This window comes from Capsicum annuum, chromosome 1 (genome assembly GCF_002878395.1).
Source record: "Capsicum annuum cultivar UCD-10X-F1 chromosome 1, UCD10Xv1.1, whole genome shotgun sequence".
Lineage (NCBI taxonomy): Eukaryota > Viridiplantae > Streptophyta > Magnoliopsida > Solanales > Solanaceae > Capsicum > Capsicum annuum.
In genome coordinates this window covers 25534567-25606655 of record NC_061111.1, presented here as the reverse complement: position 1 = coordinate 25606655, position 72089 = coordinate 25534567, and positions in this window count along the sequence as shown.

Here is a 72089-nt window from a genome sequence, read left to right as displayed (position 1 = left end):
CTTGGGGCACGGGGAGGACGGGAAGGGAGATTAACCGATTCAGATCTAACGTTAGCATTTCCTACTGCGGGTGTCTCACCAATATTTTCATCATCTTAGTCTAAATTAACCCCATCTACTTTATTTTTTTCTTCTATACCGTAATTTTTCTGAGCTTCTACATAATCTATATTGTGGGCACCTACACCTATTTCTTCCTCAAAAGGTTGACTAAGTGGTACCGGAGGCGGAGGCACATGGGTATATCTACTACTTGAAGTACCTCTACCGCTAGTAATTTGCTTTTTACTACCACTACCACTTTCAGAACAAATTTTTGTAACACCTTCAGTGACGAAGTTTCTTAATTTATCCATAATATAAATTGAACTAAAAAAATTTAAAATACACAAATATAATAAAATTAAATATTCAACAATTAATACACAAATTAAAATTAAACGCAAGAGATGGAATGACAATACCACATTTAGAGGTATTCGAAGGTTACGACTTTAGAAATTTCCTCTTGCAATTTATAATCGCAAAATTAAAAATTAAAGTGAGCACTTTAGGAAATTAAATATATAGAATATTTGAGAATTAAGATTTGAGAGAATGAAAAATTGTGTGGAAAATGATTTGAAAGTGTAGGGTATTTATAGGAATTTTTTTGTGTTTAAAAAAATATTTTAATAATTTTTTTTTTAATAAAAATGGCCAAAGTAGCCTTTGGACCCAAAAACGACTATATTGCAGTTGGGCCAACGGTCCAATTGTAATTTTTTTTAAATCAGACAGGTTAATCGGTGGGCTCGGACCGGGTTTGGTTCGGGCCTAAAATAAAAATAACCCAGCCCGATACCCGATACCCGATACCCTACAGCCCGTGGGTTGATCGGGCCAGGTCAAATCGGGTCGGATTGACTAAGCGGGCCGGGCCGGGCTGTTTGACACCCTTAATGTGCATATGAAAAATTCATTACAAACATTTACGGATCTATTTTCAAGATCAACACACAGATTGGATGTGTAACATAAGCAAATAGTCATACAGACAATATCAATATGTAGTTCTATAATAGATAAATGTTAGATTTATAGAGAAACACACCACAGGTTCACATAAATCAAGAACACCTATAAAGCAACAAATATGCGAGTGGAAAGGTGCGTACCTTTGTCTGCCATTACAACACGTAACCGAAGACGAACCGCCATAGCAACATGTAACCGAAGATGAACTAGGCTGAGTCTTCCTTTCCTTTGCTTGTGACGGTTGACAGCTTATGAGAATACGTCTTATGTTAAATTCAGGAGAGAGGACCTAGCTTTATATTTGTAGGCTTAAAAGTCTTAACCTAGTGCACCCCCCATTATGAGCTCATATGTCTACTACAGGTCTACACTATTGCCAGCCCACACCAATAACAAGAAATTGATATAGGCTCATATGGAATCTGCATGAATACACGGCCTGTGTCTTGTCCTCCAACTAATAACATCAGCCTGTTTTACTTTAATGTAATAAAAATTTAATGTTAAGTCCACATAAAATAAATAATTCTAACATTCTTCCACTTGGACAACATTAACTTTTAAAGAAAAGTTTTAGAAAATTTATTTTTATAAAAATAACTCTTGGGCTGAATAGACAGTGGCCATAAACATTTAGAGGTGGAACGCCATCTCCATCATAGTTCAGTCACGCAAAACATCACTATTGAACTGCAGCAATACTTGCATCAACCAACGATATAAGACCAGTCCACAATTACTAACACTGAATTTTTGTAGACATAAACCAAATGATGTGGTAGTGTAGCAAGAAATAGCCACCATGGACTCCAAATTGAGGCTATTTCATTGTTAGTCCTTCAAACGATTTTTCATATCAATATGTACACTTAAAATCAACATGCGTACCATAGAAAAATCCTCACCACAATTTTCTATTACAACATATGTAAGCACTAAAACAACATATGCCTCACCAGAAAATCTTGATTTTTAAGGTTCAACATATGCAAATTAGTACATAGTGCAACAACTAGCAAAATCCATAAGGCAGAATAATATACCATATATGTCTCCAAAAGAAAGATCCAATAAAATAACAATATGATCTTATCAATGAGAAATAGCCAACACATAAGGCAAAAAGCCTTAATATAATAAAATAATATTAAAGTGTGAATGGTGAACTTACTCCCGCTGATCATGAGATAGATGCCATGATCAATCTTGTTCTCCACAAACCTCATAGAAGTGATAATTTCCTCGAATTTCAAGTACCACTATTGAGAAACGAGAAGCGAGAAACTTGCTTCAAGCCATAGATAGATTTCTTCAACTTACACACAAGATGCTCAATTCCTTTACCAAAAAAAACTTTGGGTTGTTGCATGTAAACCTCTTCATTAAGATCACCATTAAAAAAAAGTTGCCTTTACATCCATCTGATGTAGATCTAGATCAAAATGGGCTACCAATACCATAATGATCCAAAAAAGAATCCTTAGATGCCACAATATTGTAGATATTTGACAAAGGATCCCATATGTTATCCAGTCTCAGTGTATCCACCATAGTACTCACCCCCATGATCAGACCTCACTATCTTAATGACCTTTTTTCAGTTGTTTCTCTACTTTAGTTTTAAATACTTTAAACATTTCAAGAGAATCTGATTTTTCTTTAATAAGAAAAACATAACCATATCAAGAAAAGTCATCAATAAAGATGATAATATAACTTAGTAGAATACAGATCACTTATGTCTGTATGAATGATTTCCAACAAACCAGAACTATCAGAAGCATTCTTTTTTCTTAAGTCATCATTCCTCTCATGCAATCAATATATGTTCTTATGTCCCCAAAATCAAGAGGAGGTAAAATGTTAGACTTAATCAATCTATCAACTCTATCTTTAGAGATATGATCTAAATGCCTATGCCACAAGATGCCTAATTTTTTTTTAAAAATTAATCATTTAGACCCAACAATTTCAGAATTAAAAGAGTTGTATTCAAAATCATAAGTTAAGAAAATTTTGGACAAACCATCAGATAGGATTCCATGACCAACAACTCGGGAGTTCAGAAGCAAATTAACTTTTTCATTAAGAGAATTAAAATCGTAACCAAAACTGTGTAAAACTAGAATAGAAATCAAATTTCATATAAAAGACGGGACATAAAGAGTGTTTTCAAGAACAAGCTTATAACCAGTTTCTAAGTCTAAAACTACAGTTTCTATGAACTCTACTTCAACTTGCATCTATGGAAACTCTAATTTTTGACTCCACCTTCCTTGGGTTCCTTTTGTTTTTGAACCCCTGCAAGGAAATGGCAACATGTACAGTAGCTCCACTATCAAACCATCAAGAATTAATGGAGACATCTACAAAGTATGACTCAAAACAAACAAGATCTAGATGATTACCTTTTTTTTACTCCTTAAAAGTATGATTATTATATCTTTCAAACTTCCTAGGTCCCTTGCAAGAGCTTGCTTTGGAATCATGAGAAGATAATATGGCAACCTCACCCTTCTCCCTTTTAATTCTTTTTTTCCTCTCCAAACAACACATTTTGAGATGAGATCATTAATTGACCAAGATTCATCCTTAGTATTATAAGCAGTTTTCATTTAACTAAAATTAACAGGCAAAGAGTTAAGAGCATAGTGAGCAATGTAAGTTTCAGAAAGAGTTATTTCAAGAGTTTTCAGTTTGGACTGAATGTGGACCAACTTAAGTATGTAATCTCTAACAACCCCAGTAAAGTCATACCTTATCCTTGCAAGTTCATTCATTAGATCTACAGTCTCAGCCTTATTCGATACAATATATCTTTCTTCCACTTGGGTAAGAAACTTTTTGGAATTGGTAGTTTCAGGCAAGCCACTTTTAAGGTGATCAATAAATGACCTCTTAAAGGCAAGGATGCATAGACTATTAAATATCTCCCACTTAGGATAAAGTTCTTTTTCAATAGTTGTACTAGAATCAGTGAGAGCTGGAGGCTCATCCTCATGCAAGGCTTGATCTATGTCAGCCATGCCCAAAGCAAATTCAAGATCATCTTTCCATCGCTTAAATTTAGAGCTCGGTAGAACCAAAACTTCAGCATTGTTATTGTTCAAATAAATGGTAACTGTAACACCCCAAAACCCGGTTCCAAGACATCATACAATGCTCCAAACTATGAGTAGCCTTAAGCTAACCATGTCTTCCTTTTTCTAAGTCTGAATCTTAAAATAAGGGAATATAGATATAAAATTACACTAAATACAGAAAACTATCTGAGTTAACTGAGAATATTTGAAAACACTAATTTTGAAAGCCTGATAAATCAATACTGAAGATCTAAATCAAATCTAGCTGTTTGACAATCCTCTACGAGTAATAACTAGAGAGTCACTAGGACAAACCCCCAGTCGACTCAAAATGTCTGAAAAATACTAAAATCATCTGTACTAGAAAGCTGAAAATCTTAATGACTAAGTCCCCGAACTATGAGGACTCACCAACTGTCAGGATGTAGATGAAGATGCCAAAAATCACTCACGCTGCTGAAACTGAGCACCTGAACCTACATTATGAGACAATGTAGCACATAGACGTATATGTGGATCAGTACTTTGAGGATGTACTGAGTATATGGGGGTGAAATTCATACGTAAAACATAATATTATTCATCATCATAGTTTGTAAAACAATGCATGCTAAATGTAAATGGCTCACATAAGCTATGATATCTGAAATACTGAAATCTGTAATCATGAATAACAAATCATACTTTGTAAATGTTGTAAGTCATAACATTTAGTTCTAAAAGTTGTACTCGTGTTCTGTCGGTAAATTATGCTATCTAATTGTAGAAAGGACTTACTTCTATATCTGAAATCTGCAACTAATGTTTTTCTGTAAGGAAGTATCTGAGTAAAGTAGTGAGCCTTTACACTTAGATTTTCTAAAAGTTTTTTCTGTTATTCTTTTCTGTTATGAGGTAAGCTTAAAACTTTAGGGAGGTTCTTCTAACCGACATAAATCATGTAAGCTAGCATAGAGTCCAATGTCTTGTTCCCCTAAGGGGAAAACTTCATGATAGGGAGAGGTGTCATACTCTTGCCAAGGAGTATAACCTAATTTAAGTGATCACATCTATATCTGTCATCCATATAAAAATAGGAATAATTTAAATTTGTACCTACGTTGGCTACGTATTTTTATTGAAGATAGGGCACTCTAATCCCACACTTCCAGCTCGGTGCTAAATACTACTCCCTTTTTATCTGTATACTTGTTGTAATACCCATACTTTTCATAGCTTGAAAATTTTTCCCAAGAATGTTTGAAGCTTTCTTTGAAAGATGAATCCACTTTTGTACACGTGATATTTTTAAGATTTTCACTTTTTTTCATGTGGAAAATTCAATAAGATTTCCATCGATACCAAATTCGCCCAAATTCGACACCCGAGTGAAGAGTTAGAGCCTTTTTAGTGAGACAGTGTATCACCTGAGCCGAGAAGGTGGCAACACGATAGCTCTGCGTCACACCACTGTGCAATTTCCCATTTGTCACTTTCCAGTGACTTGGCACGATAGTGGCGCGTCGCGCTAAGGATGAAAATCGAGAAATTTTCTCAGAAATTAAATACGTGTCCTAGGGTTAAAAGGGTCAATTTTCCACCCTATATAAGCCTTATAATAGGAGATTTGACCATAATTCAGCAACTTATACTCAATTACTCTAAAAAACTCTTAAGAAACAAGCCCTAGGGTTTTCATAGAAGGTTCAATTCCAAGGGAATTTACTGTCAAATTTCAAGAATCTCTCCGTCAATCTTCGTAGAATCACAAGCTAAGGTATGTGTAGTGTTCATTCATGGACTTCTTTCGTCCATGAAGCCCAAGAATCTCTTTTCTAAGTTTAAGTTTATGGATTTCTTTATGAATTTCCTATTGGGTTTGTTTTGTTTATGTTGAGAATGATCAATTGAATTCAAATCCATGTTGGGTGATCAATTTTATATGGAATTGATTTGTATAGATGTATATTCATGTGAACCTATAAATAAACCCTAGGATGATGAAATTAGATATGAATCATGATGTTTGATTGTTGTATAATGTTGTCTACATGTGCTATGCCTATCATGTGTATGATTAAATGCCTAGATGAAGGAACAATGCCCAACTAGTATGATATCATGAAATCGTCATGTATGTACAAGCTTACACATATCATATGTTTGATGAAGTACTTCAATATATGAATTATGAATTGTGTTGTTGGTTATGTGTTCAAGTAAGCCATGCTATGTCAGTTTCTTCTCATCGAGTCCTAGGGGTACTTGTACCCAAACATCTAGCTGTGTGCCTAGAGCCTTGTCATGTTTTCACGATCTCCTCAGTCAAGATATGATCCATAGAACTTAGTCAGTCATGTGACTCAGTAAATCTAAGAAATATCAGTAATCTCGGTAGTTCAGTAATCTCAGTGATCTCAGTACTCAGTAATCTCAGTAACTCAGTATTCTCAGTCAGTCCTCAGAACTCAGTATATTCAGTTTAGCTCCGCTAAACAATACCATTAGAATCAACTCAGTTTAGTTAATTAGCTCAGTTTAGTTAATCATCTCAGTTCAGTTAATCAGTTCAGTGTCTTTCAGATGGGAGTAGGATTCAGCACCGAGCGATCCTAGGGATGGGGACTCACCCGCTAGATAGGAATAAGATCTCTAGAAGAAATCCCTAAGTTCCAGAACTACGTAGCCAACGTAGGTAATAGATGTCACCCATTAGATAGGACTATCATACTCAGGGATCACCCGTTAGCATATTTAAATGTATAGGACTGATCCCAGGGGTCACCCGCTAGATTAGGACTGACTCCACAGTAATTGTCTTTACCAGTGGCGCGGTACTAACACCCTTCCAACTGGGGTTATAGGTTGGACCCCAGTTATCTTAGTATGGAGTATGTCGGTTAGATGAATACATCCCATAATTTCAGTTATAGAATCAGGACCGTCAGATACAGTCAATTCAGCTCAGTAGTATAGATTTAGGACTATCAGATACAGTCAATCCTTATTATTATAAATAGACCTCGAGATCACCCACCAGACATGACTGATCTCAACTATGGTCAATTAGTATCAGTATCATTAGATATAGAGATCACCCACTAGATAGGACTGATCTCAGATTCAGTTACTCAAATACAATATGGAACTCAGCTAGTTCCTCAGATTCAGGACTGTCAGATATATTCACTCATGTTATCAGTTATATTAGTTCTCAGAACTTATGTTATTAGTATTCAGCTCCAGGACTGACAGATACAGTCAACCAGACCAGTTCTTCATAATCAGAACTGTTAGACACAGTTATTCATGTATTAGTAACATAGTATCAGAACCTCAGTATTCAGTAATACAGTATTAGTTTCTACTCATCAGTGACTCAGATGTCAATGTCAGTAGACTCAGTAGTCAGAACTCAGTATTCTGTCCTATCATGGTCTTAGTTATAGTTACGTATGCATTCATGTATTCTCACGTTCATGTTAGTTAGTTAGTTAGCATTGTTCATGCATAGGAACCTATTGCATTCAGCCTACCTCACTTGCATACCAGTACATTCGAAGTACTGACGCATTTATGCTATGGTGTCTTATACTATAAGTTTAGAAGCACGAGCTCCAGAGAACTAGTAGCATCCTAGTTCACCGATCAGAGTTAGCAGTGAGTCCTCATCCTTTGAGGATATGATAATCACATTACTATTTAGTTTTTAGTTTATTTTAGTAGTTGGAGTTCGTTGGAGACATATCCCATCAACTCTTTATTCAGATAGTTTAAAGGCTTTCAGACTACAGTATGTTCAGACAATTATCTTAGTTGTTTTGGTATTGTTATACCATATTTTTCAGTTATGTACTAGTATTGAACCTTATGGCCTTTCAATTCATGTTTCTGCATTTACGATATTATTACTATTATTCAGTGCTCAGTTTACAGATATCAGTCATTGGTTAGCTTGTGGTGTTCAGGGTTATGGGTATCGTGTAGCATTTCGGGTACCAGATTCGGGGCGTTACACTTATTCTGTTGGAAATCTATTTTACAAGCCAGCATAAGGGTTATTACGAAACCAATTATTCATTTATCTGATTCAATTTGTGAATAAAACTATTTTGATATCTGAAATCTGTAATAAAATAAAGTGGATTCCAAATCTTAACTGAAGATCAAAATATCAAAGCTTTATTGAAAATCTATAAATAATCTGATCACAGGATGCTTAAAGCATCTTCTTTCTAAAAATATCAACATATAATCTTGGGCTTAATAACCCATGCATCAAGTTCATGTCAAAACATCATAAAGTTCATGCTTGATATTGAGAATAATGATAATTCAATTCAAAATTCAAAATTTACTGCAATAGGCATGAAAATATGAAAATAGTCATGCAATTCAACTTCAAAATCTCTCAAAAACTCATTGGATATGAACCCTAATTCAAATCTCATGTAATATCATAGAAAAATCATGTAAATTTGTAGTTAAAAGCTAGTTTTGGGAACAAGGATGAAAGAGGATCCTTGTTCATAAACCCCACATACCTTAATTGATGATTAGATGAAGAAACTTGAATTTTTTATTCCTATTTGAGCTTTTGAAGATGGACTCTAGATTATATTGAATTGGGAACCCTTAATTTAGAGATTTCTTGGAGAAACAATGGAGGAAATTGATTTCTTGGAGAGTAAGTTTTTAAGCTCTAGGGTTTTTCTTTGAGAGAGAATGGATGAAAATAAGCATAAAGTGCTTAGAATAGACTTAATTCTTTGTTTTTGACGAATTGGGGGCTTGGAAATTGACCAAAGTGCCCTTTTAAACATTTTATCAAAACTAAAATAAGGGAGAAATTCTCAATTTTACATGCCACCGCGATGTGCCACTATCGCAGTGGCTCACTGGAAAAAGGACGACTGGGAAATTGGCCATCACCGCGATGCGGGGCTATCGCAGTGAGCCTTTGGAAAAGGGATGAGTCCCATTTTGGCCATCATCTCGACATGCCCCCATTGCGGTGAGCCACTAGAAATTGAATATTGGGACCTGGGACTTTAACGCGATGCAGTGCTTGCCTAAATGGCACACTATTTTACTAAAAATGTCATAACTTATCAATCGAGTATCGGATTTAGGCAAATTTTGTATTGATGGAAAGCTAATTCAATGTCCCACACAATGGAGGGTTTAAATCTGGACAATTATGCATGTAACAAATGTTATCTAGTTTTTAAGCTAGCTTTTTACATTCTAGGGGCTAAATTGAGCTAGCAAAAGTATGGGGTATTACAGTATCTCCCCCTTGGAAATATTCATCCTCAAATGTGGCTAGTAAATCTAAAAATACTATAGATTTTGAGGCTAAAAGCTATCATGCACAACTGAAATATACTGTATGTCTGAATTTAAAACACATTGAGCTACTGAACTGATCTGCAAGTGCATGAATTTACATGAAAATAGCTATATGGATGAATCTGGGACTGGCAAAGAACTGAATGAAGTAAGACTATTACCTTCGGATGAATTTGAGTCCATGAAAAAGAGATGAGGATGCTTGGTACATATGTTTGCTTCTACTTCCCAAGTAGTACCCTCAACGGACTGGTTTCACAATGGAACTTTGACCAAGGGAACTTCTTTGTTCCTTAGTCTATGAATCTGACGCTAAAGAATCTCTACTGGAACTCTTTTGTATGAGCGGATATTCTAAATATTTGTACTTTATAGAGGAACTAAAATAGCTGAATCGTCCATGCACTTCTTCAACAAGGACACATGGAACACTAGATAAACTGATGGCAAATCTGCGGGTAGATCAAGCTCATACGCTAGCTTTCCCACATGGTTTAAAATCCATAAGGGACCTACATATTGGGGACTAAGCTTCCCCTTTGTGCCAAATGTCTTCACCCGCTTTATGGGTGAAACTTTCAAATACACAAGGTTATCAACCTCAAACTCATGATCTCTTCTTTTTATGTCTGCATAAGATTTCTAACGACTCTGGTCTGCTTTTAATCTTTCTCTAATAAACTAAACTTTCTCCATGTCTTCAAACACCATGTATGACCCAATCAAAGAGGCCTCACCCACTTCAAACCAACCAACTGGCGATCTATATCTTCGCCCATAAAAAGTTTCAAACGGAGTCATCTGAATACTAGCATAGTAATTATTATTATAAGCGAACTCAATCAACAGCAAATGGTTAGCCCAACTGCCTTTGAAATCAATAACACAAGCCCTCAACATATCTTCTAGAGTTTGAATGGTCCTTTCTGCCTGACCATCTGTCTACAGATGAAAAGCTAAACTAAAATGAACTTGGGTACCAAGACTTTTCTGAAAGGCCTTCCAAAACTGAGAGGTAAACTGATGTAACGCCTCAATTCTGTTCCTCGGATGCCACATGGTTCTTATAATCTCAAAGGACCACAAGCTAACCCATGACTGGTACCTGCTGCAATAATTGAGTAATAATACTGTAATTATGCAAATAGGTGGAAATTTGCCACAAGGTTCAATAATGAATAATACTGAATAATGTTGAATAAGGTATCACAATACCCAAAAATTAAAATCAATACTGAAAGAAAACTGAACAACTGACTAAAAATATTCTAGTTTGAAAAAGCCTCTAACTGTCTGAACTATGGAGTTGATAGGACAAGCCCCCAACTAACTTCGACTAGTGAAAATGAACTGAAATTCTAAAAATAATCATGTCCTCAAACTATGAGGACTCACTACTACTCTGTTTGCGGAGAAACTGAATTGCTAAGGGTACTATGGAGCTCGTGCGTCTGAACCTATGATATAAGACATCATAGCGCAAAAGAAAGGTATGCGTCAGTACTTTGAATGTACTAGTATGCTCAGTGAGGTAGGCTAAAATGCATGGGTTCATATACATGAACAATAATAACTGAATAACATGATTATGACTGAGTAAGAGTACATGCATGAATTCGTATACAGTAACTGAGGTTGTGATAATACAGAGTACTAAATCTGAATACTAATTAACAGTTATCCAAGTATGTTGATACTGAATTACTGATAACTGAATGACTGTATATGACAGTCCTGATGTTGTGTAATTAAACTGAGTTCCTACTTAGCTGAGTGACTGTATCTGATAGTCCTGAATCTGTAGAACTGAACTGAGTTCTATTCTGAGATTGAGACTGAAACTGAGACTGTGGGAGGTAACCATCTAACCAACATACCCCTTCTCTAATGGATTTGGGGTCCAACCTGTAAACCTAGTTGGAAAGGTGTCAATACCGTGCCATGGGTAAGGAAACGCTGTGAGTTGACCCTCTCTGACAGAAAGCTCTTCCGTTAACCCTCGCTGGTAGGAAAACTCAAATGAGATATATCAACCCTCATAGTATCTAGAAGGAAAATATCTCAACCTACGCGGCTACGTAGTTCTGGAATACAAGGACTTCTCCTAAGGATAGCACCCTCTACTGGCAGGTGAGTCCCCATCTTTGAGTTCACTCGGTGCTGAATCCTATTCCCAACTGAATGAACACTGAGTTGATTTCTAGTCTGTACTAGGATACATTGAAATGTTACTGATATTTTTGTTTGACTGAACTGAACTGAACTGGACTGGATTAGTACTCAGTTTACTGAGTTTTGCTAAATTCTGATATTAACTAAAAGTACCACTGATCGTGACCTGACTGAGGCTATTTTGTAACTGACACTGGCTTTAGGTATACATCTAAATTGTTGAGTATTAAATACCCTTAAGACTCGATAGCATAAATAGTAAAACGTAACATAAATCTTAAAGGCACAACAATGGCCACATGTTCATAATTCACTTTCTAAGGCATTTCATCAAACACTTGTAAATCATGAACTTGTACATGTATAGGGATGCATGCTATCATGTCATAAATACACCAACAATTCACATAGGCATTTTGGCAAACACATGGGATACATCATATTATACTTGGGCATGGATAATAATTCAATACATCATGGCTACATTAATCACTTCAATTTCAAAGATTTCAACCCACATGCTAATACAGATTCATGAAATTCATTAAAGACATCATCTTGGAAATCACACAATAAGATTAACATGAATACAAATAACCCACAACATGGAAATCATGATCAAAGATTTTAAAAAGGGTTTCTGGAACTCCATGGGTGAAAGGGGCCCTTGGGTGAACACTTCAGTTACCTTGATTACTAATTTCAAGAAGATCGAAGTGAGTTCTTGAGACTTGAATTCTTAAACTTGATGAGGCTAGGGATTTCTCTTGAGAGAGTTTTTATGAGTAAAGAATGAGATTTTGCCCTATAGGCTGATTAATTTCATGTTAAAGCAGAATAAGGGTGGGAAAAATGACTCATTTCCCCCCACAACCCGTATTAAAATAGTGCTGAATAGGGCTGCCCGTGAGCCCTGGTTGGGTCAAATAGACATCGTGATGCGACCCTTACTTGGGTAAAATAGCCATCGTGGAGCGACCCTTACTTGGGTTGAATGGCCCTCGCGACGAGGGGCTATCACAACCCTTCACTATTTTGGGCATCTAAACTCGCCTTTACGCTAGTTCGAAAAATCTGAAACTCGCCTGAAATGACCTATAAGTGACCCTGATCATGAATTAATTTAAAAATTAACAAACTAAGGTCGAGAAGGTTGGAAATAAAATCCTCCAAATTTGGAAGGCTAAAATGATTCTAAGTCTTGATACTTAGCCAAAATTTTCTAAATTTGGGACCCCTTAACAAGATTAAAGGACTGAGTTAAGCTAAATATTTTACGGGGTCTTACAACTGAATACCCCTATCTAAGATGATGGATAAAGGAAGTCCATGCAATCTGACTAAGTCTCTGATATACAACTTAGCATAATCTTTAGCTGTGTAGGACGTGTGAACTGGCAAGAAATGCGCTAACTTAGTCAATCTTTTTACTATCACCCAAATCGAATCATGCTGACGACGCGAATGGGGTAATCTAGTCACAAAGTCCATATTCGCGTGTTCCTACTTCCAAGTGGGGATACTAAACTCCCATAAAGTGCTACCATATTTTTGGTGCTCTACCTTAACCTGTTGATAAGTTGCACACTTGGCTATAAATTCTGCTATATCTTTCTTCATACCACTCCACCAATAAATTTCCTGCAAGTCGCGGTACATCTTGGTGGCTCCTGGATGAACAAAGTAACACGCACTATACACTTCTACCATAATTTGTAGCCTCAAATCATCAACACATGGCACACACAATCTACTTTGGTATCTCAACACACCATCTTTCCCTTGGGAGAAAACCTCAACCTTTTGATCTTTAACTGACTCCTTCAGTTTGACCAAACTAGAATCCTTATCTTGCTTCTCTTTCACTTCTAAAACTAGAGAAGATTCGGAAGTACTCTGAACCCAAACATTCCCTTCACTGAGTCAACCAATCTAAGACCCAATCTAGCTAACCGATGAACTTCCTGAACTAACTCTCTCTTATCATTCTCCATATGAGCAACACTACCATAGACAATCTACTAAGGGCATCTGCTACTACATTGGCCCCGGATAATACAACACACTCATGTCATAATCTTTCAACAATTCCAACCACCTTCTCTGACGAAGATTTAACTCCCTCTGATTAAACACGTACTGCAAACTTTTATGATTCGTAAACACATCAATAAGCACACCATAAATATAGTGCCTTCAAATTTTCAAAGCAAGCACAACAACAACTAATTCAAGATCATGGGTAGGGTAATTATTTTCATGAGGCTTATGCTATCTAAAGGCATAGGCTATGACCTTACCTCTTTGCATCAACACACAACCAAAACCAACTCTAGAGGCATCATAATACACAATGAAACCATGTATACCCTCAGGTAATGCTAAAACTAGGCTGAAGTGAGTCGAGTCTTCAACTCCTGAAAAATCTTCTCGCAGGAATCTGACCACTGAAACTTAACTTTCTTCTAGGTCAATCTAGACATAGGGGATGTAATAGAAGAAAAATCCTCAATAAAATATCTGTAATAGCTAGCTAAACCCAAGAAACTTCCGATGTCTGATGGAGAGACAGGTTTAGGCCAATTTCTTACTACTTCTGTCTTTAGGGGATCAACTCTAATACCATCACTGGAAACAATATGATCGAGGAATGCTAATGACCTCAACTAAAATTAACACTTATTGAATTTGATAAATAACTAGTGATATCTAAGAGTTTGCAACAAATTCTAAGATGGTCTGCATGATCACTCTCACTACGAGAGTAAACAAGAATATCATCGAATAAAGACTTTGACAAACATATCCAGATACTGTTTGAACACTCTATTCATCAGGTCTATGAAGTCTGCTGGGAAATTTGTTAGTCTGAAAGACATGACTAGAAACTCAAAATGACCATAACAGGTTCTGAAAGCTATCTTCAAAATATCACATTCCCTTACTTTAAGGTGGTGATAGCTGGATCTAAGGTCTATCTTGGAGAAATAACTTGGACCTTGGAGCGAGTCAAATAAGTCATCAATTCTAATAAGAGAATATTTGTTTTGACTGTAACTTTATTCAGCTGACGATAGTCGATGCATATTTAGAAGGAACCATCTTTCTTTCGCACGAATAGGACATGAGCGCCCCATGGAGAGACACTAGGCCTTATGAAACCTTTATCTAAGAGATGTTTAAGCTACTCTTTTAACTCTTTAAGCTCGTCTGGACCCATACAGTATAGAGGAATAAAGATAGGCTGAGTATCTGGAAGAAGGTCAATACCAAATTCTATTTCCCTATCGGGAGGTACCCCTGGTAAATCTTTAGGAAATACATCAGGAAACTCATTAACTACTCTAACTGATTGAACTGTCGGAGTCTCAAACTTAGTGTCTTAACTAAAACTAGATGATAGATACACCTTTTGGAGATTAACTTTCTGGCCTTAAGATAGGATATGAAATGACTCTTGGGAGATACTGAATTACCTTCCCACTCAAAAACTGGCTCATCTGAAAACTAAAACTTCACTACTCAGGTACGAAAATCTATAGTTGCATAATAAGAGTGGATCCAATCTACCAAGGATAAGATCAAATTCAACTATATCGAACTCTATTAGGTCTGCTAACATGATTTTATTATGGACAGTGATAGGACACATTCTATAGATCTGTTTAGCAACAACTGACTCACCTATTGAGGTTGAAACCAAGAAGGGCTCAAGGAATTTTTTAGGACTTATTTCAAAATTCATTACAACTAGTGGGGTCACATAAGTAAAATTCGACCTAGGGTCTAATAGAATATAAACATCAAGATGAAAGACACGAAGCATACCAGTAACAACATCTGGTGAATCCTCCTACTCCTGACGGGATAGTAAAGCATAAAACTTATTCTAGCGCTGAGCACCACCGATACTGGATGACGCGCCTTGAGAATGGATTGCACGACCTAGAGAAGCTAGTGCACTAGTAGCCTGAGTCTGGGGATGAGCATCTTTGTTCCTCTGCTTAGCATGGGGACACTCTTTAATTCTATGACCCAACTTACCATAACCATAACAACCCTTCTATCCTATCAAACATTTGCCAGGATGATTTTTACAGCACTTAGCACATGGAGGATAACTGGGTCTTTCACTCACACTATTCTGAGATCTGGACATAGAAGACTTAACCCACTGCTCTTGTATAGCTTTAATAGTAGGATAACTAGCTGAAGATGGTGCTGGCATAGATGAATTATTTTGAAATAGAAAATGATTTCCCCCTCCAAACCTAGTCTGACCATACTCAAACTGCCCAGTTCTAGCTTTCTTATTTCCCCTATCTCTTTCCTTCAACTTCTCTGCCACAATTTGCTGAGCATGAATCATCAATCTAGGAAGATTCATGTCTCCAATAAGTATGGCAGTCCTACACTCCTTGACTACCGAACCAGATACTCCAGTAACGAACTTACTCATACTTTTCCTAGGATCAACCATCATATTAGAGGCATACTTAGAGAACTGGTTGAACTTAAGGCATTACTCCTTCACTGTCATTGAGCCCTACCTCAAATTCACAAACTCCTTTATCTTAGCTTCTCCCATCTCATGCAAAAAGAACCTGTCTAGAAATGTATTCTGAAATACTTGCCAACTTATAAAAGTTGCATTCTCACCTCTACCATTCTTCCACATAACTACCCAATCATACGCTATATCCTTCAATCTATAGGATGCCAACTCTACACTCTCCTCTTCAGAAATATGCATAATCTGGGTGATATTTTTCACCTCATCTAAATAAAGCTGAGGGTCCTTACATGATTTTGACCCAAAAAACTCTGGCAGATTCATTCTCATGAAGTCTCTGATTCTAGCTGATGCTAAGTCCCCATTCTACTAAAGTGGGACTACCGCCTGATGGTTTCCCTGTATATTAGCAGTCACAGCTTGGGCCAATGCCTGAAAGGCAGCCCTGAATTCAGCATGGGATACATTCTCATTCAGAGGGTCAGCAGGCTGGGGTGGTTGGTTATCATTTTCGCGGGCATTAGCTCGATGATGAGGTGTAGACACATTATTTTGTCCCGTAAATATTTATTTTTATCATTTATCTTATTTTATCACGTACCCTACCCTATTCCATAATGCTTTAAAAAATAAAACAAAAAATTAACCAAATCTATAACAAATTGACAACTCACCATGCCACCTCACTCATTATTTTTCATTGAATACATACAAAAGCACACACCATACTCATTTTTTCACACGCCATACTCATTTTTTAACAAGCCACTTCATTTTCCACAAGCCACCAATAATATACACCCACTTAGAATAATAATTAAAAAAATGGAAAGGGGGACCACGGATAAAATGGGGGATTTTCCATTTTGGGGCAGGGTTCTTTCTTTTGAAGAAAAATAGACTCTATTTTCCTTTTTCATTTTCATGTTGCACACACTGTATACCAAGAACATACACTCACTTCTCTCGGATTTTCACACAAAATTGCGCACACAGTCGCAAATGCCATACACGAATCACCAAAAAACACATGTACACACGCACATTGTAAGAAACAAAGAGATAATGGAGGGCGATTGACGAAGATTCGGCAAAAGAATAGTGAAACTGGCATGTTCGATGGAGATCCAGCGAGAAACAACAAAATCGGTGTGAGATCTGTCATTTTTCTTAAATTTTTCTGATGATTAGTTTACAGGTCTTCGTCTGCTCATTTCAGTTCTAAAATCCTGAGATCTCATCAGTTTCCTTCGATTTCTGGGTAGAGTTGGATGAAAAAATAACACAGTCACCAGAAACTGACTTGTTCCGTCAGTTTTTCACCCTTTGTAGCTTACCGAAGCTTAGATTTGGACTGATTTTTTAGTTCTCTATTAAATTTTGGGGATTTAAATCTCATTTGTTCGTGATTTATTTTCCGATATCGTGCTTTAGGGGTTTACATGATTAAATCATGTCAATATTCGGAGTTTGGATTTCATTTTAAGGTTTTTTATTGATTCTCAAATCTGTTCGGGTTTGGATTGCTCGTTGTTGGGGTTCCCATTAGAGGATTTTGATTTCGGACTTTTTTTATTATCGATGAAAACATTCTATTGAGGTCTATTTCTTTAACCCATTAACTTTTCTTTATTTTGATTGGTTGAATTGGCTATGATTATGTGTGTGTCGATTATGATTATTTGATTTCATTAATGTTTATGCATTCAGTGATGAAATTTGAGTGATGTTGAGTTGTGGTTTAATTTCGTTAATAAAAATTGATTGTGAATTGTGGGAATTTAGTATTAAAAAGGAATTAAGGTGGAATCAAGAAATTGATAAAAAGGTGAATATAGATGAACTTTGGTTTATTGTTGATTTTTTTTAATTCGGAATAAGCGTGAATGTTTTTGAAATGGATAGACAAATGTAGGTTCGGGTAGGCAAATTTAGAACTTGTGTTTGGTTGAATATTTGAATGTGCGTGGGAATTTTTCTTTCTAGTTTATCGCATTTGATTCAAGTGTATTCATTTGGCCGAGGAATGCCCTGAGGTTTCATATATTTATTCACCGGGAAGGAGGTTCGTGATCAAGGCCCGAGGCATCGAGTAAAGCACAGGAGTATAGTTAGGATTAGTGTAGGTTAGAATAGACTTTATTTTTTGCATTATTTTATTTTCGGACTGTATAATTGGACTGAACACTATATTTTGGATCTACCCTATTCCATAATATTTTCAAAAATAGGATAAAAAATAACCAAATCTATAACAAATTGACACCTCACCATGCCACCTCACTCCTCATTTTTCATTGAATACATATAAAAGCACACGCCATACTCATTTTTTCACACGCCATACTCGTTTTTTCCACAAGACACTTCATTTTTCCAAAAGCCACTAATAATATGAACCCATTTAGGATAATAATAAAAAAAGAAAGAAGAAAACAAAAATGGAATGGGGGACCGCGGATAAAAGGGGGAATTTTCCATTTTGGGGCGGGATTCTTTCTTCTGAAGAAAAACAGACTCCATTTTCCTTTTTCATCTTCATGTTACACACATAGTATACCAAGAACATACACTCACCTCTCTTAAATTTTCACACAAATTGCACACACACACAAAGTCGGCAATGCCATACACGAATCACCAAAAAACACACGCTCATAGTAAGAAAAAATGAGATAATGAAGGGAGATTGAGGGAGATTCGGCAAATGAATAGTGAAAACGGCGTGTTTGATGGATATTCGGTGAGAAACAGCGAAGCCGACGCGAGATATATCATTTTTCTTAAGTTTTTTCGATGAACTTTTCCCTAAAATTAGTTTACAGGTCATCGTTTGCTCGTTTCAGTTCCAAAATAATGAGATCTCATCTGTTTCCTTTGATTTTTGGGTAGAGTTGGACGAAAAAATGACATAGTCGCCGAAAATAGAAAATTGGCACAGACATCGAAAACTAACTTTTTCCATCAGTTTTTTACCCTTCGCAGCTCATCGGAGCTTAGATTTGGACTGGTTTTTAGTTCTCTATTAAAGTTTGGGGATTTTAGTCTCGTTTGTTCGTGATTTATTTTTTGATATCGTGCTTTGGAGGTTTACGTGATTAAATCATGTCAGTATTTGGAGTTTGAATTTTATTTTGAGGTTTTCTATTGATTCTCAAATCTGTTCGGGTTTGGATTGCTCGTTGTTGGGGTTCCCGTTCGAGGATTTTGGTTTCAAACTTCTTTATTATCGACGAAAATGTACTATTGAGGTTCAATTCTTTAACCCATTCCCTTTTCTTTATTTTGATTGGTTAAATTGACTTTGATTATGTGTTTGTTGATTACGATTGTTTGATTTCATTGATGTTTATGCATTCGGTGATGAAATTTGAGTGATGTTGAGTTGTTTAATTTCGTTAATAAAAAATGATTGTGAATTGTGGAAATTTGGTATTAAAAGGGTAATTGGGGTGGAATCGAGAAATTGATAAAAGGGTGAATATAGATGAACTTTAGTTTATTATTGTTTTTGTTTAATTCGGAATAAGTGTGAAGGTTATTGAAATGGATAGGCAAATATAGGTTCGGATAGGCAAATTTAGAACTTGGCTTTGGTTGAATGTTTGAACATGCGTAGGAATGTTTCTTTATAGTTTATCGCATTTGAATCAAGTGTATTCATTTGGATGGGGAATGCCCCAAAGTTTCATGTATTTATTCATCGGGGAATGCCCCGACGTATTATGTCTTTGAAGGAGGTTCGTGATCAAGGTCCGAGGCATCGGGTAAGGCACAAGAGCATAATTAGGATTAGTGTAGGTTAGAATAGAATTTATTTTTCACATTATTTTATTTTTGTACTGTATAATTGGACTGAACACTATATTTTGGATTTGTTTTGTTTCGTGTGTTTGATTGATTGTTTTATGTGTTTTGTGTGGTTTATAATTTGTAATGTCAAATTGGCCGATATACTCCACCAAACAACCGCGGTCGAACCACGGTATCTAGGGGTGCCTAACACCTTCCCCTCGGTCAACAAAATTCATTAGCCGGAATCTCTATTTGCAAACTAGTTTTAAAGAGTCAAAAATAGTTTTGAAAAAGGATTTTCAAAGGTGACTTGGCACACTCAATTATGTCAAGTGGCGACTCTGAGTTGATTATAAAAAAAATGAATCCTTTTCAAAATAATTTTCATCTTTTGTCACTTAATAATAAAAACCTTTTAAACTTTTAAAATCCTATCTTTTGGTTAAAAAAGGGGTGTGACAGCTCTGGCAACTTTGAGTTGATTATAAAAAAATAAATCCTTTTCTAAACAATTTTCATCTTTTATTACTTAATAATCAAAACCCTTTCAATCTTTTAAAATCCTATCTTTTGATTAAAAAATGAGTATGGTGTGTGGAAAAATGAGTATGGACTTGATCCCTTTATTTGTATTTCATCCCCCCTGAATAAGTAACACCTCGCTCTTTCAAATTCAAAAAAAAGAGGGGCGAAATGCCCGTTTGATGTGGCGAAGGACTATGCTACAGTAAGCAAAAAAGTAGGTTGAGGTTACGAAGTCACTTAGTCAAACTAGAAATCTCTAAAGAAAGAGAGGCTAAGGTTACGAAGTAAGGTCAGCTGGTTAAGGAAAGCTCAGGTTATTAAATCGCTTAGCCGTTAATTAATTGAAAAATAAAAGTAGTAGTGAGGTATCGGTACGGAGTTGCGTCAGTTGTGGATATAGACTAGGCTAAGGGATGAACTTCATCTCTTTTATCTTCTTCACTTACACCTTACACTTTAGCTGAGTATAACGAGGCTCAGGTGCAGAGCCTTCCACTATTAATCGAAACTACACAAAGGTAGAACACCATAGAAACTTCACTGACTTTATCATCAACCTTGATTTTGCAACGCTCAATAAGAACCCGAAATAGCGGAAATAGATTCGTGTTTTGCTTCCAAAGTCAGTTGTCTGCCACTTGGGAAAAGACAACTCTCTAGTGGTTCCATTCCTTCTTACTATACTTGTGGGTCAATCTAACCCAAATGGGAAGAAGAGGGTTAGCCAAACTGTAGTCCACTTTGTACGTTTGCTGAGCAGACCACTCAGGCATTTTAGAAAAGGAAAGGGAACTTCTCACCCCAAGGGAGGCGAGAAGCTACCGCTTTTATAATGGAAGCTTCTCATTTACTTTTTTAGAGTGTATCGCCATTTTGAAATAAAAAAAGGTTAATGGATGAAGTAATCGGAATGACAAGTGGTTACAATTGTGGAAAGCGGAGATAGTTGGGAATCGTCGGTTACCTTTTGAATCAAAGTAGAGACAAGCCGAGTATTACGACTACAGGGGGAGAAGCAAAGCTTCGTGGATAGTTTTGCTTCCTCCTTGTTTCTTTCCTGGATTTTTGCTCCTCTCCAACCAGTTAAGTAGCCCAAGGGCCACCTCTGGCATTCCCTAACCGAGTGGTCCTCACCTCCACAAGCAAGTATATTATCTCTTTCATTTTCTTATTATGCCAACAGGCCTAGGTGAATGAGGTAGGGTTAGATTAGATAGAGGAGGACTACAAACGTTTGTCCCATGAAGTGCTTGGGAACTATGCATTCCTTTTGGGCTGGGATATCGTGTGTCTGAGATCCGATCAGATCTACCAGTGATCTATTTATGGAATAAGGAGTTAAGCAAGGGCCAAGAGATTGATTAAATAACCTGGCCAAAGTTAGTCTTGTGTTCAATTCTGTGGTTGGAAGGATTTTTTTTTGCCATCTGTCTTTCCATTCTCTCTCTTTTCTTAGAAAATGTAGGTTCAAGTCAAACTTTTGGCTTGCAGGCTCAGAGACTACAGTCAGTTGCTTCCCTTGTAGTCATCAGCTTATTCTTGATAGATCCGATCGAGTGTTCATAATCTTGAGTAAAAAGATTTGAACCTTTGCATGCTCGTACCAAATTCCGATGCCTTACCACTTGGCTATACTCCATAGGCCTATTTTGGATGGTAGGAAAGGGGAGAGAGGGAAGGAAAAGTAGGGCTCAAAGAACAAGCTGATCCGTGCAAGGATGCGGGGATATATCAAGTAAGCAACAAGGTTCTCCCCTTAGGATCGACTACAACAAGCTTGCGACTTTAATAGAAAGAAAGCGTAAGCTCTCTGCTCTATTTTCTTGCAATGTTATACCTATCAAAGTTGGCGAAGGCTTCTGTAACATTAGACTCGTTACGCTATTCGACCGAACTCGTTGACTCCACGTCCACCAAAAGTTGGTAACCTTCATCACCGTCAGCATTTGTTACTATCTCGATAGCTTCAATAGTTCACTGAAAACCTTTGGTGTAATAAACCGCAAGCCCTTCAGAAATAAAGGCATAATAGAATATTGAATTAATTAATAAACAAACATAATTCAAAAAAGAAAGGGTTGGTTAAGAACTATTGACTGTAAACTATAGCAGTTATAATCACTCAATGGAGATGTTCGCCTTTATTTGGAATAAAGATGGATGAACAGGAACTTGATCCTGGAACTGATGAAATTTGGGGAAAACATGGAAGCAATCACTATACTGGGGGGCAAGACATAACCACGACTTAAGAAAAAAGTACCCCTGTAAAGACTAAAGGAATGGTGGAATGACTACTTGTAATAAAGCACAGGCTAATACGAGCCGACCAGAAGAAGCAAGTCTTAGATTACCAAATCATGGACGCAATTATATTACCAAATCGTGGACGGAATCTTACTAGAGATGGAGAGACATTTGACTAGTTGGAGAGGACTACCAGCTAGTGGATCGGAAAGATTTGTATGGAATGTCCTACTCTTGCTTGAGCTTTTCGATCAACTAATCTCTTATTTTAGGGACATCTATGTTAGGTAGGACCAGGGATCACTGATTAGTTGAATGAGCCCATCTCTCTGGCCTATCATTTACTGGTCGATTCGGCTGGTGGATCTTACATGTCTTGCCTCTCTATGGGGACCCCTTTTTTTTATACTAGTTTGCTGATCGGAGTCCCTAGAGTCGAATTAATAATCAATAGAAGTCCCAATAGAAGTTTACTAACTTGGCTCTTCAATCGACGATCTACTACTCCCTCTTAATAGCAGATGCCCATGCTTTGATTTAAAAGCCCTAGCCATCCCCAGGTATTCAGTGTTTGGTTCGATAGGACCAGGAAGAGAGGACTCTTTTTTTCCTCCTCTCTTTAGTCCAGTTTGAACCCGTCCCTACAATGATACCTTCCTACTATAAGGTGAGGCTTTTCCCTTCCCCTAGAATCTACTCCGGGTCAAAGGAGCAACTAGTCAAACTTCTTGAGCAACCGAGAAATGAATAATAAACATTTGAAACAGTTTCTTGCCTCACCCTGAAATAAGAGGGAAGGTCAATTTGACTCGAATCTTGGACTTAATCTTAAATCCTACACTGATTAATGATGCGACGGGGGAAGTTTTTCTTTTTTCATCAATGCTAGCCAGTCGAGGCTCATCCATGCCTAATATCGATGGGCCTTCAATTTTCCCCTACCCTAGATCTATAATCCACCCTTCTTCCCCAGTCCCTAAAATCCCTCTAGGGGCCTAGACCTCTTTTTCCACTTGAGTCTGAAGTTCACGGGCTTTCATTATTGACGAACATCTATGCAAATAACACAAATAAATAGAGAGTCTATGCCTTGAATGAATCAGTAACAATGGATTAGTGGAATGAGGGATCAAGAGACGGATAGGGAGGGAATGGCCTATCAATTATTGGGTTACCTTTTCTTAAATCAGTCACGCAGTTCTCAACTGAGTTGTTTAGTTTTTGGAATTCTATCTCTAGTTGCAGTTTTCAAGTCGAAAAAATATGGTACGGGTTTATCTCTATTGACCAGTTTAGGTTAGAGAAAGGATGTAATTTATCTCGAATGAAGTGAGAGGGCTAAAAGGGAAGCTCGACCTACAAGGAAAGAGAGGGTGATTGAGGGGACCCATACTTTCAATCGCTTCTCTATGGCGGAAGGTTTCTTTCATATCAAGAGTGTGTTGGGGAGGCTAGGGAATATGGATTTGATTAAGAGGCAATGCTTATGCCTCTTCTTTCTCAATAGGATTCCCATTATTTTCGGTTTACGACAAAGGAGACAAGGGCGAGGCACCAAATATGTTCTACCCTCAAACTCCATCTGTCATTAGTAATCTCAATTTGCTTTTCCTATTCACTAGTACACTGGACTCTATAACTATCAGACCCTTGTATGGGTTGGGAAAAGTCTAGCGCGCTAGCCTGCAACGGCTGATGAAAAGCTAGAAACTTCTTAGGAGTCTGTTCTGCCCAAGGGCCCCTCTCCTTATAGTGGCTGAATGCCCCTTTCTTCTTATTAGTCAGATAGGTTTGGAACCCTATACAAGGGGATGCTTGTTGCTCTCCCCTATTTCTAAAGTGTCTTATGCACTCTACTTATTACCACTAAATAATGGAGCTAGGAGCGGAAGGAGGGACTTGAACCCTCAACCTCAGCCTTGGCAAGGCTATGCTCTACCATGAAGCTATTTCCATATATTAGGGTAGTGGCAAAGCACTACTGAGCAATTCATGTATCACTTGATATGGATGACTTCTATGTTTTCACCGAACCACTGTCTTGACCTCCAACCGAGCTATGAACATGAGTAGATAGGCAGTTAGGGGGGGAGAGAGTTGTTTGGGCCTGCCTTTTCAATCAATCTATGGCTGCTCAGTGCCTTTATTGGTGTGAGTTGTAAGGAGTCTTGGTCTAGAGTCAAGCTAGGGAGAAGTTGAATTCTCATAATAGGAATGAGTGCACCACAAGACCAGACAAGTTGCTCCCTCGCCTCACAGCGGCAATATCTATCTTTTAAGTTAAGTCGTTTCCTAATATGACTTCTCTTATTTTATGATAATCCAAGCTGTAGCAGCACCTGGCGAACTTATTACTGGGGCAGTACTATAATAGGCATTTGCAAGTGTTTGGATGCACGTGTTTTGTTCATATTCCTGTGCAGTTAAGAAAATAATTGTCCCTAAGGAAACCACTTGTGTATTTCTTGGATATGCTCAGTCCAGGTATATATATGCTATGATGTGAAATCTAAGAGAGTTGATGTATCGTTAATGCTCTCTTTAATAGGGTCGTCTCATATTTTCCTTAACCTAATTAATTATCCCCGGGGGATAATGATAATGGAGATGTATTGCGACCTTCTCCTGTTTATAAACTCGAACCTTATTCTTCTACAGTTGATGTTATGGATTAGCCTCACTCTTCAGGCGAGTAGCTTTTCTCAGCTTTTTCTACCGACTACCATCCTGTTCAGCTGACCTTAGAGGATTCCTATCACCCGACATATCATGTTTATTCTCGGCGGCGATTACAGTCTCTTTACCAGGGTCAGGCTACTCCACAAGATCAGTAGTCTAGCCCAATTTCTTCCTTTCCAGTTGCTTCCTAAAATTATGGACCTCGCTCTTAGCTTCATCGTTCCTCTCAAGTTTCTTATCCTATTGAAGTCTTATGAATCATTTTCCCCAAAATATTGAGCTTGTCTCATCTCAATTCAATCTTCTCATGAACCTGAATCATTTGCTGATGCCTCCAATCATTCTTTCTGGAGAGATGCTATACAGGAAAAAATCAATGCCTAGGAAAAAAATAATAAGAATATCATTGCATTCAGGGAAAGAAGCCATTGGTTGCAAGTGGATTTACATGATCAAGCATAAAGCAGATGGCTCAATAGATAGATACAAGGCTATATTAGTTGCTAAAGGATTCCTTCAAGAAAATTGAGTCGAACCTCTTTCCTTACAGTCAAGTGGCCCAATGGCCCCCTTTAGAGATAAGGAAAACATTTGCTTTAGGTTGCTAAACATCATTCGTGGCATTCTTGCCTTGGCTGCAATCAAAAGGTCGCCTTATTTCAACTTGACGTGCAGAATAAAATGCCTTTTAACAACATAAGGAAAGGGGGAAAGAATAAGTTTCTATTCATCCTTCTCCAACTCCAGGCTTCTCTTCTCCTAGGAATCCTAACTTGGTATTCAAGCTCAAGAAAGAGATTTATGTTACGGCCTCCAGCAAGCTAAAGCAGGCACAAGAGCTTGGTTTAAAAGGTGACATCAGCATGTATAAGATCCAAAATAGGAGTAGTGAAAGGATCCAGTTTTCAAATAAGTAAATCGGATCATTCAATGTTTATAAGGAGGTCGACATCAGGTATTGTCCTTCTTCTACATGGATGACATTACTTTCTCTAGTAATGACTTAGCTTTGATATATGAGCTTAAGAGAAGATTAAAAACCCAGTTTGATATGAAGGTATGGGGGAGATCAAAATGGAGTATGTTAGTCAAAGAGAGGGCTCTCACGGGGGTGTAGTTGTTTTGTTGCTGGTAGGTGCGACTATGTGAGTTGAAAAAAATACACCGCGGTATGTGTAAGTCAAGATTTTACTTGGTGATCCGAAGGAGCAATTTGAATTACTGCAGACTGATTTCCAACCATATACCCCCGCTGATGCCTATTTCCTACCATTGAAGAAAATAGAGAAAACTGCTAATCCCACCTACGTCATAAACGGATGCCCTAACTGATCCATTTCAAATCTAGCCGGAGGTCTTCGAGACTTGTTACAGACTAAAGTCTTAAAGAAAAGTGACCCCAATCCCTCCCTATCCCAGGTCAAAGGTCTTCCCGCCCTTTTTGGGGCAGATTCAAGTTTGTTACAGTCAGCAAATCATCCCCGCATCGTATCGATAGCAATTTAGATCACCTCCCCAAGTCTACCTAACCTAATTATGTGTGAGCAATCAATCATCAACCGATCCATAATGAAAGCACTTATAGATAGAAGCCGCTTGTCGACCGGTAGACTCATCCTCAATACCGTTTAGACTCTCCAGTTAAGTCGGTTGTCCACCGCCTTTCTTTCCCATGCTTGAGATGGCCTTATGGGTAGCAGCCTCCCAGGATCGAAACCTGGTTTTGATGATGTAACGACCTAAAAATTTGATGAAATATATAAAATTTGTGATTTTGTATGATTTAACTATTTTACCCCTCCTCGTAGTTGCATTATGATATTTCTGGAGTGTGGGAGTGATTGGTATGATTTTCAATGCATTTTGGTATTATTTATGCAATATTGTGGTTTTTGATGGCTTTGAGAGCCGTATTTTGGACTTATGTAGATATATTTTGATCCGTGCGATGGATGTCCAAACCGACTGTTCCAACAGCTCTGGAATATCAATTTTAGGCTAGGTAGACCTTTGGTTTAGGTCCCGGTGCACCCGAGCTCATTTCAACCTATTCATCGAAAGTTGAAATATTGGAAATATGGGTGTGGAACCCACATTTGATCGAAACAAACTCGGATGAAAAATCCGACTTTGCCAGTAGATCCATAATGTCAATTTTAAGGTGTTAGTATGCTTGGTATGATTTTATGGCTTTTAAATCTCATTTTGACCCTCGGTTTGTAAAATTGTAATTTCGGGTTTCGGGGGTTAACTCTATGAAAATGATGTTTTTTTTTTAAAATATGATATTGGCAACGCATTTGGAACTTCGAATTTAGTATGGTTTCATAGTTCGTTTGCATGTATCGGACTTCGAACAAATTCCAGGCACCCCGTTGAAGTCCGTAGTGGAAAAAAAAACCTGCAGTATTTTTTTACCCTTTTAGTGCAGAAAATTAAATAGTTTTGGAGTCATTTTGCTCATTTTTCATCTTGGATCTTGGGAGTTAAACCTTAAATAGTTTGAGATCTTAAAAGCAAAGTTTGTGAGAGTTTGAAAAGCTAGATTAATACCTTTTTCTTGGTTTTATTACGGATTAAAGGTAAAAATTCACCCTTTTCTTTGTAATTTCTTGATTGATTTCTCAAACCCCCCCAAAAAAAATCTTAGGGCATGATTTTAAACCCAAATTTCACTCCTTTTTACCTGAATAATATTTTTACCTTATAATTACTAGTTTTTCATCAATTTAACCTTCAAAACAACTCTGATTCTTGATTTTAATCCGAATTTCAAAGATTTTACCCGGTAAAGCTCAAAAATGATTTTTCTTCAATTTGAACCTTGTTTTGACTCGATATAACTTAGATTTTCAGATGTAGGTTCCTAAAAATATGGAAAACATGTTTTTGAAGTAAAATTTTAATTTTGTCATTATTTTTTGAAAAGCCATTTTGGGAGTCCGTTTTGACCCTGAACCAAAAGTAGTCAATATGGGTGTCATTGATTTTGTTTTGATGCGTAGATTTTATATTTGGTGTTTTTAGTGAAGTTTGAGATTGTTTGTGAAAAGTAAAGTCACGGGTTCAAGTGTAGCGGACCGGTTTCGGCTTTCGGGGTAGGTTACTGTCAAGGTTCTGGTCCACGGCTCTGTTATTACATCAAAAATGAAAATTACAAGTTAAAACATAAATGAAATTACAAAAAACCTATATATGCAGCTTCTTTTGGACTCTTGACTTGAGTTTCATCACCCTATTCTTCAGGGGGCTCCTGACTTGCAATTTCTTCAACTTGTTGCTTGACTTTTAATTTCTTCACCTTGTTGCTTGAATTTCAATTTCTTCACCCTGTTCTTCACGCGGGCTCCTGACTTGCTATTTTTGATATTTTGATTTTCAACTTCACCGCCCTATTCTTTGGGCAGGCTCCCGACTTGTAATTTCCTCACTTTATTGCCTTTCAGTTATTTCACCTTGTTGCTTGACTTTCAATTTCATCACCCTGTTCCTCGGGCGGACTCCTGACTTACAATTTCATCACCCCTATTCTTTGGGAGGGCCCCCCAACTTGCAATTTCCTCGCTTTGTTCTCCGGTCGAGCATCCCGACTTTCAATTTTATCACCCCTATTCTTCGGGCGGGCACCCCGACTTGCAATTTCCTCGCTCTTGTTCTCCGGACGAGCATCCCGACTTTTAATTTTATCACCCCTATTCTTCGGGAAGGCCTTCTGACTTGCAATTTCATCACCCTTGTTCTTCAGGCGGGCTCCTGACTTTCAATTTCATCACCCTTCTTTTTCCGGCGGGCCTCCCGACTTGCAATTTCCTCGCTTTGTTCTCTGGGCGAGCTCGCAAATTTCAATTTTATCACCCATATTCTTCGGACAGGCTTCCCGACTTGCAATTTCATCACTCTTGTTCTTCAGACGGGCTCCTAACTTTTAATTTTATCACCCCTATTCTTTGGGGGGCCCCTCGACTTGTAATTTCCTCGCTCTTGTTCTCTGGGCAAACATCTCAAATTTTAATTTTATCACCCCTATTCTTCGGGTGGGCCCTCCGACTTGCAATTTCCTTGCTCTTGTTCTTTGGGCGAGCATCCCGACTTCCAATTTTATCACACCTATTCTTTAGGCGGGCACCTCGACTTGCAATTTCCTCGTTCTTATTCTTTGGGCGAGCATCCCAACTTTCAATTTTATCACCCCTACTTTTCCGGCGAGCACCTCAACTTGCAATTTCCTCACTCTTGTTCTTCGGGCGAGCATCCTGACTTTTAAATTTATCACCCCTATTCTTTGGGCGGGACCCCTGACTTGTAATTTCCTCGCTCTTGTTCTCCGAGCGAGCATCTCGAATTTCAATTTTATCACCCCTATTCTTCGGGCGGGCTCCCTGACTTGTAGTTTCCTCGCTCTTATTCTTCAGGCGAGCATCGCGACTTTTAATTTTCATCACCTTTGTTCTTTAGGGGGGCTCCTGAATTTCAATTTTATCACCCTATTTTTCAGGTAGGCTCCTGAAATCAAAATCAAAACTAGAACAAAAATTATCCCAAACAGTGATTATGATAAAGAAAGATTCCATATTTCTGAAAAATAAAGTCTCACTTTCTAGGAGGGTCCTAAAGTGAAATTTCATATTACGTGAATTACTTTTAATTCTTGCCCCAGTTTTCATCAGAAGCTTTTACGAGTGTCAAACTCAATCACAACTACTTGGAATAGTGCATAATGCAAAGATGAATCAAGATCCTGATCAACAAAGACCCCTTTTGAGGGTAATATTGAATGACTGAGACCAACAAGTCCCTCTCTTAAGAATGAAAGTGAAAGGTTCTTGCTAAAAGTGCATCTTTTTATAATTAATAGTTTAAATTAGGAAGTGCACCTCTTAGCTGTGAGACATGAAAGACCCAAATTAGAGAATGTGTCTCTTAGGGGTATAAGATGATGAGTTTTACCATAATTGCGATTACCAAACCTGTATAGCAACACTGATCTTGCATTTGTAGAAATGAGGAATTGCACCTCTGGATATTTGTGCTTTGAAGCCTTTAATTTGAAGGCAACAACTGTTCCTATTTCATACATAGAAAACTTGTGAGTTTAAAATAGGGTGGTTGGCTTGCGACTTTGGCACTTGAGGAGATTTCTCTTGCACTTGTCCCATTTAGATCTTGCTTCCAATCATTAGCATTTGTCATTGCCTTGTTGCACCACTGGTCCAAACTCAGAATATTAAGAGTAACTCTGAAACAAACACAATATCTCTACTTTGCTATGTTTCTCAGATAATCCCCTTTAAACCTTGGTATTTCCATGAATTTGCCAAATTTATGTGCTGACAACAACTTTTTGCATGCACCCTACCCTATTCCATAATGTTTTCAAAAATAGGACAAAAATTAACAAAATCTATAACAAATTGACACCTCACCATGCCACCTCACTCCTCATTTTTCATTGAATACATACAAAAGCACACGCCATACTCATTTTTCCACACGCCATACTCATTTTTCCACAAGCCACTTCATTTTTCCACAAGCCACCAATAATATGCACCCACTTAGGATTATAATAAAAAAAGAAAAGAAGAAAACAAACATGGAAAGGGGGACCATGGATAAAAGGGGGGGATTTTCCATTTTGGGGCGGGGTTCTTTCTTCTGAAGAAAACATAATCCATTTTCCTTTTTCATTTTCACGTTGCATACACAGTATACCAAGAACACACACTCACCTCTCTCATATTTTCACACAAAATTGCACACACACATACACAATCGCCAATGCCATACACGAATCACCAAAAAAAACACGCACACACGCACATAGTAAGAAAAAAAAAAGAGATAATGGAGGGCGATTGATGGAGATTCGGCAAACGAATAGTGAAACCGGCATGTTCGATGGAGATCCGGTGAGAAACAGCGAAGCCGATGCGAGATGTATCATTTTTCTTAAGTTTTTAGTGAAAACCAATTTGTTCCATCATTTTTTTACACTTCATAGCTCACCGGAGTTTAGATTTGGACTATTTTTTTTTAGTTCTCTATTAAATTTCAGGGATTTCGGACTTATTGTTTCATGATTTCTTTTTCGATATCGTGCTTTGGGGGTTTACGTGATTAAATCATGTCAATATTCAGAGTTTGGATTTCATTTTGAGGTTTTCTATTGATTCTCAAATCTATTTGGGTTTGGATTGCTCGTTGTTGGGGTTCCCATTCAAGGATTTCAATTTCAGACTTCTTTATTATCGATAACGTTCTATTGAGGTCCATTTCTTTAACTCATTCTCTTTTCTTTATTTTGATTGGTTAAATTGGCTATGATTATGTCTGTGCCAATTATAATTGTTTGATTTCATTGATGTTTATGCATTCAGTGATAAAATTTGAGTGATGTTGAGTTGTTGTTTAATTTCGTTAATAAAAAATGATTGTGAATTGTGAAAATTTGGTATTAAAAGGGGAATTGGGGTGGAATCAAGAAATTTATAAAAGGGTGCATATAGATGAACTTTGGTTTATTGTTGTTTTTGTATAATTCAGAATAAGCATGAATGTTGTATAAACAGATAGGCAAATGTAGGTTCGGGTAGGCAAATTTAGAACTTGTGTTTGGTTGAATGTTTGAACGTGCCTGAGAATGTTTCTTTCTAGTTTATCGTATTTGATTCAAGTGTATTCATTTGGCCAGGGAATTCCCCGAGGTTTCATGTATTTATTCACCAGAGAATGCCCCAACGTGTTATGTCTTTGAAGGAGGTTCATGATCAAGGCCCGAGGCATCGGGCAAAGCACAGGAGCATAGTTAGGATTTTTTTTTAGCAAAATCCACTAGGCAAGGTGCCTAGGTTCTTTTTATAAATTTTTTCAAATTAAAAGTCATTACAATAGTAGCCAAAGCTTTAAAATAAAGTCAAAAATTAAGCTAATGACCAAAAAAGACTTACAGAATGTCTTAATCTAGTGCTACAATATGAGTGAATAAACTATGCTAACTCTCTAAAGATGTACTAAAAATTGCAAAACTAATATTTGAGTGATGTAGTATCCCTGAACTGTATTTCCAGCTTTCCTTGGATAACTTTAATGTTCCTTGGCAGTGTTGTTTTGAAGACTCACGGCATCGATGCTTGTTGGTAGATCCTTAGCAGTGTTGTTTTGAAGCCTCATGACATTGACGCTTGTTGGTTTCTTCATTCACTTGCTGCTGCATCTCCTATGTTAGAATCACATCTTCTGTCAGCATCTTTTGATCTTCAACGCAGTTAAAAATGCTAGCAAATCACCTGGGCAGTGACAAGTATATTTGCTGAAATATGAACCAAGTATATAGTAATTTAGTTGACCAAAATGTATCCCAAGTCTGGAACTCTTGGTGCTCAAATTAGTTGACAGATCGCGTCTTCTATCATCTGAATGAGTGTTGAGCAGCTCTATTTGCAAAATAAAAAATATCATGTACCAATTTATCGATCTAGTTTGCATCAAATCATCACCTTGTGAAATAGGTTCAATGAAACAATAAACTTTATCAAAATTGGAACACAAGCAGGCCATATCATTTCCTTCAAATGTATGATCAATATAGTAGTAGAAAACATTGAAAAAAAGTTTGTCCAAACTTAGAGTACGATCACTAGAAAGGAAAATGCACTTCCATTTGATAATATTTTCTCAATAGAATGAGCAACAAGTGTTAATACCACACATTGAGAAAAAATTAACAAAGAACATTGGCACAAAATGCTGTAACCTACAAAAAAGAAAACAATGCTAGAAATAAAAATTATCTCCATGCTCTCCCCCCAAAGGACTTGAAAATGGTGATATATTATTTTATCCCTCATCCTCTTCTTGCAACAACATTTTCCAGCAATGTATATCAAGAAATGCCCCAAAATTGTACGCACTATCTTGGTACCAAAAACCCTAGCAGCAGCCTCCATTTCATATAAACGAGTACAAATCGAACAACACATTATCAATTTTCCTCGTCTACATAGTAGCATGATGCAAAATCCACTGGCAGAAGCCTCAATTCCGCAACCTGGCCGCATGTTTAATTGAGCTAAAGGAGTACTAATTGAGCAACAAGTTATCAAATTTCCTCGTCTACATAGTAGTATGATGAAAAAATGAGTTCCATCAATGTTAAGCTCCATTGTTAGGTTATAACAGTGAAACAACCCCATAAAACAGTCACCACTTCCCAAAAGAGTAAGATCACCAAAAAAAATGATGAATTTGGATTTCCATGCTATGCTAATTCCATTTATTAATATTTTCTCAATGGAATGAGCAACAAATGCTAATACCACGCATTCAGAAGTAATTAAAAAATAAAATTTGCATAACATATTGTAACCTGCAAAGAAGAAAATGATGTTAGAAATAAAATTCATCTCCATGCTCTCCTCCCAATGGATTTGAACATGTCGATACATTATTTTATCCATCCTCCTCTTCTTGCAACAACAATTCTCAGCAAGGTATATCAAGGCACACTCCAAAGTTCTACATATTATTTTGGAACATAAATCCCTGGCAGCAGCCTCAATTTCGCAACCTGGTAGCTTTTTAAATTGAGCTAAACAAGTACAAATAGACCACCAAGTTATCAATTTTCCTCGTCTAGATAGTAGTGCGATGTACAACTGATTTCCATCAATCCCGAGCATCATTATGGGGTTGAAACAGTAATACAACCCCATAAAATAGTATTTCCACTCCATCATCCTCTTCTTGGAGTTCGTATTGGTAAAATGGACATTGAAGCTTGTCGCTATTAATTATCTTCCTTCCTTTCGAGCCCAGCTTGTTAAAAGAATGCAATATAATGTCTCCATGTTCAAGTGCATTATTTGCCAAGTAGTCATCAAGCTAGTTGCCTTCCCTCATAATGTGAGTCACCTGGACATTTAGATTCTCTAGTAGCTCACCTATTTCCTCTAATTCTGCAGTTACACTCTATGGCGTCTTCCAGGTACCCATAATTATATTTCTTAGAAACAAAGAATCAGTTTCTAATATCAAATTGAACACATTATGAGCTATACAATATCAGAGGCCTCCAGAATTGCAATAGTTTCTGAAAATGTGTTTGTGCCTTCTCCAATTTCCTTAGCTTCTGCATATATCGAATCACCAAGAGGATCTCTAATACAAAATGCATAGGAACTTCTACCTGGGTTACCTCGAGAGATGCCATCTGTATTGCATTTTAACCAATTATCCGGAGGTAAATTCCAACACACCTGAGTAACCTTTAACGCTGGCACAAATTTTTCCAAAACTCAGATTATGTCTGGCCATCTATGTGGAACCTGCTTGATTGCTGGTTTTCTGACCTTGACAAACAACTGAAGAGTGTGAGAAACCTGGTATATAATTCTATTAGTAGTCACCTTCTCTCCGTGCTTGTTGCTATTTCTTTTCTTCCACAACTCCCAAATGATTATGGCTGGAACTGTGCAGAAGATTGGTTAGAGTCTTGGAAGAACGGGAGCATCCCACCATTTAAGAATAACCTGCTGAAGTTGTAGACCTCCAATGGATATACCTACATAGGAATTAAAATATTCCCAAGTTTTTTTAGCGATGGGTTCTTTTAGGAACACATGGCCAAATATCTCCTCTTGCGGCCTGGTGCAGCAACTACATCTCAACGCCAAGATAAATCTAATATTCTTCACGCCGTTATCCAATGTAATTTTAAACTTCCACGCTCTCCACATCATGAATACGATTTTATAAGGCATCCCCTTTTATCACCATGTACTTGTATATATTATATTTTACACCCCTCAAATATAATCCCAAGCAGATTTTACAGAGAATTCTTTGGTAGTCTCAAGCATCCAGTATGGTGTATCCAGTTCCTGAAACTGTGATGGAACTTGGATATTTTCTATTATGTATTCAGCTAAATCAACAGGCAAAATATTCCTCAACAATTGTTCGTTCCACCTGTTATCACTCATGACAGTAGCCACATTAAGAATCGACTCATCACAATAAAAATCAGATGGAGTGACATGGCATGATGCTCCAAGCCCCGTCCAATTATCAAACAAAAATTGAGAAGATCCCATCCTAGGCTTCTAGTAAATCTGATGCTCAATCAAATCCCTGGCTTCCAACATTTTCATCCAAACGTGTAACCCTTCCTTCCATAATACAATAACCGAATTAATCTTCTTAGAATATTTGTTGCTTATGAAGGCACTCCACAAAGATAGTTTTGTCCTAAAGTTCCACCATAATTTGGAAAATATAGCCTTCGATACATCGAACATGGACCTGAACCCAAAGCTTCCATCATCCTATGGCAAGAACAACTCCAACCATTTTGCCCAATGTCTGCTTCTATCGCCCACAGAGTTACTCCAAAAGATTTGAGCAAAAATCTTATGTAATTTTTCAATTACATAATCAGGAGGGTACACGGCCGATAACTAATGAATCAGCATGCTTTGTAATACATGAGAAAAAAGAATTGCTCTTCCCTCGTGAGAAAGTAATTTCCCTTTCCAACATTGCAATCTACCCAACACTTTCTGAAGAAGGTCCAAGTAAAATGGCATGTTCCGCTTGCTATAAAAGATTGGACATCCTAGATATGTCAAAGAAAAATCCTGTCTACTAATCCCGGTAACAAGCTGCACGCTTTCCATCTCTACAAGATCCACCAAGTGATGCATATATATTGTGCTCTTTTCCTTATTGACTTTCTGCCCAGATGCATTCTCATATTCTGTCAGTACCTCCATAATTAACTGTAAGGAAATAGGGAAGGAAGACGAAAAAATGATGGTGTTGTCTGCATAAGCTAGGTGATTAATTTTTGGACTCCATTTAGGAAGACCAAAGCCGCAAAAATAAAAATCACTATGTAGAGTATTCAGGCCCCTGGACATCACCTTTGCATCCAAAATAAATAAAGTGGAAGACAGCGGATCCCCCTACTTTACTCCCTTGGAATATTTAATGAAACCATACGGCTGCCCATTTACCAAAACTGAGTACCAATTGTTATTCACTATATAACAAATCATGCCAATAAACCTCTCGCTGAACCCCACCTTTCTTAGAACTTTCATTAAGAAAAACCACGATAATCTATCGTAGGCTTTCTTCATATCAAGATTTATGACTACATTAGGCCCTGCCTTTGTCCTCAATTTGATGTCGGTGACTATCTCTTGGGCAAGTAAGATGTTTTCTACAATGCTTCTGCCCTTCACAAAGCCAACTTAATTGGAAGATATCAACTTGGGTAAAACGCAAACTAATCTATCATAAATTACTCTTGAAAAGATTTTGTTGACGAAGTTGCTTAGGCTTATTAGCCTCATGTCAGAGAATGTGATCACCTCCTTCTTCTTTGGTAGCAACACAAGATTCGTGTGAGTAATAAATCTAGGCAACTGCTGACCTCCAAAAAATTCCACAACCATTGCGCACACATCGTCTCCTACTATTTCCTAGCAACATTGGAAGAATTTGTTAGTATAACCATCGAGACCTCCAACGCTATCACCATTCAAGCCAAAAACTGCTTTCCTGACTTCTTCTTTCTTGGCCAAGCAACTAGATCTTCATTTTACTCCATGTTGATCATGCTAGGGACATGTTTTAGAATATCAAAGTCCAATGGAACTCTTTCTTCTGTGAATTATTTTTGGAAAAAATTCACAGCAGCAGTAGTGTAGGTTAGAATAGAATTTATTTTTCGCATTATTTTATTTTTAGATTGTATAATTGGACTGAACACTGTATTTTGGATTTATTTGGTTTCGTGTGTTTGATTGATTATTTTATGTGTTTTGTGTGGTTTATACATTTTTAATGTCAAATTAGCCGATATACTCCACCAAGCGACCATGGTTGAACCACGAGATCGAGGAGTACCTAACACTTTCCCGTCGGTCAACAGAATTCCTTAGTCGGAATCTCTGTTTGTAAACCAGTTTTAAAGAGTCAAAAATAGTTTTGAAAAAGGATTTCCAAAGGTGACTTGGCACACCAATTATGCCAAGTGGAGACTCTGAGTTGATTATAAAAAAATAAATCCTTTTCGAAATAATTTTCATCTTTTGTCACTTAATTGTAAAAATCCTTTCAAACTTTTAAAATCTGATCTTTTGGTTAAAAAGGGGGTGTGACTGGAGGCATATTCAACTGTCATATAAAAGCATGAGTTAAAAGCAGGTAGAGATACTGTAAGCATGATAGATCATGAAATAAAGAGATGATTTCCTAATAACATCCCGTAGCCTCTTCCTCATAAATATGACGTGCTTCACACCCATGATCAAGACTTTATGTAACGCGGCTTTTTAAATTCCTAGGACTCTTATAAACCTTAGGCTCTGATACCAAGTTTGTAATGCCCCAAAACCTGATTTCGATACATCACACGGTGCTCAAGACTACGAGTAGCCTTAAGTTAACCCTGTCTGCCTTTTTCTAAGTTTGAATCTCAAAATAAGGGAATATAGATATAAAATCACACTAAATGATGAAAACTATATGAGTTGAATATCTGAAAACACTAATTTTGAAAGTCTGATAAATCAATAATGAATATCTAAATCAAATCTAGCAGTCTGACAAGCCTCTACTACTAATAACTAGAGAGTCACTGGGACAAACCCCCCAACTGACTCAAAATATTTGAAAAATATTGAAATCGTCTGTACTAGAAAGCTAAAAATCTGAATGACTAAGGCTCAAACTATGAGGACTCACAACTGTATGGATGTAGATGGAGATGCTCGAAATGAGGACTGTAGATGAAGATGCTCGAAATCACTCACGCTACTGAAACTGAGCACCTGAACCTACATTATGAGACAATGTAGCATATAGACATATATGTGGATCAGTACTTTGAGGATGTACTGAGTATAGGAGGGTGAAATGCATACATAAAACATAATATCATTCATCATCATAGTTTGTAAAAAAATGCATGCTAAATGTAAATGGCTCACACAAGCTAGAATATCTGAAATACTAAAATATGTAATCATGAATGACAAATCATACTTTGAAAATCTAGTGAGTCATAACATTTAGTTCTAAAAGATGTACTCGTGTTCTGTCTGTAAATCATGTTGTCTAAGTGTAGAGAGGACTCACTTCTATATCTAAAATATGAAAGCTGAAATCTGTAACTAATATTTTTCTATAAGGAAGTATCAAAATAAAATAGTGAGCCTTTACACTTAGTTTTTCTAAATGCTTTTTCTGTTATTCTTTTCTACTATGTTATAATCTTAAAACTTTAGGGAGGTTCTAAGAACAGGCATAAACCATGTGAGCTAACATGGAGTCCAACGTCTTGTTCCCCTAAGGGAAAAACCTCACAATGGGGAGATGTGGCGTACTCTTGCCAAGAAGTATAAACTAAATTAAGTGATCATATCTATATCTGAAATCCATATAGATATGGGAATAATCTAAATCTGTACCTACGTTGCCTACGTAGTTCTATGAAAGATAGGGCATGCTAATCCTACACTTCCATCTCGGTGCTAAATACTACTCCCTTTTTATCTATATGCTCATTCTATTGGAAATCCACTTTAAAAGCTACCATAAGGGTTATTACGAAACCAATTATGCATTTATCTGATTTAATTTGTGAATAAAACTATTCTAATTTCTGAAATCTATAATAAATCAGTAAGGTGGATTTCAAATCTTAACTAAGGATCAAAAGATCAAACCTTTGTTGAAAGTCTGTAAATAATCTGATCATAGGATGCTTAAAGCATCTTCTTTCTGGAAATATCAACATATAATCTTGGGCTTAATAACCCATGCATCAAGTTCATGTCAAAACATCATAAAGTTCATGCTTGATATTGAGAAGGGGAGCCTTGGAGTAACTGGTAAAGTTGCTGTCATATGACCAGGAGGTCACGGGTTCAAGCCTTGAAAACAGCCTCTGGCAGAAATGCAAGGTAAGGCTGCGTACGATACACCCTTGTGGTGGGGCCCTTCCCTGGACATCGCGCATAGCGGTAACTTTAGTACACCGGGCTGCACTTTTTTGATATTGAGAATAATGATAATTCAATTCAAAATCTGAAATTTTCTACAATAAGCATGAAAGTATGAAAACGGTCATGCAATTTAACTTCAAAGTATCTCAAAAACTCATAATCTTGCAAATAACAACATCCGGTATGAACCCTAATTCAAAGCTCATGTAATTTCATAGAAAATTATGTAAATTTATAGTTAAAAGCTAGTTTTGGGCACAAGGATGAAAGAGGATCCTTGTTCATAAACCCTATATACCTTAATTGATGATTAGATGAAGAAACTTGAATTTTTGATTTCTATTTGAGCTTTTGAAGATGACCTCTTGATTATCTTGAATTGGAAATCCTTAATTTAGAGCTTTCTTGGAGAAACAATGGAGGAAATTGATTTCTTAGAGAGTAATTTTTTAAGTTCTAGGGTTTTTCTTTGAGAGAGAATGGATGAAAATAAGGATAAAGTTCTTAGAATAGACTTAATTCCTTGTTTTTGACGAATTGGGGGCTTGAGAATTGGCCAAAGTGCCATTTTAAACTCTTAATCAAAACTAAAATAAGGGAGAAATTCCTAATTTTACATGCCACCATGACTCGCCACTATCGCGGTGCCTCACTGGAAAAAGGAGGACTGGGAAATTGGCCATCATCGCGACACAGGGCTATCACAGCAAGCCTCTGAAAAAGGGATGAATCCCATTTTGGACATCACCACGATGTACCACCATCGCAGTGAGTCATTGAAAATTAACAATTGGGACCTAGGACTTTAACGCAATGCGGTACAATCGCGAAGGTCCACTAGATTTTGACAAATGCAAATTAACCCTTCACCACGACCTGGTGCTTGTCTAAATGGCACACTGCTTTACTAAAACCGCCATAACTTCTCAACTGAATATCGAATTTAGGCGAATTTGGTATTGATGGAAAGCTAATTCAATTTCCCACACAATGGATGGTCTAAATCTGGAGAATTCTACATGTAACAAAAGTTATCTATTTTTGAAGCTAGCCTTTGACATTCTAGGGGCTAAATTGAGCTAGCAAAAGTACGGGCTATTACAGTAACTTTTCACAACAAATCATGAATGAATTTATCAAAATAGAAAGGAATAAGAATAATAATCTTATCACAATGATGAGTCTCGCAGCATTAACGAGTAGCCCCCCTTGGGCAGGGCAAGAAAATATTTTCAATATTAGAAACCTATCCCCTTTGGGCAGATAAGTTTTCTAAAATCAAAATATTTTCACATAATGGGGCTCATCATAATACTAATTTAAAACACATAATAAATCTCCTTTGGGCAGATCATTGTATATTCTAACTTAGTGATATCCCTAGAAATGGATTAAAAAGTCTCATAAAGCAAAGCAAATAGGTCACTTTGGTGTACACTATTTACCCTAATTTACAAAACAAATTCAATCTTAGGAATTCAACTTGCCATTGCTTGATTTGCTCATGTGACACAGTAAGTATCCACTCAATTAAAAATATTATAAATCTGATTTAGACATAATTCAAATGAAACCAAATTCAAGTAGAATAAATAAATAAATAAATAAATAAATAAATAACAATTCGACATCTTTTATAAACCATAGGTTAAATTTTTTAAATTTCATGAAATAAATAAACTTTTATATTATTTAATCTAAGAATATGAAACTAACTAAATGAATGAATCTTTAATAACATAGCCGCCAGAACACATTTTTAAGATAACTTTAGTTTAACCAACTTTACTTAAGCCAATATAAAAAAAATAAATAAAATTAACACTCTGTAAACAAGAAATACAGCGGAAAAAACAGGCACATCTTTCATAGAATCTTTCTCAAGATCATTTTTGGGACACAAGCCTAAGGTTAACTTATCACCTTTCACCACATTGCCTATAATTTTTAATCTGAATTTTTTTTTTCAAAATACGATCAATACAGACCTTTTGTGAAAGCCCCAATATATTACGAGATCTATCTCGTCGAATCTCAATGCCCAGAACAAATGATGCCTCTCCTAGATCTTTCATATCAAACACTTCGTTCAATAAATGCTTAGTTTCATGTAATAGTCCCAAATTCAAGTCATTCATTTCATACCTCATCATATCCATAGCCCTTTTTTATTCAAAAGCATGTTGATAACCACCCAAAATATGTTTCAAAACACATAAAAACTTATGCGAACTACTCCATTTTCAATAGTTTATTATACGATGGTCATCTTTTTTATCAATCACATGCAAATTATTTAATAGGAAATATGAGCATTTGTAAATCAAGGGAAAAAAACCCCTCTCATTCGTTCATAAAACAATAGCAATCCATAACATTGTTAGGACAATGAGTTTCATAACAAGAGAGATAATTACGCAAATCATGCTCTCATATAACTTTTCAAACTAATAACACATGTACACATGAAAATAATTCAAGTTTAGGGAAAACAACCTCATAGTTTATATTAAATTTCAGAATATGGGGCTTACAATTCATGCTTTTCAACAATTTTAAAACCCATCTCATGTACGGAATTAAATACCTTAAATGCTTGTTTAATCGATAAATTTATGACCACGGAGTTTAGGATGGTCCCACATACAAGAAATTTTGTATTTTAAGATTCAACTATTCTAGTTCGCCTTGTAGGACAGTAGAACCCAAATCCTATAGAATGAGCTCGATAAGAAATGAAAAAACAAGTGAGGTTCTAGATTCAGTTTTATATATTTTACTTTCGCAGGACATCCCCAAACCCAAAAATAATTTAAACTGAATTTTTTATTGGCCCACAACTCAAAAGGGATTTTAGGAACACGATTAAGAATGTACATGGATGTTTTAATACCTTCACCCAGACGAACTCACATAAGTTAGATCTACTCATTATACTTCTCATCGTGTCTTTTAAAATATGATTTCGCCTTTCAAAATAGTAAACAAATTCTAAAACAATTTGAATTTGTAAATACTACCAATACACTTTAAAACATATTTAGACACTTTTGACAAGGTATAAAGCAGCAAAAAACTTTGTCAATGAAGACAATCATTTTTTTAAAACAAAAAATCCAATTGATTTGGTATTTTTGTTTCATCCACTTTCCAAAAATCCAATTGATTTGGCCATCGCCTGACTCTTAATCATATGTACACCTTTTTTCTTCATATGAAATAAAGTAGTGTGCGGTACTCGGAACGAAGTTAGCAGCTAAAAGAGAAAGGAAAGTCGCTTCAGATTTAAGTTTAATACGGAGTGCGTCACGATCATTATTTTTAATTATTTTTATCATGAACTGAGTAATAGGGTTCAAGATCTATGTGAAAGCTCTGATACCAAGTGTTAGATTTATAGAGAAACACATCACAAGTTCACATAAATCAAGAACACCTATAAAGTAACTAATATGCGAGAAGAAAGGTGCGTATCTTTATCCGCCGCCATTGCAACACGTAACCGAAGACGAACCATCATAGCAACACGTAACCAAAGACGAACTAGGCTGAGTCTTTATCTCCTTTGCTTATGACGGCTGCCAGCTTATGGGAATACGTCTTATGTTAAAGTCAGGAGAGGAGACCTAGCCTTATATTTATAGGCTTAAAAGCCTTAACCTAGTGCACCCCTCATTATGGGCTCACAGGTCTACTACAATCCTACACTATTGCCAGTCCAGACCAATAATAAGAAATGGATACAGGCCCATATAGAATCCACATGAATACATGACCCGTGTCTTATCCACCAACTAATAACATCAATTCGTTTTACTTTAATGCAATAAAAAGTTAATGTTAAGTCCGCATAAAATAAATAATTCTAACAATAAATTGTAAAAGATTTGCTAACAAATACAGTTGAGAATTCTAAGAAAGAACTGTGTATTGTATGGCAGCTTTAAAAATAGGGATAACTTTCAGTTCAAACAGAAGGATGACCATTAATGATAATCGAGAAGGCTATGGATTTCAACACAATGAGCTATTGAGACCATCTGTTTAACCAAATAAGCGCTTGGTTAGATTATAGCATTTGGGGTAAAATTAAAAAAATACTTTGAAATATCTTTTTAAATTTAAATAATAAAAATAAGTCTGAAATTATAATGTAGTTTGAATTTTTGACTTATGACTTGCAAGGTGTGTTGGAAGAAATTTTCAATCTCATAATTTCTCAATAATAAAAAAAATAGTCACAGAATTTGCATAGTATAGTGGGACTTCACAATACTAATTATAATTGAAAAATACAATGCCAAGAAATGTTTGGATGTAGCTGAAAGTAGTATCCACGGGAGAGAGTACAAAGTAGGATATGGATGAGCTTAGTATGTGGATAGTAATGTGGTGGTGAATGATGATGAAATTATCAAAGGTCAATATAGTTTCTTAAGAGTATTATCACCAAATTTGTCTCCAATCTATTCTTTTAGATAAAAATATTTTTCTTAAATTAATAGACTGTCTAGCTTATTTCTCTCTTTCGATGCATGTTATGAATATCCTATAAGTTTACTGTCTACTATTTCAAAATCCTACTTTATAAAATTACACTAAATATGTTATTTTATTTTTATCTATAATATCAATCTTGGATTGAAAAATTTATATGAAATATTATTACGTTCTACAATAATTAGTAATTAGTCATGTTTCCTTTACTATTTTCTCTAGAAAAAATCTTTTCTTTTTTAGAAGATGTTTTACGTAGCTTTCAATTAATAGTGCTTTCTCCATTCATTTTTACTTGTCACATTTAGATTTTGCGTGACATGACTATTTTACCATACACTATCTCTATTATTGATGTTTATTATTAGATTTTAAAAAATGATTTGAAGAATAAATAATTAATATTAGAATAAAACGTTGAAAACATAATTGTTTATTGATGTGTTAAAAATGAAAATTATTTTTTAAAATAATGAACAAGCAAAAGTGAATGGGTCGAGTATTTCAGTTGCCTTGATGAGTATGATATTTAAGTTCATTGTTTTAAAATAAACAAGTACAAAAAAATAGCAATTTGTATTACGGAGAAGTAACATCAAAAGAATTATAATTATGTTACATTGTTCAAAATGTTTACTCAATTGACATAATAGCGCTTTCCAAAATGAATTGAAATACGTGTATATGTGAATTTGAGGTAAAGAGAGAAGATACAAAGAATTTTAAAGAATATTTAAGAGGTTTAAAATAGGGAAAAAAACATAAATAATAATTTTTTAAATAATTATTGCACATACATAGTCGTATTAGTTGATTATCAAATATAACATATAAAATATTTATTTTTATAGCAGATTTTAATTTATATAAAAATAATTATAGATTAAATTCTCATATTTTTTATATTTATTGCCTATTTTTATGGATACCTCCGTTCCTTCATTATTTCATATACTATTTTAAAATTTTTGTTGCCTATTTTCAAGGATTTCTCCATAAAAATATAGGGTATATTTATACCATAAAAATATATGGTATATTTATATCTTACAAATTATGAAGGCTGATATGTTATATTTATATCATAAAAATATATGATATATGGTATATATATATATTAAAAAAAAAGAGAAATATGAAGGCTGATATTTATAAAATTTACATGAAGTCATGAACTTATAATACCTTTCAACTTTTATTTCTTTGAAATAGTGTCTTAAGTCTTATACATATTGTTAAAGTTTCATAGCCACAATAACCCTTTAACTTTACCCGAAGGATCAACTTTTGGTTAAATAGTCATAACTATGCAAAAAATTTCTTCAAAATGAAGAATCTCAAAAGATAGCTAAAAAGACGAAGGAAGGTTGAGTTACAAGTTTTCATACTTGTAACTCAAATATTACATGAATTCTTTATTTTTTTTAAAAAGAAAATGACCTGTATGTAACTCCAAAACAAAATAGCAAATTTTTGTGCATCAGAATAAATATGGGAGTCCTTATTGTTTGTTATATAACTATAACCAACTTCTGTTTTAATATTATTTGGAGGATAAGTAATTAAAGTTGAGGGTAAAACATGAAAAAGAATTATTTTTCTTGATATATTAAAAATAACAAGTATTCCTGTGTCCAACATTTGTTCACTATCCTCAAAGTAGATGTCCGAAAATACTTGTTCAGCTAGAAAAATCAATGAATAATTTATTATTTTCTACCTATTTTAATTGGTCATCTTACTAAAAATAAATGACCATATTAGTTGATCATTTATTAAATTAGGATAAAGTTAATACATTTTTTTTCTTTTAACTCTACAATTAATAATATACATTAAATGTGAAAAATTACAAATCCAACGTCCATTCCTATGCCAATTGAATAGCATTCATATAAGTAAAGGTTAAAATACTAAAATACATCAATTTATAATATCATAATCATCGTATAAAATAGAACGTGTCCAACTAAAATGGAGTGGAAGGAGTATTCATTTTAATTTAATACAATACTTATCTTTTTTACACCACATTAATTTCTCTTCATATATGATGAAAGGCAAAGATGGAAACAAACTAATGATATCTTAATTTACTAAAATGACAAGTACTCCTTAGTTAAAATTATGCACAATTATTAAAAAAAAAAAACATTAACTAAGAGTGTAATTTGACTCATATACTCCTCATTAATCTTTGCCTATTTATGTATCTATTAATTCTAGAATAATTAATACTAAGTAAACTTGTAAAAAAAAAATCTTTCTTGATTTTTAATTTGATCGGTATTTGGAAACAACTATTTTCAGTATATATGAAAACTAAAAAGAAACATAGAGCATATCGTAAATCATCCATTTTTGATAACGAAGACAATATCTAAAAACAGAAGAAGTATTAAACACATTAGCAAAATGAAATTGAAAATTGTGATATTTCATTGACAAAGAGGAAATAATTTTTTTTTATTCATATTATCTTTTCGTTATATTTTAAAAGTGTTGTACTTAATAATATAACAAACACATAATAATTATTTTTATACATTTATTATTATTGACATTATATACACGTGCATTACACGCACTCTAAACTAGTATATAAAAAAATGGTAGCATAACTTACCTTGACTAGATTATATTATATAACCTGTTAACCTCATACATTTGATGGATAACATTATACATAAGTTAACATTAACATGATTACATTATACATAAGTATATTATGTATAAGGTTGTACACAAACATATGTACGTATTCGATTTTCTTTATTGTTTTGGCAGTCTGCTGTTATGTTTTTCCTTTTTCTGTTTGTATTTTATTTTTTTTCATTGTAATCTATTTTTTTTGTAATAATTGTGATAACTTTGCAAATATATGTTATTTTCTCAGGGGATGAAATATTCTATTGACAAAGTTCCGGCTCACCCGTTGCATAGTGGTAGTTCATATAATCGGGAATTTGAAGAAGATATAAAGAACTATTTTGGGGAAGAAATTCTTGGGTCATTTAGAAATACAATCTTTGATTTATTCCACGACATGCCTCGGTGCAACTGGATAGGCCAAATATCCAAATGTCTTCTGAATCTCGAAATTCAACAGGACAAACATAATGAGATTCGTATTTTTTTACAAGGTAATATCCTGAAATTTACTATGTGTGAGTTTGTTATAATTATCGATCTTAAATATACCGATAATATTGATAAATATATGTAGACTTCATCGCCCACATCAGCTTTGATGTCAAAGTATTCCCCAATGCTAAAGCTAGAATATCTAAGCAGACATTGATTCAACGTGTAAAGATGAGAAACTTTGATAACTCTTAGGATGTGCTGAACATTGCTATACCATACTTTGTTCATACATTCTTGTTTTCTCAACATTGTGATTCACCAGTTAGTTTATCCCACTTTCAGATGGTTGAGGATGAACGTTACAGACATATTCCATGGGAAAATATTTTCTTTGAGAAGTTGATGAACTCATGGCGACAGAATTTGTTCACTGCAAAAAAGTTATACTATTTGGGTGTATTGCCACACGTACTTAATATTTAGATGCTTGAGTGTTGATCTAAATATAAAAAAAATTACGATCCTTAGAAAAATATCATTTCAAGGATATTCAATTGGTCAGTAGAGTGAGTGTGAGGCCTAAATATGAGTCTTTTATGGCTGGAATGATTAGTAAGGTTAATATATAGCATTTTTTATTTTTATTTTCAATTCATTTTTTTTTATTTTAATACTTTTTTATGGCTTACACTTTAACAGTTTGTTTACAAGAACTTACAACCCACACTTGAAGAAGTTCAGAGCTTGAATTTGTCTTTTACTGAGGATTTTGAGATCTGTGATCGAGTTTCAATATCTTCTGCTACCACATCTACTGATCGCAACTTGAAAAAGGTAGCTGATGAAATCAATTGCATACTATTTTTGCAACTGAAGATTTTGATAATTTTAGCACCATACCACCGCAAGAAATTTTGATTAAGGCCGGATTATCTTCAAATTTATCAGCTGACCAAGTTTCAAAAAGAAGAAAGATGGTGATGTTTGAGAAAAAAGTTTTGAGGTGAAAGATGATAAGATTTCTACACATGATCATTCATTAGGTGATGTATCAGGAACTTTTTTTTTTTTAAAAATAGATGTTTAAACAAATAAGATATCATTTCAATTTGAACATGGTCAACAAGGATAAACAGTTACGTCTCTGGAGAGTGTGCAAGTCAAGACTTTTCCTTTATCTTTCACAATGCCTCAGGGGACTTCTATGTTGAAATCAGATATGGATGAGAAAAAGTTGTACATCAAGTCTTATGTATGTCAAATTTCTTATTGCAATTTTTTTCTTAATTAGATAATGTTGTTACTAAATTTTTGTTTTGTTTATGTACTAAGATTGATAAAAAGATTGAAGACCTGGTAACAGTAATATCAAATATACCAGTCGAGGCTGTGAAAGCTTTAAAGCAGAAAGAAAATAAAGAACCACTGATACAAAATTTTATCACATTCAAATTTTTAACAGTTAGAAAAATATTGATATAATGTTAATGCGATTTCATTTAGGATGAGAAAGAGGCTGATAAGGAAGAAGGTAGGCAGAAGAATAAAAAAAAAAAGAACAATTCAATCGTAGAGGAGTTTTTGGTATTATTTTTGAAATATGTGTTTGTTATTATAAGTATATCATTTTATCATAGTTACACATTTTTTATTCATTCATAAACAGGATGACGATGGGGGAAAGTGTCCACTGGGAGATATCCCAACTGGTAAACCTGTTGAAATTCAACCACTTGACACGAATTTTTAAGGAAGCGTCAACAAAAATCTTGAATATACAACAATAAATGAAGTTCAAAGCGTACAAAAGTTATTATCATGTGAATATTGGTGTTGATTGTCCTTTACAATCACACAAAACTAAATATATTATATGGTATGTACTTCACAACTGTTATACACATCACATCATACATTTAATACATTAAAATTTTATGTAAGAGGAATGATATAATACTACACAATAAGAATAGTATTTCATAACAATCATTAGAGTCTTTATTAAGTTTGCTTGTATTTTTCACCTTATGTATTTTTCATTACATAAGGTGAAAAATATAAGTTAACTTATGCTACAATACTTCTGAAAACAAAACAACATGTAAATCATTTGATTTATCTTTCAATACATAGAGGAATTCATAGATATCTTATGTATAGAAAAATTACTTGTTTTATTTTGAAGAGTTTCTTATACATTTGATTTACTATAGTAAACGTAATCACTTTTATATTGTAACTGCTTATACATAGAACTGATATGTATGAAAAATTTGTGACTAGTTGAGAATCATATTAACTTTCTTTTTGTACTGTAATCATATGATATGCATTGAAACTGGTAATACATAGATATGTTATGTATAGCAAGCTGTTGGTTTTAATTACTAATATTTCGTTTACATTCAGTATTGTAATAATGAAAAAACTAATGTATTAGAACTGCTTATACATAGATATCTAATGTATAAGAAAATTACTTGTATTATTTTGAAGAGTATAAGAAACATTGCTTATTATGTATAATATAGACATTAACAAATGCATTTTTTATAATGATATTTCTAAGCAATTCATTTAACTTTACATAACACAACAAGAACCAATTATGGAGGATGATTTCAGTGGAACAATAAAAAATTCAGTTCAAAATATTGTAGATACACTTATATTTGAAATGACAACTCCAACAGCTTCAAAGCCTCTGAATGTTGGTACTCTAAGTGCAATGACCGAGAACCAATCAATGCTTCCCGGTAGTCATCTTTCACCAGATTTCTTAGATGCATAAGTTTGTGATCATGATGCCATGGAAGCACCAGATAAAAGGTGGTGAAAGAAGCCCAGAATTTTTAGGTCACTGTACCTAATAAAATTTGGATCAAGTTCAAAGGGCGATGGTAGTTCTGATGACGAAGAGAATTAAAAGTATGCCTTCGATGAATTTACCATTTTTAAAGAGTTTTCTAGTGAATTAATGTCGATATACATTGATTGGATTGTGGAAGGTTTATTGAACTATCATACTGGCAAGTAAGAAATTTTAAATTTTTTTTTTTTACAGTTAGTACGTCAACATAATCTTATGTAACACTTATACAATGCTAATAGTATAGGAAATAGAACGACAATCACTATCTAAAAAATTATTTCAATCTATATTATCCAGAGTTGAATTTCATCGTTGCTCATCCATGGTCAAAGAATTGGTTCTACACGATGTCGTAAACTAACACATGCTAAAATGACGAGGTACATTAAACTAACTTTTTTTATGCAACCAAGTTTGTATTAACAATTTTACGCAATCAAATTTGTATTAACAGTGTACATTAATGTAAGTACCTTATACATACTGCTGTTAAAGTATAAATTTTATATTTATTGTGTAAATTTCACACACAATGTTAAAATATGATACATAATGGATAATGTATTATATCATCTCATACATTAGTTTTCATTGATTTTACTTACTGCTAAAATCTAATATACCATATTGTGGCATATATATTACAATCTTATACATTATTATTACTAATTGTGAATATCTAAAACATAATGTATTATGTACAATATCATCATATACAAAATAATCAAACTGTTGTCTGTGCGCTGTTATTTATTGGGCTGCTATTTCAGTGAACTGATCGAAGTGTGTCTGTGCACAATTATCTTCAGGCAAATGTATGATAGTATCTTTTGCATACATTAGTTATGTATTGGGTTTTTTTCTAATTTGTTTTTATGTCTGTTTTTATCCTAATAGTTTCTGATTTTTGGTGTTTTTTATTTTTCTTTGTAGCTTTTCAATGTGATCCTCTATCATTTGTGTAATGTATAATACCAACTGATACATTATTATTACTTAGTATTTTAAATCTCAGACATAGACAGTAAAGTGTAATACCTCCTTATACAAATCTCATACAAAATGTACTTAGTGTAGCTGTGCATTGTTATGTATTAGGCTGTTATTTAAGTTAACTGTTGTATTAAAATTCAAATATCACAGTCAAATATATAATAGTAAATTATACATAAAATTATTATGTATTGGGATTTTTTTTTGTTATGTATTTGAACTGTTATGTATTAGGCTGTGTTGTTTTTTTGACTATTTGTTTTCATCATACTTCATTATATTTTTTTGTTTTTGTTTGTAGCATTAAGATATGATCTTCTACCATTTGATAAAGAAGTCGAAGCAACAGATAGATAAAAAATATAGATATACAACAACAAGTTACTTTTTCAAATCATATATTGAGAAAACATATCATAGGTATTATCCAGATGCTTCAAATATTAAGACTTCTATGCAGGAAGACTACACAGAATCATGTGTTGTTGCTAGAAATAAGGAATTCATAACCAACACAATTAATGAGCTCTCCTGCGGGATTTCTTTGTCATATAATTGATGAGCTGTATGTTCGTGTTAATTGCGATGAAGAATTTCATTGGGTGTTGGCCATTATTGTGCTGAAGGAAAGAGTCATACGAGTCTCGACTCATTATTAGGAATAAAAATAGGACCCATCTAATGAAATACACAAGTTGGCAGTGGTGTTACCTACTTACTTGTATGATTGTGGGTTCTTTGAAAGGACAGAACGTACCAAATGGACAAACTTGAATGCGTATAAAGATAAATTAGGTCAGCGCACTCAAATTCTCAATCAATACCCATTTGACGTTCAGTGTGTTCAAAGCATAGCCCAACAAGCTTGTGCTAGTCTATAAGTGCATTTGTTTTTACTTTTTTTTTTATATGTAAATATTTAAGAATTTTTTTACGGCTTGTTAAATGATAATTTTTTTCATTTCAGAGACTGTAATATTTTTGTAGCTGGATATGCAAAAAACTTAAGTGAAGGGTGATAGTACCTTCAAATGGGTTTGACGGACAAACTCAACGATTACACTATGCAACATTACTTTAAAATTACGGAGTCATCAAGGCATCTAAAGAATACATAAGTGACAATGATGATCCTTCGCGACCAAGGCCAAGTTATGTTAAACCAGTTGACGAAATAACAATAGTTAGTTTAGAGTAGCACAAGTTTTTAACCTTCTACATGATCACATTTACTAACTTGTTTTAGTAATGGATGTTAAAGACTCATAACACTTGTTAGATTTTTAATGTTGGTTTTGATTTTAATTTTTTTGTTGCATTTTGGATTTATGATGTCTTAAGGATGCTTATCTATCTTCTTCTTCAATACGTTGATAGATTAATTTTATTATTATTAACAATTTATAAGACTGTAGTGACCTTATAAATTATCAAGGGACACATATACAAATGAATATATGTATAATATATAGTTAATATATATGCACCCAAGTTATATTGACAATGTCCTACAAACTGTGTAACCTTATACATAAAATTATATTGTATTAAGATAATGTAACATTGGAATGTTTTATCTATACATGCATTACACTATATGTATATTATATATGCTACCTTATACAATCATTTAATATCTATTTATATTACTATTGTAAAATCACATACTATTATTAAACTGTTAAATTATACCGTATACATAAATATTTTACTTACTAACTTTGTTTACAGCTAATACCTTACACGGCCATTAATATCTAATGTATAAAAAACCATTATACATTAAGTGGGTGTTTGGATTAGCTTATAGGTTGGTCAAAACAACTTATAAGCTATTTTTTGCTTAAAATGGTGTTTGGCAATTTTTTATAATTGTTTAAAAAAAGTTGATTTTGACTTTTTTAAGCAAAAAACAAGAAGTAGCAAATAGAAGCTTTTCTTGGAACTTATAATCTATTCAAGTTGACCATTTAAATTACCTTTGTGTCCCTTGCAATTATTTCTTATTCCAATTTTACCCTTGTAGCGCTAATTCTCCTTCACTACTATTAATAACCAAACTTTTTCCTTTTTTTTTAAAAAAAGGTTTCTCACATGAATACATACAGTTCAAAAAAATCAGCAGTGCGTGCACTTAATTTGGTCATAATAACAATAATGAAATTTTGGATTGTGGATCTTAAGGTTGAATTATACTAGTACGAAACTATGAAACTATTTATCTATTAATGTAATTATAATGATTAGTAATATATATATTTTACTTAATGATAAGCTCGACATATATATTAATATTATCCTCGAAGGTTAAAAGCAACAAGCTCAGTTTAACAAGAAAATGAAAGTGTCGTAAATTGCACCTTAATGATACGAATTCTTAACGTAACCATGAAGAAACAAGTAGTCTTTTAATATATAACTATCTTTTTCAAACACAAACATTCAACACTTAAACTCTTAAAAAAATATTTTTTAGCACACAAATTAATAGTCATTCATGAAAATATTTTTTTTAATATATATATTAAAATATATATTAATTTTTTGAATTATTTTATCAATAAAAATTAATAATGATCAACTCTATATATTATTAATAGTTATAATGGTATTTCAGTCATTTTGACCAAAAAATGTGCTTAAAAGAATTATTTACCAAACACATCAATAACTTTTTTTCAGTTTCAGCACTTTTATCCAAACACTTAACTGCTTATTTTTAAAATAAGTTCAACACTTTCAAAAGTAATTTTAAAGAACTTTTTTTCAATCATTTTTTTTTTCAGCCTTTCCAGACGGGCTCTAAATTGTATCTAATACAGCCTTTCAATTATACTGACACATTGGCGCTATGGTGTTTTATACCATAGGTTTAGAAGCATATGCTTCAGAGTATCGGTAGCATTCCAGTTTCAGCAATGAGTCCTCATCATTCGAGGATGTCATTATTTGATTATTTCATTCTTTTAGTACTTAGTTTATTTTAGCAGATGAGGTTAGTCGGGGGATTATCCCATCGACTCTTTATTCAGACAGTTCAATTTTAGAGGCTTTCAGACAACAACATGTTCAGACAGTTATTTCAGTTGTTATTTGGTATTGTTATACCATACTTTTAGTTATGTGTCAGTATTAAACCTTATGGCATTTCATTTCATGTTTTTGCATTTATGATATTACCATTATTATTCAGGGCTCAATTACAGATATCAGTCATGGGTTAGTTTGTGGTCCTTCAGGATTATGAGCATCATGTAGCATTTTGGGTACCAGATTAGGGGCGTTACAATATCTAACTCTAACAAATCCACCAAGGTATCCCTACCACACACAGATATCTCACAACCCCTATAGACTTTTCTTGCCATAATAGAATAACCCATTGGGGTAAACACATATAAGGGATCAGAAATGCACTTAGAATTGAAACCAAAATAAATGTCCACACACGGGGTCACATGAGAAAGGGTAGATCCTGGATCAAGTAAATAGTACACATCACGAGAGAAAAGTTGTACATACTAGTGATATTATCAGAAGATTCCTCAGATTATTGATAGGTGGCAAAAGCATAGAGTCGATTTCGACCAGTACTAGTACCAAAAGTAGCATTCTTTGGTGTTGGAGCTAAAGAAGTAGCAACCAAAACATTATTAGCTCCAGTAGGAACACTATCATAAGGACATGTCATAGCATATAACTAGGTTGACCACCATTGAAGCACAAGTACCTCCTCTTATCATAATAACCATGGTGCAACTGACCACAAATCTGCAAGGATGGTATGATAGGGCTGCCTTAGTTCCACTAGCCTGAGAATAGGAAACTTATGCCTTAAACCTACTATTAGCGTGAAAGAGATGATCACCATACTTAGGATATGGAGCACTAGCCGTAGAGTGAGAATCGGAATTTCCCCAAGTCTTATTCTTAGACCATTGCCTACCATCTCTACTACTATTTTGTTGACCTTCTCTCCCATTTTTGCATGTTTCTTCTTCTCATCCTCAACTTACTGCATTTACTCCATCAACCTAGAAATATCCATGTTATTGTTCAACATAGCATCCTTACACTCCAAAACCAAGTCCCAAGACAACCCAAAAGCAAACTTCCTTATCCTGGCCCTCATGCAAAATATAATCTCCAGAGCATAACGAAACAACTGGTGGAATTTTAAAGCATACTCCTTCACACTCATCTGTTTTACTTTAGATTCACGAAATCCTTAGCCTTAGCCTCCCTCAACCCCTAAGAAAAGAAACAATCAAGAAAAGTACCCAAAAACTGACCCTACTCAATCGGCTCAGCATTATCCCCTCTCAACTGCTCCCACTACTCATACCACTGATATGTCATATCCTTCAACTGATATACAGCAAATTCTATACCTTCTGAGTTAGTGGCATGAATCATTCTAAAATTATTTTCATCTTATCAATAAACCCTTGAGGATCCTCCTCAACCCTAGATCTTATAAAGGTCATAGGACTCATTCATATAAACTAGCCAACTCCAGTAATCTCAGAAGAAAGAGCAACATAACTAACATTCTCTAATTGGCTAGATTGAGATGCCACCAACTGAGTAAGAATGAATAAACTAAAGGAACAAGGTATGATACACATCAACCTGTGGTGTCGGGGCATGAGTAGCATCTTCTCGAGAAGCCTTGGAAGGACTGGTAGGAACCGATGGAACTTCATGAGAGCCAGTACAATCAGGATCTTAGACTCTAGACGGGGTCTGTACTCCTAAAGTAGGATGAGTTCCTTTTATATTTTCATCATGTGGGATAGAGAAGTTTCCACGAGCATCATATCTTTGAGGGGGAATGATTTGAAATACGAATAAATTAAAATTAGAGTAGATTTCAATGCCCTAGACTATATAGCCCAAAAATAGAACACAAAAAAGGAAAACATTCCTAAATGTCTTATAGTCTCTCCTTTCTAAATGTACTCTACTCGACATGAATTTTTATACACCCAATGACCATCAACCTAGGCTCTGATATCAAGCTTGTCATGACCCAAAATAGGGCCTAGTCATGACAGGTATCTTAAGTTTGCCAACGAACAAAGACTACCCACTTAGCCTATTCAATCTAAACACATTATATAATATAGCGTAAGTAGTCTAAATAAACATAAGGATAAGGTAAGAAAATATCTCAAAAGAAAAATGAGATTCCAATAACCATCCTAATCCACAGTAATTTACAGAGCCTCTAACATCCAACGAACAACCTTTATGGGGACATGCCCTCGACTATAGCCAAAAGAAATCCAAGAGATAGTCTATGACATAAGTAAAACTTAACCATAAAATAAGGGTCTTACGGAGAATGAAAGCTCACCAATTCAAAGATGACTCACTATTAATCTAGAAATAACCTATCACTACACATGAAAAGAAAAAGTGTCTCTAAATCCTGCATCGCATGGGGATACAATGACTGAGTATGATTAACGATATGAGCTCTAGCATGTAACTCAGAGAAGGGATAAAATAATACCATGATTAATTGAACCAAAATCATTCAATACCATATGCACACAATCAAATGCATATATATATATATACATATATATATATATATATTATGTTGGGATAGGGTACAAGATTTAGCATGAGAGTTAAAACATTAGCCTAGATTTTGTAGCTCTAACCATCTAAAAAGGGCACCCACGGGCTTTATGGGTTTAGATTCTCCCTAATTAAAGGGTCCTAGTGCATTTTAGCCATACAAATTAAGGAAATCCGTAAAAGGGCCAGAGCGACTGAGGTTCCAACCATCCCAAAATAAAATGTGAACTTGCACAAAGTCACCAATACACCCATGCCAATAAATGTGGTTTCTAGTGTCGGTCCCCTCGAAACCTTCATCTTTCACGGTGAGCCACAGAACCCTCATTAAGCCTAATTAAAAACCATTTTCACAATACTATTCCATTAAACCAAGTAATAATTATTACCATTAGGCATTATCAATAATGCTTGCAAGCTTATAGAATTATGTCATTCCAATTATCTATTAACTCGGGAGAACCACAACCCCCGAGGTCTAAATATCCACCAACTTGGGGAAATCCATGATCCCACAAGCTCCAATGTTAAATATCCAAATCATGGCCATAAAGGACTTTTAAAATCATGTACATTATATTTTCATCTTATGAAATGCAATAGTTAGGAGAGTAAACCAAACCATATGATTACCATTATTCAAAACCAATTATGCAAAAGGGTTGAGGTTAACATAATTTCCAGACCAAAATTTATCAATTTGGGGGAAAGTCACGACCCACATTACACATACCATGTCCATGCACCCAATTACTTCAAAAACCACTAATTAAGCATAAACAATTGCATATAAATTATGGGAAAACCATTTGAACAACAATCTTCCAAAACCCTCAACTCAAATTCCAAAATAAAACATTAAAACCACATGACTATCAAACCATTGCATTCCATTAATAAAATACAAATTTAGGGAAAAAGATACATTCCTAAAATATGGAAAATAATGGAGAAGAAATCAATATTTGAGCCTTAAATGACCGACCTTTAGAAACCTTAGCTTTGTTCTTGACTTAGGAATTTGAGAGAGTTCAAGAGTAGTTTATAATTGAGTAATTAGGAGTTATGGGGTCCCTTAGGGTATTTTAGGTCGAAGGATTTTATTGGAAATATAGGGAAATAACTAAAATGCATCTATTTAAAACATAGGAAAATTTTCCCAATTGTTACGGGTCACATAGCGAATCATAACGTCTAGGTCAAATCATTGCCTGGACTCATAGTCTGGGCAATGAATCAGGGCACCCTTACAGTTTCTCCTACGAGTCATACCATACTACTCGTAATGTCACATTATGACTCGTGATCCTCAGTTTTAGCCTAGGCATACTCCTGGGCACCAACACTGATTTGATCTTGAGTCACACCCTATGACTCATGACGTCACCTTATAACCCAATGTATCCAGTTGTTACATCAACAAAAACCATAGGCACTTCCAGTGGGCTGACTACGACTTAGACTTATGACTCATTAGGTGTGAGTCATGATCAAAATATTAGCATTGGCCAACTTAATGGTCAGGCTACCATTGAATCCATATGACTCATAGGGAGTCACGACTCGTTACCAAGGTTGTACCATGGGAAGTGAGCTCAAAACTTAAAATTTTCAAAGGGAAAAAATTGGTTTGTTATAGATAGGTAAGAGTTCATGTCTAAATGTTGGTTTAACTTTAATATGGTATTAATAAATACAACATCAAAACTAAAATTTAATTTGTCGATTAAAGAATTACTGAGCCAAAGTTAAAGTGTGGTATTTGATACCTACTTTTAATTATTGATTACCCAGTTATAGAACTCAAACTTTGAAAATATTGATCTGAACGTCCATTTATATACTTTAAGTTAATTAATTGAAAGATTATGAGGATGAAGTAAAAGTTGAGGTGAAAAGAGAGGTATGATTTTGATCAATTTATCTAACTTTTGTCTCCTGTCCTGAATATTCATTATTGTTTACAAAAGAGAATTAAGATGTTCGAGTTTCTTCTTCTTATTATTCGGTCATATTTTTAGTTTTGCTAACACATTAATAGATAATAATAGAAACAAAACAAAAAAGTTAGCATTTTTCGCTATAAGTAAGATTCAAACTCTCACCATTAGGGTGATACTTAGTCTTTAATGGTGATTGATTAAAATATAAACTATTATCAATATGATTAATATAAAACTGAACTTAACTTGATCTCATTTGAATTTATTTTGGTAAGATTTGGAATTAACTTTTTTAAATCTAAAAATTAAAAATTTAAATAACAATAAAAACATACCCTGCATATTTCCACCAAGTGGAGTCTAGGGGGAGGGTTAAGTGTACGCTGTCTATGCCACTACCTCAGATGTAAGATAGAGAGGTTTTTTTCGATAGACCCCTAGCTCAAAATAAAACAATCTACACAAGGAATAGTAAAAGGACAAGATACAATATAAATAAACACATCCAATAATACCACATACAATATACACCAAGTAATGCAACAAAGGATACAACATCAAAAACTCATACTAACCTACTTCCCTAATTTGCCTCCTCCCTAACTTCCTATCTAGGTACATGTCCTTGGTGAACTAGAGCTACTGCATGCCATATCTAATCACCTCTATTCAATTTTTCTTTAGTCTACCTCTACCTCACTTGAATCCATCCCTAGCCAACCTCTCATACCTCTGCATTGGGGCATTTGTTCCCTTCCTAATCATATGACCAAACTATCTTAACCTCACTTCCCTCATCTTGTCTTCCACCAAGGCCACTTATACCTTATCTTGAATAACCTTATTTCTAATCCTATCTTTCCTAGTATACCCACAAATCCACTGAAGCATTCTCATCTCTACCACTTTCATCTTCTGGATGTGGTTCTTCTTAACTGGCCAACACTCTGCCCCATACAATAAAGTTGGTTTAACTGCCACTCTGTAGAACTTTCCATTAAGCTCAAGAGGTACCTTTTTTAACACACAAGATTTTAGAGGTGATCCTCTATTTAATACATACCCTACCCCATTCTGATGAGCGACATCTCGTCAATATCTCCATTTTCCTAAATCATAGACCCTTGATACTTGAAACTATCTCTCTTATTAACAGAATGGGTATCAAGTATAACAACCACATCGGTACTATATGAAGTTTTAATGATGAGTAGCTTAACAACAAGGGACCATGTCCTTGGATGTGTAAGGTACGGTACAACTGGCACATGCACCTTTTGCATAGTTTTGTCATCTTATATAACAAACTTGCAGGTGCTATTTAATGTTATTTTGTACTCACTAGGATAGATGGTCCCATGATATTCTATCCCTAATCATCACCCAACTATAAAAGGAAAGAGAATCCTTTTCTATAATTAGTATTTCAAATTCTAAATAGAGAGAAGAGAGGAAGCAAAACCCTATTTAAATACTACTCAAGTTATTTGCTTCATGTGTGCTTAAAATGTAATAGTTCTTGAGTGAGTAATGATTTGTAATCAAACTACTCAACTTATTAGAGTAGTGTTTTCTTTTGTAAGAGATGATTAGGTAGAGTTACCTTAGTTTGTAGCTGGTTAGAGTTAACCAGTGTTTGGAGGAAAATTGGCATAGGTGCCAAGGTGTTCATGCAATAGAGGTATTTCAAGTAGGAGGAACCTAGAGGTAGGTTCACAGTGGAGTCTGTAATTAAGATGTGTAATGCCCCGAAAGTACACCCTGGGCATCACACGGTGCTTACAGTCTTGAGGGACCATAAGCTAAACCATGAGCAGGTACCTGCTGTGACCACTAAATAATATAATCATAAATGTGGAAGAATAACTAATATTCCGTAAGGTTTTAAAAGAACTGAATTATGAATCTAAAGAACATAGGTATTTGAGTCTGATAAAAAACTGGAATCTGAATAAACTAAATAACTAATTGTAGTGTCAACTAAAGTTTGCATACTGAATAACTGTCTGTAATATCTGAAAGCCTCTAAACTGAATGACTAAGAGTTAATTGGATAGGCCCGAACTAACTCCAACTAACTACTAGACTGAAAAAATAAAATAAAAATACTCCATACTCAAAATATGATGACTCACCACTGCTACTGTTGAGATGTCTGAATGTATAAGCACAGTTCGGGAACTTAGAATCAGAACCTATGATGTAATACATCATAGTGAAAGAAAAGGTATACGATCAGTACTTTGAATGTACTGGTATGCTAAATGAGGTAGACTGATATACATAGTTTCATGAATAGGAATAATAAATTATCTGAATATACATGTAAAGCATGGAGTACTGAATAGAAAGTATGAAATTTATAAATACTGGAAATATGTGAAATTTGTAAATATTGTGTATGCATAAAGGTTTGTAAATACTGAAGATATATGAAAATCTGTAGATACTGAGGATGCATGACCAAGCACATAACATGAACTGAGTAAAATCTGAAAACTAAAATACTAAAATAACTGACATCTGTAAGCTATGGTCAAACAACACTAAGATTGAATTACTAGTCTGATTACTGGACTTAAGACTGTGGAGGTATCATCTAACCGACATGCCCCAATCTGAGCTAATTGGGGTCCAACCTATAACTCTAGTTGGAAGGGTGTTAATACCGTGCCACGGGTACTAACGCTAGCTATATGGATCCACTATACTGATATATGTATGAAAGACTAAGGGTGTCAAGCCTGGACTGACGGGTGACCCCTGCGAGATAGTCAAGCCTAAACTAACATGTGACTTCTCATATCCTACGCTGGTAATGTAGTTCTGGAGTTTAGGGACTGCTATTAGAGACTCTGCCTATCTAATGGGAAATCCGCCATCCCTATACTCGCTCGGTGCTAAATCCTACTTCCAACTAAAAAATACTGAAATACTAGACTGTTCTGAGTTTAACTGACAGATATTTGACTATTCTGATAAAGCTCATAGTATGCTTTGAAGACTAGTCAATAATGTAGTGAGACTAGACTAAGTAAACAACTATGGTTTTAGGGTATTCAATACCCCCAGTACTCTAAAACAATAATAGTAAAATGACACTAAAACTTGGAGGACAAAATATGAAGGCTTTTATTAAATCAATCACTTTTGTAGGCATTTTATCAAATACTTGTCGTTTATGGTTTTATCAAATCATAGGAATGTCATGGAACTTATAGAAATAGCCTGAATTCAACCTAATAGCACTAAATCATAGTTTAATTCAATGAATGACAACATTAAAACATGGAGAACTGAATAACAACAATAATTTCAATAAAACATGGTATAAAATCAATTTTCATGGAAGTCCATGGAGACTCATAGTTTAAAATCACAATTTAATTTCTTAAATCTTGAGAAGATGATAAATTTTGAAATTAAAGTGGGTACTTGGACTCCACGGGTGAAAGGAACCCATGGATAAACATCTAACATACCTCAGTTAATGAATTTGGAAGGATTGATGGTGAGTTCTTAAGATTTTACCTTGAATTTGAGAGCTAGGGTTTTTTGTTTTTGAAAAGAGGATCTTTAACTTGAGAGAAATAGAATAATGATGAGTATTTAGGTCAATTAGGGGTTAAATTTCATGTTTAGGATGAGTTTAGGTCTTAGAAAAAAAACCCAAATACCCCTAAACGAATTGAAAAATACAAACTAGAAACTGAAGTTTCCAATTTTTTGCCTTGGCGCGACGTGCCACTATTGCGCCAAACCACTGAAAAAGGGACAATTAGGAATCTGGATGATGGCACGATGCATTAAGATCACGGTCCTTCACTGTAATACCATTTTGGCCACCTTCGCGATGCGCCATAATCGCAGAGGCTTCTGGAAATTGCCAAATGTGAACTGGGTTCTTGGCGCAATACGCCAACATCGCGGTACCACACTGGAAACTTGCAATTGTTATTTATAATAGATCCACAATGCACTAAGGGTCAAAATGATGGTGTTTAACAACTAAAACTTCAAATCGCCATAACTTCTTACCCGGTTATCGGATTTGGGCAAATTTTATATCATTGGAAAGATAATTGAATTTTCTATGCAAAGGTAGGCTCTAAACTGAAAATTAATGAGTATTTAAAAAAAATTATATATGAATACTCATGTATTGGGACTTAGATTATGCTAGGTAAATATGGGGTATTACAATATCTCCCCCTTGGGATCATTCATTCTCGAATGAGACTGGTTAACCTGATAAAAACTGATAGACTGAGCTCACACAGTTAACATGCATATCTGATGCATGGAATGCATGACTGAACTGATTTGTAAATGTACAACTAACATGAACATGATGTGCAACTAAAACTGAGCATGATAGAGAGAAATCTTAAGAAGATTAGTACCTTAAACCAAATCTGAATTCCCAGAGAAAAAATGAGGGTACTTGGTTCGCATATCTGCTTTTGCTTCCCAAGTGGCTCCCACAACGGATTGATTCCATTAAAGAACTTTGACTAGTAGAACCTCTTTGTTCCTTAGTCTGTGAACTTGACAATCAAGAATTTCTACTGTAACTTCCTCATAGGAAAGACTGTTCTGAACATTTACACTTTCTAAAGGAACAACTATAGCTAGATCACCAATACACTTCTTCAACAATGAGACATGGAACACCGGGTGTACTGAAGCTAGATTAAAAGTCAACTCAAGCTTGTAAGCTACCTTTTTGTAATGACTGATAATTCTGAACGGACCTACATATCAGGGACTAAGTATCCCTTTTTTGCTAAATCTTTTCACTCCCTTCATGGGAGAGATTTTCAAGTACACCAAACCACCAACCTCAAACTCAAGATCCTTTCACCTTACATATGTATATGATTTCTATTGACTCTGGACTATTCTAAGCCTCTCTCTAATCAACTAAACCTTCTCTAAGGTATCAAATACTAAATCAGTCCCTACTACTGTGGCCCCACTAACTTCAAACCAATTAATTAAAGATCTACATTTCCTACCCTAGAGAGCTTCAAATGGAGCCATCTAAATATTGGAATAATAGCTGTTATTATATGTTAATTCAATCAAAGATAAGTAGTTATCCCAACTACCCTTGAAATAAAAAATGTATACTCTCAGTATATCCTCAAGAGTTTGAATGGTCATTTTTGCTTGACCATCTGTCTGAGGGTGGAAAGCTATACCGAGGTGGACTTGGGTACCAAGACCCTTTTGGAATGCTTTCCAGAAGTAAGAGGTAAACTGGTACCTCTATCTGAGATGATAGATAAAGGAATGCCATACAACCTAACCAACTCTCTGAGATAGAGTTTGGCATAGTCCTCGACTGAGTAAAAGGTATGGACTGGCAAGAAATGGGCTGATTTTGTTATCCTATCTACGATAACCTAAATAGAATCATATTGATGATGGGTACGAGGAAAACTTTTCACAAAGTCTATGTTTATTTCTTCCCATTTCCATGTGGGAATACTGAGCTACTGCATGGACCAATTAAGCTTCTGGTGCTCAATCTTAACTTGCTGACATGTAGAGCATTTAGCTACAACCTTTGAAATATCCCTCTTCATCCCACTCTACTAATTGATCTCCCACAAATCACGGTACATCTTAGTGGCCCCTAGATAAATAGAGTAGGGTAATTCTTCTCATGGTTTTTAAGTTATCTGGAGGCATAGGCTATAACCTTACCTATCTACATGAGGACACAACCAAAACCTACTCTAGATGTATCACAGTACACAACAAACCCATCTGAACCATCTGGTAGAGTCAATATTGGGCCTGATGTGAGTAGAGTCTTCAACTTTTGAAAACTCCTTTTCTAGGACTCTGACCACTAAAACTTAACTTTTTTTGAGTCAATCTGGACATGGAGGATGCAATAGAAGAAAATCCTTCAAAAAACCAATGGTAATAGCTATCCAAGCCCAAGAAACTCCTGATATTTAACGAAGAAATGGGTTTGGGCCAGTTTTTCACCGCCTCGATCTTTTGAGGATCAACTCTAATGCCATCACCAAAAATAATATGGCTAAGGAAAGCTACTGTTCTTATCCAGAATTCATACTTAATGAATTTAGCGAACTGGTGAGCTCTACGAGTTTGTAACACTATTCTGAGATGGTCTGCATGATCACTTTCGCTACAAGAGTAAACAAAGTTGTTATAAATGAAGACTATGATGAACATTTCCAAGTACTGATTGAACACTCAGTTCATCAAGTCTATGAAGGATGCTGGGGAATTCGTGAGACCAAAGGACATGACTAGAAACTCAAAATGGCCATACTACGTTCAGAAAGCTATTTTTGGAATGTCACATTCCCTGACTCTGAGTTGATAATAGCCTGATTTGAGGTCTATTTTTGAAAAGTAGATGGCACCCTAAAGTTTGTCAATTAAGTCATCGATACTAGGAAGTGGATATCTATTATGACTGTGACGTTATTCAACTGACGGTAGTCTATGCACATTCTAAGAGAACCATCTTTCTTACGCACGAATAGAATAGGTGTGCCCTACAGGGAGATGTTGGGTCTGATGAATCCCTTATCTAGGAGATCCTTTAACTATTTTTTTAACTCTTGGAGTTCTGCTGGAGCCATTCTATATGGCAGAATAGATATGTATTGAGTACCTAGAACAAAGTCTATTCCAAAGTCTATTTCCCTTTCGGGAGAGAAGATCTTAAGGGAACATATTTGGAAATTCCCTTTCTACTAAAACTGACTCAAGAGTGGGAGTTTCTGATTTTGAGTCTTTGTATCGAACAAGATGGTAAATACACTCCTTCGATATCATATTTCTCACTCTAAGGTATGAAATCAACTAACCTCTAAGAGATGTGATACTACCCCTCCATTCAAGGACTGGTTCATTTGTGAACTAAAAATAAACTATTCTATTTCTATAATCAACTTAAGCATAGCATGAGTAGAGCCAATCTATACTGAGAATGACATCAAAATCTGTCATCACTAACTCCACGAGATCAACTGGGGTAACTTTCTGAGAAATTATGATCGAACAATTCCTGTATACCTGTCTGTCTATAATGGAAACACCTACTGGGGTAGACACTAAAAAGGTCTCTGCTAGAGTTTCGGGACTGACTTCGAAATTGATGGCTATATATGGAGTAACAAAAGAAAGAGAAGCTCCAAGGTCTAGTAAAGCATAAACATATAAGTGAAAGACCTACAATGTACAAGTAACTACGTCAGGAGAATTTTATTGATCTTAGCAGGACTGAAGAGACTGACCACTGGTAGCACTGTAAATGGCACCCTGCTGAGTTGGGTGACCGAACGGAACTGACGACTGATACGACTGGCCCAGTTGGCACAAGTCCCTACCTTTATGAGCAGCTACCCAACACTTTTGAACCTGATGGCCTGGTTTGTCACACCCGAAGCACACATCACTACCCGCTCTATACTCACCATGATGGTGTCTGCCACATTTCTGACATAGAGGATTTGTACAGGCACTGTTAACACTACCTTTGGACTTAGAGAATACTACCCTATCCAGATTATCATTTCTGAATTTAGGCACGGGGCACTATCTAAAGATAGTGCTGGGGTTGAAGACCTCTAAAGAAACTGAGGACGATTACCACCTTCTGACCTTGGCTGACTGAAATTAAAACTACTCATTCTAGCCTTCTTATTCCTTCTCTATCCCCTTAATCTTCTGCTCCTCAATTTGTTGAGCATGGACCATCAACCTAGATAAGTCCATCTCCCTAATAAGTATTGCGGTCCTGCACTTCTTGACCATACTATCAGATATGCCAGACATAAACTTACTCATCTTAGACCTGTTGTCAGCTACTACATGAGGAACATATCTAGCTAACTGAGTAAACTTGAGGGAATACTCCTTTATGCTCATGTTTCCTTGCCCTAAGTTAATAAATTCTAACATTTTGGCCTCCCTTAACTCTAATGGGAAGAATCTATCTAAGAATGTTGTGGCAAACTCTTCCCACTCTACAGGCCCTGCATCAACATGTCTATCTACCTTTCACTTCTTAAACCATGTATGGGCTACATCCTGTAGCTGATATTCAACCAACTCAGCACTTTCACTAGATGTTACCCCCATAGATACATTACCTTTTAAACCATATCTAATAATTCTAATAGATCCTCTTCAGACTTGGATCCCATGAAGAAAGAAGGATTCATTCGAGTAAAGTCCTAAATTTTGGTTGCAGCATTATTCTCCACTGGGTTGGCCGGAATAGTAGTTGGACATTTATTCTGAGCTGCTATAGAATTTGCTAAAGTGGTAAACGTAGCTCTGAATTCTGCATGAGAGACTTACTCGTCCAGAGGATCTGCCTAGATGGGCTGAGTTGTTGGCTGTTTTGCTACTCCTCTTCTGTTATTCTTTTGGGGAGGCATGTTCTGTAAATGGAAGAAAGAAATAGATTAGACTGAGAGTTTAACATGAGCTTATACTTACTCGCACGACATGAATACTGAAAGAAGAGAAACTTTTTCTAAATGCCTTATAGCCTCCTGCCCATAAGTGTGGAGCGCTATACACCCATGCACAAGACTCTACTTGATGCAGCTTTCAGACTTCCTAGGACACTTTAAAACCTTAAGCTCTAATATTAAGTTTGTAATGCCCCGAGAGTACACCCTGGTTATCACATGGTGCTTACAGACCCAAGACACCACAAGCTAACCCATGAGCTGGTACCCGTTGTGAGCACTGAAGAATATAGTCATAAATGTAGAAGAATAACTGATATGCCATAAGGTTTGAAAAAATTGAATAATGAATCTAAAGAACATAGTTATCTGAGTCTGATAAAACATTTAAATCTAAATAAAATAAATAACTAACTGTAGTGTCAACTGAAGTCTAAATACTGAATAACTGATTCTAATGTCTGAAAGCCTCTAAACTGAATGACTGGGAGTTGATGGGACAGGCCCTAACTAACTCAAACTAACTACTAGACTAAAAACATGAAATAGAAATACTCCATCCTCAAAATATGAGGACTCATCACTACTACTGATGAGATGTCTAAATGTCTAACCATGGTTTGTGAACTGGGCGTTAGAACCTATTATATAATGCATCATAACACAAGAAAAGGTATGCGATTAGTACTTTGAATATACTGGTATGCTAAATGAGGTAGGCTGATATGCATGGTTTCATGAATAGGAATAATGAATTATCTGAATATATATGTAAAGCATAGAGTACTGAATAGAGAGCATAAAATCTATAGATATTAGAAATATGTAAAATCTATAAATACTGTGGATGCATGAAGGTTTGTAAATACTGAAGATATGGGAAAATCTGTAGATACTGAGGATGCATGACTGTAACACCCCAAAATATCATCCCGAGATGCCATACGGTGCCCAAGGCTACACGTAGCCTCAAGGTAATCTTTTAAGACAAAACACTACCCTTGGGTTCCAACACAACAACACATACGCTATGCTAAGGATATATACATATCATATCACATCGCACATGGCACGAAATATCGTTAGACTGTACATATATGGAATGTCTATAAACAAACCAACCCAACAATACACTAGTCTGACATAGCCTCTATACAGCAAAAGCAACGAGCCATTGGGACAAACCCCCAACTGACTCAACAGACCAAAGGGATCACAAAACAATTGCACCCAAACTTGAAACTTGCTCCTCGAACCATGAGGACTCACCACTGAAGGAATGTAGATGCGGCACTCGGATATCACTGTCGCGACTGCGGCTGAGTACCTGAACCTACATCATGGTAAGAATATAGCCCATAGAGAAATATGTGGGTCAGCACAAGATACGTACTGAGTATGTGGAGGCGCATGCAAAATATAAATAATATCATAAATTTCATGAAAACATACATACAGACCATAATGACACACCTGGCTTGAGTGACATTGAATCATACAACTCATAACATCTTAGATAGAAAATGTAGGAGAAAAACCTCATAAATCATTATAGATAATCATAGGCAACTTGACTTACCACATCAAAACTCGGAGTGACTCAGTATTTTAATAAACATGACTCTTATGGACAGGGGAGTTTCCTATAACCGACAACCCCATGTGAGGTACGTGGAATACCAACGTTTGAAACCCCCATTGGCGGGAGCATCATACTCTTTTCCAGGGAGTATGACCTTAAAACTACAATAATCACAATCGGGCTCTCTGGCCAATAATATTATAATCAAACAGCCCTACGGTGGTACATAGGTTTGGGGAAATAGCAAATTTCCCTCTCGGTGCTAAATACTACTCCCCGACAAGCTCAGAACGCGCTAGGAAATCCACCACAACATCACAAGGGTCTATCATAAAGACCAAATCAAATCTCCTTCTCATTTATCAAATCATATCAATTTGTGGATTCCTAACTCAACACATTTTAGCTCAAAACATTTTAATCTTCCTCAACATCAACAAGGTATCAATGCGTTGAACCATAACTGCCTCGACATTTGGACAAGGATATGAAGACTCACTACATAATATTTTCAGCAATTTAACTCATCAAAACCATCCGGAAAATACCAAGACTCATTGCAACTTCAATATCAACATTTCTAAATTTTTCATCCAATTCTCAAATAAAGGTACTTGAGAAATCAACCCATAGTAGGGATATAGAATTTCCAATATCAATTATAAATTCATAATAAGGAAATAGTGGAATGATTGTATAAATTAAGGCTTAACAAATTAAATCATCATACTCTCATAATCAAATACTTTTTGGACATAATTCCATCTCAACATCATACACATATCAAATGACATAGTCCCATAGCTCATGGACAATAATATAAGATATAAAACCATATTTTCAATTCATGGTAAAACATGTAAAATCTCATGTCAATGTAATTCAACAAAAATACCACGCACAAGATCGAAAGGATAATTTTGTTCAAAGCCCCACATACCTAAAAAAAAAAGATGAATATGAACTTCCGACTCCGGAACTTTATTCACGAAAATAAAGGGAGCTTCTCAAATCCCTTAACATGATCAACTCGAATCCTAAGTTAATTTGAAATTTCTACGGTTCAATCAAGAGACATAGAAGGATGAAATTTGGAGTAGTAGGGTTGGAGTTTGAGCCTTAGGAAATTTGGAGAAAAATGAGTTATTGAATGCCCTTAATGGACTTAAATCCATGGTTTACCCGGATGGATTCGAGTGGGAATGACCAAAATACCCTTAAAAATCAAATAATGTCAAATCTGTCCTTTGGTGGACTGTTTTGATAGGCTAAAGTAGATCAACCATAACTTTTTTCTCCGCTGGACAAATTAGATGAAACCAATTTCATTAGAAAGAGGACCTTCAGAGCTTTCTGTTGATATATAGTAGATCACCCAAATCATTATGTAAAAAGAGTTATGATCATTTGAAGTTGACCCTAAAATTCGCCTGGTGTCAGTATTTTTTTCCTGCACATTTACTATTCACCACTATTCACGGTTAGATCGAAATGATCATAATTCATCGCTCGAGTGTCCGTTTTGGATGATCCATATATCGTTGAGAATATTATTCGATGCTCTACGCGATGATGGATCGCATATCCAGAAATTCCACACAGAAAAATTATTAATCACGATAAAGAACAAAATTCAACATATTTTCGTTCGAGATCTTAACGGAAAATTTGTTGGGGGCATCACATCATCTCCCCCTTGGAAACATTCATCCTCGAATATTGATAGGTAGGTAAAGAATACTATGAAAATGAGTATATAGAGAAAAATCATCTTGCCTAAGCATATACTCCATTCTAGATTTTTTTGGATATCGTGGAAAACACACAAGCCAAGATAAACATAGCAATAAGGATTAAATCAAAAGAGAACGATACCTTTGACATGCTCAGGATTTGTAGGAAAGAGGTGGGGATATTTGGCGCGCATATCCGCTTCGGATTTCCAAGTAGCACTCTCCACGGATTGATTTCGCCAAAGCACTTTAACCAAAGGAACTTCCTTGTTTCTTAGCCTAGGAACTTGAAAGTCAAAAACTCAACCGGAATCTCTTCATATGAAAGACTATCTTGAATACCCGAGCTTTTGGAAGGATCAATCACAACAGAATCACCAATAGACTTCTTAAGCATAGATACATGGAAAACCGAATGGATGTTAGATAACTCCGCGGGTAATTCAACCTTATACGCTACCTTACCAATGCGATCCACAATCTTATAGGGACCAATGTAACGGGGACTTAGTTTCCCTTTCTTCCTAAATCTCTTCAGCCCTTTCATGGGTGAAACTTTCAAGTACACTAAATCACCAACATCAAATTCAAGGTCTTTTCTCCTTACATCTGCGTATGATTTTTGACGACTTTGGGCGGTTTTCAACCTTTCCCAAACTAACTTAACCTTCTCCATGGCCTCGAACACCGTATCCAGTCCAGTCGCGGCAGCCTCACTAACTTCAAACCAACCAATGGGTGATCTACACCTTCTACCATACAAAGCTTCAAATGGGGCCATTCCAATAGTAGCATAAAAACTATTATTGTAAGCAAACTCGATTAATACTAAGTGCTCATCCCAACTACCTTTAAAATCAAGCACACAAGCCCTTAACATATCTTCTAAAGGCTGAATGGTCCGCTCGGCCTGACCATCTATTTGTGGATGGAAATTAGAACTTAAACGAATTTGGGTACTGAGATCCTTCTGGAAAGATTTCCAAAACTGAGAGGTAAACTGAGTACCTCTGTCAGAAATAATAGCCAAAGGGATTCCATGAAGTCTGACGAGTTCTTGAATATATATTCTAGCATAATCTTCAGCTGTATACGATGTATATGGTTGTCAGCCGATCTACGACAACCCAAATCGAATCATGATGGCGACGAGAAGGAGGCAAACCAACTATGAAGTCCATATTCACTTCTTCCTACTTACAAGTATTAATGCTAAACTCTTGCATCACGTCACTGGGCCTTTGATGCTCTATTTTAACCTATTGACACGTGGAACACTTCGTCAAAAATTCTGCTATATTCCTCTTCATACTGTTCCACCAATAGATTTCCTGCAAATCATGGTACATCTTGGTAGCACCAGGATGGATGGAGTATCGCATACCATGCGCTTCCGCCATAATCCTCTGCTTCAAGTTATCAACATCAGGAACACATAATCTTTCTCGGAGTCTCAAAACGCTATATCCCCCTTAGGAGAAAACCTCCACCTTTTGGTCTTTAACTGACTCTTTTAACCTGACCAAGGTAGGATCCATGTCTTGCTTCTCCTTCACTCCCAAAACTAAAGAGGATTCGGAACTGCTTTGCACTCCTATACTACCCTCAGCATCACCAAACAACCTAACCCCCAATCTAGCCAAACGATGTACCTCACAGGACAACTCTTTCTTACCAATCTCCACATGTGCTACGCTACCCATGGACTTCTGACTAAGGGCATCTGCTATATTAGCTTTGCCCGGATGATATAACACGCTCATATCATAATCTTTCAATAGTTCTAACCATCGTCTCTGCCTAAGATTCAACTCCATTTAGGTGAATATATACTGCAAGATCTTATGGTCCGTGAAGACGTCGACATAGACACCATACAAATAATTTCTCCAGATTTTCAAAGAAAAAACCACGACAGCTAATTCAAGGTCATGGGTAGGATAATTCT